This window comes from Urtica dioica, chromosome 7, assembly GCF_054948205.1.
Source record: "Urtica dioica subsp. dioica isolate 48M chromosome 7, U.dioica_male_clone48M_v1_H2, whole genome shotgun sequence".
NCBI lineage: Eukaryota > Viridiplantae > Streptophyta > Magnoliopsida > Rosales > Urticaceae > Urtica > Urtica dioica.
Genome location: NC_142762.1, coordinates 4593536 through 4665304, shown reverse-complemented (window position 1 = coordinate 4665304; position 71769 = coordinate 4593536). Strand labels below are relative to the sequence as shown.

Genomic DNA, 71769 nt, shown 5'->3' with positions numbered 1-71769 from the left:
GGTGAAATACTAAGTTGTGAGAATGTCATGAGTAACTTTGTGAAGTTCTCATAGATATGGGATTCATGTACAAGATTGCTGGAATGCAATGTATATCACCTCATGCTTTGTTCCTTGGAGTGTGAATAAATGAACTGGACAGTGTCCAAATTGAGTCTTGACTCTTTTGGATGAAACAATGTGACTTGTTAGCTCCTCGTCAATACATTGTTTCTAACTTATTCACTAGCGACAAAGGAGTTGAGGAAATAACAGCTAGAAGGGTAAACTGGTAATTTCGTAAATCCCGACTAGCTGATGATATTCATGAAGGGTAAACATAGATAATATTCAGTGGATCTGCTCATCATAATTTGGTTGAATTCTTGAGTAGAAAATAAATTCATTTGAACCGAGAGATTTTCAGTGTCAACTCTTTAGTGGAGCCAGTTTGACATTAAGCTAAACTTGGAAAAGGTTTGTGAACTTTTGAGTCCAAGTGTTTAGCTCAAGCTTTGTTCATTTGGATCCATGAGGTCACTATCACGAATCACATCAAGTAGGAATAGTTAAACTAGGATCTAAGTCAAAACAAGAATGAGACAGTTTTACGAAAATTGTCAAAAGGGTATTTTTGTCTTTTTGGACATAGGACGAAATGAATGTTAATAAAAATTTTTTTGACATTGTCATATGATGACAAATGAAATAAATATTACTCAGTCATATTAGTGTAATTGGGCCTTTAGGATTAATTTCATTTCATAGAATTTTACTTGAAAATTCTTAATGGGCTTTTCTTATGTTGTCATGAACAAATGAAGAAACATCTAGAAGGTCCTTCTAGAAGCCTTATTTTCGTCCAACCCAAGGAAAAGAGATGCTAAATTTCGTGCATGCCATGGTGTGAAAGAGAGATTATTTTGTGCATTAATGTATGAAGACACTTGCCAAAAGAAAATGAGGAAACAAATTTGCTTCTAGAAGCAAGTGTATTTTCGGCCAAGAGAGAGCAAATTAAATGAGGAAACAAATCCAAGGCCTTAATTGGCTCATGTTGGACGTCCACATAGGTGAGAAAAGAGAAAAGGAAACTACCTTTTGAAGGTAATCCCTCCCCTATAAATAGAGGCCGCATTCTCATTGTTTCATTCATCCCAAGTTCTAGAGATTTGAGAGCTTCTCTCTCTAGATTGGCCGATCCTTTCTCTCTCTCTCTCTATTCAATTTCGTTTTATTGTTTTGGAACCTAGGTCCTCATTTGACCTAGTGTTTAGCTCTTCGACTTCAAAAGTGCCCACACACTAATTCCTTTTTTATCTTGAGTGATTTAGTGATAGAAACTTTCGTGGTTACTCGAGTTAGCGAGGAAAGGAAGAGAGACGTGCAACGAGGGAGACGAACGTTTTCAACCTTCCGAAGGCTCATCAACGTTCAAGCTTCTAAAGAGGTTAGTAAATTTATTATGTGTTGTCGGTCGTTTTCGGAAAACCCGAGACGCCAAGAAGGCACGTCGCTCAAAGGGCCGATGGTCAGGCCGGAGGTCCTGAAGAGCGGCAAGTCTTCAAGCCCTCGCCCAAACTCTTGACTCCTCGAGTCGAGCTTCGCTCCTCGAGTCGAGCCTTGAGTCATTCTCCTCGAGTCGAGCTTCGCTCCTCGAGTCGAGCCTTGAGTCGATTCTCGAGTCGAGCCTCGAGTCGTTCTCGAGTCGCTCCTCGAGTCAAGCCACTAGTCACTCTCGTCGAGTCGAGCCTTGCTCCTCGAGTCGAGTCACTCTCGTCAAGTGGAAACCTTCATGTTTCACGTGGGAAGAATGGTATTCGAAGGCCCGCAAGAGCCCGGCAAGACGAGCCGTTCACCGCGCGCACAGCGCGCTGCGCCGGCCAGCCGTGCAGCAGGCAGCGCGCCGCGCCAGGCAGGCGCGCGCCGCGCCAGGACATGCTCGCGCCGCGCGCTCTACGCGCAGCGCCCGGTGACCTGCGCGCCGCGCGTCGCGCGCACCGTGCGCCTCCACTTGATGGTACGCGCGATCCTAGTCCCACATGGACGAAAAAGGGGCCTTCTAAGGCCCCCAAACACCTATATAAACCCCCTCCCATTGAGGGGAAAGCCATCCAACAATATCCCATTGAATCCTATTCAATTTGATAAATTATCTTCATCTCCTATCGACACGCTCGATTTCTTGCTCTTCTCTGCTTCTCTGGATGCCATATTTGGCCTGAAGCAGACTCTCTTCTCTATCCCCCGTTCTCAAAGGTTCCGAAGCAGTCACGGGGACTTCCCGGACGTCGCTCCCTTTGACCGAACGTTCTCCGGTGCTCAAGCACGCCCCTAGGGTTCTCGACTAAAGTTCCCCTCGCGCGTCTAACACGCTAGACGCGTACGCGATCTCCGAAGTTCTGAGACGCTGCCCCGTCTCCTTCGTCGAGTACTCCTCTCCACCAAGGCTCCGCGCCTCATACTGCGTCCTACACGCTTGAACTACGTTCTGACCTGATCCCACGCACGGGTACGTAGGCAGCCGACAGCCAAGGCACGGTCACTCCTCCTCCTCACCCCCTACCTCTCCCGAGAGGCGGGTTGATCGGAGAAAACCCTAGCTCGAGACTATCGAGTTCACACTCTTGGCCCGAGTGCGATCACTTAGTTCGGCCTTGGATCGAACCGCCCGAGGTTTTAAATAGTTGTTCATTTTCGTGCAACAACATTTTGGCGCTAGAAGGAGGGGACTTCCCGACCTATTCAGCCCGAAATCCCTTCTGTTCATCTTCTTCTTTTCTTCTGCGAACTCAACCTTCTCGAACTTGAGAAACGATGAGTAGCCAACCACCCGTGTGTTCTGAGGGCGTGAACAACCCCGAAAACGTCACCAGGATCAAGAAATACTTCTTGCGCTCCCGAGCGCATGGTGACGAAGAGTCGCTCCACGAAGAGAGCTCGACCCGCTCACCATCTCCATCTCCTGATAGCAGGGACAACCGCATCGTGGAATTAGAGGAGAGTATCCGCCGACTGAAGGCGAGGAACGCAAGGTACCACAGCCGACTAGCTGCGAAGCAACCTATGCTGGACACGACGATCTCCAACGGGGATCCTGAGAACCTCAACGAGGAAAGCCGCGACCCTGATTACGAGGGAACTGGTGATTCGGAGGATATCGAGACTTCTCTCACGAAGGACGGGGGACTCCCCGCCGTGTTTGAAGCCGGTCCGTCGAATCCCTTACCCCGAACAGGCGATGCGCCGGCAGCTTCTCAAGAGGGGAATTCCCGACGTTCAGCTCTCGACCGACTAGGTCCGAGGGAGAATGTTGCGGAAAGTCAGGGCGCGCGGAGAGCGCACCGCCGCACGCAAAGCCGGCGCCTCCGTACGGCCAGCCCTGACCTTAGGGACCACCTCACTTCTCAACGCATTGGGCGTGGCAATGATCTGAGAGAGCGACTAAGCTCTAGACCCAATATCCCGCTGGCAGCCATGTGCCAAGCTTTTAGTTTGACTCTCGCCGGACCCGGTTTTGAGTGGTTCAAAAACTTAAGGCCAGGAAGCATCCACTCATTCAAAGACCTGAAGGACATGTTCCTAGCACGGTTCGCTACATCTATGGTCCAGAAGAAGACCAAGATGTACCTGTGGTCAATCAGGCAAGAGAGTGGCGAGTCTCTTAGACGATACCTCGCCCGATTCACTGAAGAGTCAAACAAGGTCGACCGCTTTGACGATAGTGACGCAATTGCCGCTATCATAGAAGGCTTGCGCACAAGTGAATTCCTCAAGTCTGTCGTCGGCCGTGTCCCTTCTACCATGGCCGAGTTAATGACTCGAGCTAAGACCTTCATGGGAGTCGAAGATTACCTCGACGGCCGGAAGAGCACTAATCAAAGCTCTCGCCATCGAGAAGAACCTAGCCGCGAGCAGAACGAACCTCGTAAAAGGCGAAACAAGGGGAACCAGGTTCCTAGAAACCAACCCCATGTACCTCATAAACCGCGACTTGCGGAAAACTTCAAAGGGTACTCGTCATTCACGCCGCTGAACACAGCGCCGGAAAGGATCTTGGCTCTGGCACGTGACAATTTCACGCCCCCGGCTCCAATGAAGAAGGATCCCGCAACTCGCGATCGATCCAGGTATTGTGAGTTCCATCGGGAATACGGTCATTTGACCTCGGAATGCTACAACCTCAAAAGGAAAATCGAGGCTTTGATCCAACGGGGTGAGCTTAAAGAGTTTGTGTTACGCATGATTAGCGCTGCGGGCCCCACCACGAACAGACAGCAGTCTGGTCAGGGAGGAGGGACAGCCGCTTCTGCCGCTTCTGCCAATGCCAACCCACAACTCCATGTGGTAACCACCATATTGGGAGGTCCACAAGATGGAGATTTAGCCCGACAACGGAAGAAATTCCTTATGGGCGTGTCTCAGGAAGACGCTGCTATGCACGTCAACTTCACATATGAAGAACCTCCGTCCGTGCCTCACGAGACGATGTATTTCACCAATGAAGAGGCCAAGCGAGTTGTGCATCCGCACAATGACGCGATCGTGCTCAAAGCCCAAGTGGCCAATAACTTGGTGAAAAGGGTTCTCGTCGACAACGGCAGCGCTACCGACATAATTTTCAAGTCCACCCTAGAGCGCATGAAGCTCGGGGGGCTGTGCCCGACTCCGACCCAAACGCCATTGTTTGGGTTCACTGGGGAAAAGGTTATGACCGAGGGCATTATCGACCTGCCGGTCACCTTTGGGACCCCTGGAGGAATCGAGGCCGTTCACATTGTCCCATTCCTAGTGGTCGATCAGGAGTCGCCTTATAACTTAATCATCGGGCGACCCACGTTGAACCGGCTAAGGGCAATCACTTACACGTATCACCTACTGGTGAAGTTCCCCATCAAAGGGGGAATTGGCATTATGGCTGGAGACCAATCCCAAGCCAGAATATGCTACGTGCAAGGAGTTGATGGCAAATCCGCGGGAAAAGCGGTCAACACAATCTTCCAACTGGAAGACGATTACCCATGCAACCCAAGGGAGGCAAGGAAGTTCGGAGAACTTGACCCCCGTGATGAAATCGAAAGACTCAAGGTGGAAACTTCCGATGATCTTGTGCCAATCGTCCTGGACGAATCTAAGCCTGATCAAGTTGTAAAAATCGGCACCCGACTTCCACTCGCCATCAAAACTCAGCTTACTGCCTTCCTTAGGGAGTTCAAGGATGATTTTGCATGGACTCATGCGGACATGCCCGGAATCGATCCCGAGGTAATAGTGCACCGATTGAACGACGACCCAAAGGTTGCCGAAAAAGTGCAGGCTAGATGAATGTTCAACCCAGAACGATACCTGGCCATAAATGAAGAGGTCGAGAAACTCCTCACCGCAAACTTCATTCGGGAGGCTAAGTACCCCAAATGGGTCGCCAACGTGGTAATGGTAAAAAAGCCCAACGGGAAGTGGTGAATTTGTATAGACTACAAAGATCTTAACAAAGCCTGCCCTAAGGACTGCTTTCCACTCCCGCGCATCGAACAACTGGTGGACGCCACGGCCGGCCATGAACTTCTAAGCTTCATGGACGCCTATTCGGGCTACGACCAAATTCGAATGCACGAGCCCGATCAAATTAAGATGACCTTTGTCACCGATCGAGGTCTCTACTGTTACAAGGTCATGCCTTTCAGCCTTAAGAACGCGGGAGCAACGTACCAACGCTTGGTAAATCGGATCTTCGCCGATCAAATCGGCAAGACGATGGAAGTGTACGTGGACGACATGCTCGTTAAAAACCTACTGGTAACCAATCACGTGCACGACCTAAGGGAGATGTTAACAATCCTCCGCAGATATAAAATGAAGCTCAACCCCAACAAGTGCGTATTCGGGGTTGAATCCGGGAAGTTCCTCGGTTACATCGTCAGCCGACGAGGCATAGAGGCGAACCCGGAAAAAATCAAGGCACTCCTTGAAATGAAGTCGCCAAGGCGAGTCAAAGAGGTACAAAGCCTGACCGGTCGGATTGCCGCTCTAACACGCTTCGTGTCTAAAGCCACCGACAAGTGTCAACCGTTCTTCAAAGCTCTGAAGAAGACAGACGGCTTTGAGTGGACGGACGAATGCGAAAGTGCCTTCCAAGAAATGAAGGCTTACTTTGGGTCCCCACCATTCCTCTCTAAACCGAGAGAGGGCGAGACGCTATACGTATATCTCACCGTCTTTGAAAAAGTTGTAAGTGCCGTCCTTGTCCGCGAAGAAAATGTTGTCGCACGAAAATGAACAACTATTTAAAACCTCGGGCGGTTCGATCCAAGGCCGGACCAAGTGATCGCACCCGGGCCAAGAATGGGAACTCGATAGTCTCAAGCTAGGGTTTTCTCCGATCAACCCGGCTCTCGGGAGAGGTAGGGGGTGAGGAGGAAGAGTGACCGTACCTTGGTTGTCGGCTGCCTACGTACCCGTGCGTGGGATCAGGTCAGAACGTAGTTCATGCGTGTAGGACGCAGTATGAGGTGCGGGGCCTTAGTGGAGAGGTGTGCTCGACGAAGGAGACGGGGCGCGAGGAGTCCTCGGCAGCGTCTCAGAACTTCGGAGATCGCATACGCGTCTAGCGTGTTAGACGCGCGAGGGGAACTCTAGTCGAGAACCCTAGGGGCGTGCTTGAGCACCGGAGAACGTTTGGTTAAAGGGAGCGACGTCCGGGAACTCCCCGTGAGTGCTTTGGAACCTTTGAGAACGAGGGAGGGAGAAGAGAGTCTGCTTCAGGCCGAATATGGCATCCAGAGAAGCAGAGGCGAGTAAGAAATCGAGCGTGTCGATAGGAGATGAAGAGAATTTTTGTGTATTGAATAGGATTCAATGGGATGGCTTTCCCCTCAATGGGAGGGGGTTTATATAGGTGTTTGGGAGCCTTAGAAGGTCCCTTTTTCGTCCATGTGGGACTAGGAACGCGCATGCCATCAAGTGGAGGCGCACGGCGCGCGCGGCGCACAACGCGCGGCGCGCGGCGCGCGGGTCACCGGGCGCGGCGCAGGTCGCGCGGCGCGCCGTCTGCTGCACGGCCGGCCGGCGTAGCGTGTTGTGTGCGCGATGAACGGCTCCTCTTGCCGGGTTCTTGCGGGCCTTCGAATATCATTCTTTCCACGTGAAATATGAAGATTTTCACTTGATGAGAGTGACTCGGTTCGAGGAGCAAGGCTCAACTCGACGAGAGCGACTAGCGACTTGACTCGAGGAGTGACTCGAGAATGACTCGAGGCTCGACTCGAGGAGTGAAGCTCGACTCGAGGAGATTGACTCAAGGCTCGACTCGAGGAGCGAAGCTCGATTCGAGAAGTCAAGAGTTTGGGCGGGGGCTTGAAGATTTGCCGCTCCTCAGAACCTCTGGCCTGACCATCGGCCCTTTGAGCGACGTGCCTTCTTGGCGTCTCGGGTTTTCCGAAAAGGACCGACAACATTAGCCCCCCAAGTTCGTCGCTCGGGAGGCGTCCCAGCGATGAACTTTTTATTCTTCTAGTTGGGTGTTTGAGGAAAATATTTCCCGTGTCTTGTGACCCCGAGGAAAAGTCTTTTCCTCTTCTTTTTTCTTCTTTCTTTTTTTTTTTTTTGAGGGCCGCGCGGCGCGCGCCCTGGACGGCGCGGCACGCGGTCTGTGTTGCACGGCGCGCGGGCTTGGCGCGCGGCGCGCCCCGTGCGCGGGGCTGGTTCGTCTCGCGCGGGAGAACACCGACTTTTTGGAGTTTTTACTCCGATTTGGCTCCTTGTGGGAGTAGGATTTTGACTACTACCCCCTTAGAAGTCTATAAATAGACCTCCCCCCTTCCCTTTATTCCTCACTTTATTTTTTCTCTTTTCTCTACGCTTGTTTTCTTTTTTTACGCTTGCATTATGGGTGTCCCTCCCCTTTTCTCAGCTGAGAGTCCCGAGATTGATTTCTCTATCTTGTTTCAGGGTTCTGAACACGCAGGGGATGATCTCTACGCGGGATTAAGGGAAGTTCCTCTGCACGTGGAAGAAAATCCAAGCGGAGTAGAGCAGTGGCTGGAGGAAGGCGAGCTGGGTGCGACCGCGCCCGCTGCTCAGCCTCTTGAAGAGTGCACGCCAACTGGGCGCAATACACGTGGGGAGTTTGATCATCCCGCGTCCGGGGATCCTGCCCCTCGCCTCGTGATCAACTTAGTTGGCGAGGGGGTTCGCGACAAAGTCCGCCTCGACGTGCCGCAGTCCGACTTGGACTTTCAAGGCGTGCCGGGAGATGTTACGGACGCGGATGCGGTGACTCCGCTAGAGTCGGTTCTCGACGAGATAGACTGCATGGACGACTTTGGTCCCGAGTCTGAAGATCCCGGAGGTGAGTCAGAGACATGTCCGGAGGCCGAAGGCCTCGCATCGGAGCGTCCCGAGGTACCGTCGGCAGCTGCCGCGGTCGTGTCGGAGGGCAGGGACCCTTCCGTGGAGCCAGGGGGTTCTCAGCCCGAGACCCCTGACGCAGAGGCGTTAGTATCGGCGAGGTCGCTTGCTAGGACGGAGTGGTATCCCGAGGAGGGCCTCGCTGCTCCCGAGGACTTCGATTGTTCGAGGGTCGATGCTTTGAGCTCGCTCACCTACCGGACATTCGTTGGTCTCCGGGAGGCATTCGCCATTCCGTCGTCGTGGCGCTTCTCCGTCCTTTACAGGACGACCGTCCTTTCCGGCCTCGTCGTGGATTTGCCACAGTTTCGGTTGCAAGTCTCAACTGCGGGTTACGGCTGCCGTTTCAACCCATCGTTCAGCAGCTTCTCGCCCGTCTGGGGGTGCACGCATGTCAGATGAGCCCGGCATTCTACCGTATAGTGGCGATGTGCCACATGGAGTGGCATTGCCAGGCTGAGCGGGTAATGACCGTGAGTGATTTTCGCAACCTCATCGCGGTCTTCCCTGCGCCCGGGCAACCCAGTTTGTTTGTGGCCCACGATCGCCGGAATACTAAGCTGATCGTCGATTCAGAGAAGTATAATCGACGACCATGGGTGTGGGTCTCGGCGGAGGCTTTTGGCGACGCGCCACTCCGGTTCGGCCCCTTGGCCGAGTTTTCTGCTAACGTAGGGGCCGATGACCTCGACTTTGTGAAGGAGATCCGGGGAATGTCGGAGGCTCGGAAAGCCGTCGAACGATTTCGTTCCCCTGAGCTGATGGCCTCTACCGGGTGGTTCCCGCCATTTCCACCTAGCCAGCGGACCGAGAGTGCCCCCAGTGCCGCTTCATCTCTCTCGAGTGGCGATCCGCAAGGTATGTCGATGTTTCACACTTCTTGCTTCTTGTTTTTAGCTTAGGTTTTTGACTTTTGTTGCTTTTGTAGTCTCTTCGGCTAGGGCAAGGGCTCGAGCGCGCCTAGCGAAGGCTTCTCGGGACCCGAAGTCGTTGGCGGCGGTCCGTTGCCGGATTGCCGCTCGGAACGGTCGGGAGAAACCCGATACCGATCATCGGACGGGGAGTGGTCCTCGCGCTTCTTTGAAGCGACCCTCCTCCTCGGCTTTACCCGACACGTCTTCGGACTCCAAGCGCGTAAACTCGATGGTTGACGTGGAGGCTGCAGAGGTTAGGGGGGAATGTTCCCTGGGCCTCGCTCAATCTTCGATGAAGATGTGGAAGAGCGTCGTGGCCAGCAGCGACGTGGAGTTCTTTCGTCACGGCGTTTCCGATGCACAGAGAGTAAGTTTCGCTTGCCTCGTTTGTGATGAACCTTTCTTTTGCTAAATTATCTTTTTGCCTTCTCAAGTGCTCGCTCGAGCGACCCGGGGCGAGAAGATCCTTCACGATCTCATCAGGCGGATGAGCCGTATTGTCGCTGATTTTTGGACAACGATTTAGGAGCCCAGAGTGGTTAGACCCAAGGCCGGACCAAGTGGTCTCACTCCGGCTCGAGCGTGTCGGACTTGGTGTCCCAAGTCGTCCCTTAGCTGTGGGTGAAGCTCACCTTGTCTCGATACCTGAAAAGCAAGAAAGAGATTGTGAACTACAAAGGGGAAACAGGGGAGGTCCCCTGTTTACCTCTCTGACGCTCAACATTAGTGGGATTGAGGTGGAGTATAGAGGTTTTAGGGGTGTTTAGAGGCCGAGACTTGAGAGAACGAGCGAGGTACGAGTTCGACAGCGTTTCAGTACTCAAGAATGGATCCCTGGACCAAGGGGGGTGCCTTGGTATTTATAGGCAGCCAAGGGGTGGTTTGAAGACCCCTTGGCCGAGTGAACAAGTTTGGGTCGGCCAATGGCCGAGGGAATGCTCTAGAGCCGGCAATTGGCCGAGGCAAGACTCTAGAGCCGGCCATTGGCCGAGGCAAGACTCTAGAGCCAGCCAATGGCCGAGGCAAGACTCTAGAGCCGGCCAATGGCCGAGGCAAGACTCTAGAGCCGGCCAATGGCCGAGGCAAGGCTCTAGAGCCGGCCATTGGCCGAGGCAATGCTCTAGAGCCGGCCATTGGCCGAGGCAAGACTCTAGAGCCGGCCAATGGCCTAGGCAAGGCTCTAGAGCCGGCCATTGGCCGAGGCAAGACTCTAGAGCCGGCCATTGGCCGAGGCAATGCTCTAGAGCCGGCCATTGGCCGAGGCAAGACTCTAGAGCTGGCCAATGGCCGAGGGAAGGCTCTAGAGCCGGCCATTGGCCGAGGCAAGGCTCTAGAGCCGACCAATGGCCGAGGCAAGGCTCTAGAGCCAGCCGATGGCCGAGGCAAGGCTCTAGAGCCGGCCATTCGCCGAGGCAAGCCTTGGGCCGGCCAATGGCCGAGGCAAGCCTTGGGCCGGCCATTGGCCGAGGCAAGCCTTGGGCCGGCCAATGGCCGAGGCAAACCTTGGGCCGGCTGCATGGGCATTTGACTTGGCTCTTGGTTTGGGCCGGCCCCTGGTTGGGTCAGGGCCTCGCCGTTCAAGACCTCGTATCGGCCACGAGGGTCGAGGAAGTGCCTTTGTCCTTGTCCGCCCTGGACGGGCCGACAACATTAGCCCCCCGAGTTTCCGATCGAGCGTAGATCGAGTGGAAACTCAAAATCTATGCTTTTATACGGATGTGGGACGAACGCTCTCGGGTTTGCGTCATAAGGAATGGCCTTCGCGCGTCGCGAGGGACGGCCTATTGTTTCGGGTTGATTGTGGGCGGCTTATTTTCTCGATCTACTAGTGAGGGCGTGATCGATTAGCACGGCCTTATTGTGTTGTGCGCGTCTTGTTTTCTCGACTTGCCAATGAAGGCATAATCGATTTGCACGTCTTTTTTGTATTGTGCGCGTCTTATGTTCACGATTTGCCACCGAAGGCATAATCGATTGGCACGTCTTTGTTGTATGGACGCAGACGTTGAACCCATTTGTAACTCGTTGCCTATCGGCCCACGAGCTGGGCGGCGAGCGCGATGCCACATTTGTGTGGCGAGGTTCCCCGTGGACGCTGGCTGGACCAGATACGCCCTGCGGACGCAGACCTTGAACCCATTTGTAACTCGTTGCCTATCGGCCGACGAGTTGGGCGGCGAGCGCGATGCCACATTTGTGTGGCGAGGTTTCCCGTGGACGCTGGCTAGACCAGATACGCCCTGCGGACGCAGACCTTGAACCCATTTGTAACTCGTTGCCTATCGGCCGACGAGCTGGGCGGCGAGCGCGATGCCACATTTGTGTGGCGAGGTTTCCCGTTGACGCTGGCTAGACCAGATACGCCCTGCGGACGCAGACCTTGAACCCATTTGTAACTCATTGCCTATCGGCCGACGAGCTGGGCGGCGAGCGGGATGCCACTTTTGTGTGGCGAGGTTTCCCGTGGACGCTGGCTAGACCAGATACGCCCTGCGGACGCAGACCTTGAACCCATTTGTAACTCATTGCCTATCGGCCGACGAGCTGGGCGGCGAGCGCGATGCCACATTTGTGTGGCGAGGTTTCCCGTGGACGCTGGCTAGACCAGATACGCCCTGCGGACGCAGACCTTGAACCCATTTGTAACTCGTTGCCTATCGGCCGACGAGCTGGGCGGCGAGCGCGATGCCACATTTGTGTGGCAAGGTTTCCCGTGGACGCTGGCTAGACCAGATACGCCCTGCGGACGTAGACCTTGAACCCATTTGTAACTCGTTGCCTATCGGCCGACGAGCTAGGCGGCGGGCGCGATGCCACTTTTGTGTGGCGAGGTTTCCCGTGGACGCTGGCTAGACCAGATACGCCCTGCGGACGTAGACCGTGAACTCATTTGTAACTCGTTGCCTATCGGCCGACGAGCTGGGCGGCGATCGCGATGCCACATTTGTGTGGCGAGGTTTCCCGTGGACGCTGGCTAGACCAGATACGCCCTGCGGACGCAGACCTTGAACCCATTTGTAACATGTTGCCTATCGGCCGACGAGCTGGGCGGCGAGCGCGATGCCACTTTTGTGTGGCGAGGTTTCCCGTGGACGCTGGCTAGACCAGATACGCCCTGCGGACGCACACCTTGAACCCATTTGTAACTCGTTGCCTATCGGCCGACGAGCTGGGCGGCGAGCGCGATGCCACATTTGTGTGGCGAGGTTTCCCGTGGACGCTGGCTAGACCAGATACGCCCTGCGGACGCAGACCTTGAACCCATTTGTAACTCGTTGCCTTTCGGCCCATTAGCTGGGCGGCGAGCGCGATGCCACATTTGTGTGGCGAGGTTTCCCGTGGACGCTGGCTAGACCAGATACGCCCAGCGGACGCAAACCTTGAACCCCTTTGTAACTCGTTGCCTTTCGGCTCACGAGCTGGGCGGCGAGTGCGAACTCAAGACTCAACTCGAGGGCTCATGTAGAACCTGCACGAGGAATAGTTAGTTGACTTGTGGACTTGGGACTCAACTCGAGGACTCGTGTAAAGCCCAGAAGAGGAGTGGTTAGTTGGCTTGTGGACTCGAGACTCAACTCGAGGGCTCTCGTAGAGCCTGCACGAGGAGTGGTTAGCGAAGAGTCGTCGCGAGGAGTATCGGTCGACTCGCGGAGTCGGAGTTCGACTCGATGAATTAACTCATCTCGAGGAGACATCGTAGAGACTGCACGAGGAGTACCAATCGACTCGTGGACTCGAACTCGACTCGAGGACTCACGTAGAGCCTGCACGAGGAGTTTCGTGAAGAATTAGTACGAGGACTATCGGTCGACTCGTGGGTTCGAACTCGACTCGAGGAATGAACTCATCTCGAGGAGACATCGTAGAGGCTGCACGAGGAGTACCAATCGACTCGTGGACTCGAACTCGACTCGAGGACTCACGTAGAGCCTGCACGAGGAGTTTCGTGAAGAATTAGCACGAGGACTATCGGTCGACTCGTGGGTTCGATCTCGACTCGAGGAATGAACTCATCTCGAGGAGGCATGTGAGGAATGAACTCGACTCGAGGAGATAACTCATCTCGAGGAGACATCGTAGAGCCTGCACGAGGAGTATCAATCGACTCGTGGACTCGAACTCGACTCGAGGACTCACGTAGAGCCTGCACGAGGAGTTTCGTGAAGAGTCGTCGCGAGGAGTATCGATCGACTCGCGGACTCGAAGCTCGACTCGAGGAATGAACTCATCTCGAGGAGACATCGTAGAGCCTGCACGAGGAGTATCAATCGACTCGTGGACTAGAACTCGACTCGAGGACTCACGTGGAGCCTGCACGAGGAGTTTCGTGAAGAGTCGTCGCGAGGAGTATCGATCGACTCGCGGACTCGAAGCTCGACTCGAGGAATGACCTCATCTTGAGGAGACATCGTAGAGCCTGCACGAGGAGTATCAATCGACTCGTGGACTCGAACTCGACTCGAGGACTCACGTAGAGCCTGCACGAGGAGTTTCGTGAAGAGTCGTCGCGAGGAGTATCGATCGACTCGCGGACTCGAAGCTCGACTCGAGGAATGAACTCATCTCGAGGAGACATCGTAGAGCCTGCACGAGGAGTATCAATCGACTCGTGGACTCGAACTCGACTCGAGGACTCACGTAGAGCCTGCACGAGGAGTTTCGTGAAGAGTCGTCGCGAGGAGTATCGATCGACTCGCGGACTCAAAGCTCGACTCGAGGGATGAACTCATCTCGAGGAGCCATGTGAGAAGTCTTTCTTTGGGACCTCCGGCCTAAGCATCGGCCCCTTGAGACTTTATTATTATATATTTTTTGAGTTGTTGTTGAGTTGTTTTTTATTGAGCATTGATCCCTGTTAGCCCCCCGAGTTTCTTGCGTTTGTGAGACGAAGGCCAAGAAACTCTCGTATTAGAGGTATACAATAGTGTGCGTTACACTTTTTCATGTGTGAAATAACTCTTTATTGCAATAAGGGGGTCGTTACAGTTTGTCATGGCACTTGGCCTTTTTTGAAAACGGGAAATTACATTTTCGAAATAAAAGCGATCACGAAGCCGATTGGGTTCGGGCGTGAATTTAAAGGTCGAAGCTGCGACAATCATGGCTCGCTAGCAGATGCGACGAATTCCTTGAGATCCCCACCTCGAATTAGGGAATCAATTTGCTTCTTAAGCTGTTTGCATTCGATCGTCACGTGCCCCTGATCCTGGTGGTATTCGCAGAACCTACTTCGATCTCGCTTCGCGGGGTCCTTTGTGAGTGGAGCGGGGCTTCCCAGCTTATCGCGGCGTAAGCTTAGGATCCGGTCGGGCGTTGTGTTGAGCGGGACGAAGGATCGCTTCGGGGCTGGAGAAGGGTGGTCGTTAAGGACTTGACCCTTCCGGCGCCTTTTCCTTCGTGACTCGGGACCAACGGCCGACATCACAAGCGTGGCTGCGTGCTCTTGGTCGAGTGCTCGATCAATGTTGGGTGGTTGCTGCCCCAACATGATCGCGGTCTCGCATCGGGCGTTGAGCTTTTCTCTCAAGTCGAACTCGGGATCCTCTCTTTGAGAGTTGAGGCGGTCTCTTAAGTCTCCGGAGGCCGTCCCTATCACCCTTGTTAAGGGCGCATTATTCAGGCGACGCCTTTGGCTAGCTGTGGGTGAAGCTTATCTCGTCTTGATACCTGAAAAGCAAACAAGAGATTGTGAACTACAAAGGGGAAACAGGGGGGTGCCCCTGTTTACCTCTCCGACGCTCCACATTAGTGGGATTGAGGTGGAGTATAGAGGTTTTAGGGGTGTTTAGAGGCCGAGACTTGAGAGAAACGAGCGAGGTACGAGTTCGACAGCGTTTCAGTACTCAAGAATGGGTTACCTGGACCAAGGGGGGTGCCTTGGTATTTATAGGTAGCCAAGGGGTGGTTTGAAGACCCCTTGGCCGAGTGAAATAAGTTTGGGTCGGCCAATGGCCGAGGGAAGGCTCTAGAGCCGGCCATTGGCCGAGGGAAGACTCTAGAGCCGGCCAATGGCCGAGGGAAGGCTCTAGAGCCGGCCATTGGCCGAGGCAAGGCTCTAGAGCCGGCCAATGGCCGAGGCAAGGCTCTAGAACCGGCCAATGGCCGAGGCAAGGCTCTAGAGCCGGCCAATGGCCGAGGGAAGGCTCAAGAGCCGGCCATTGGCCGAGGTAAGGCTCTAGAGCCGGCCAATGGCCGAGGCAAGGCTCTAGAGCCGGCCAATGGCCGAGGCAAGGCTCTAGAGCCGGCCAATGGCCGAGGCAAGGCTCTAGAGCCGGCCATTGGCCGAGGCAATGCTCTAGAGCGGGCCAATGGCCGAGGTAAAGTTCTAGAGCCGGCCGATGGCCGAGGCAAGGCTCTAGAGCCGGCCATTGGCCGAGGCGATGCCCTAGAGCCGGCCATTGGCCGAGGCAATGCTCTAGAGCCGGCCATTGGCCGAGGCAAGGCTCTAGAGCCGGCCAATGGCCGAGGCAAGGCTCTAGAGCCGGCCAATGGCAGAGACAAGGCTCTAGAGCCGGCCATTGGCCGAGGCAATGCTCTAGAGCCGGCCATTGGCCGAGGCACTGCTCTAGAGCCGGCCATTGGCCGAGGCAAGCCTTGGGCCGGCCAATGGCCGAGGCAAGCCTTGGGCCGGCCAATGGCCGAGGAAAGCCTTAGGGCCGGCCAATGGCCGAGGCAAGCCTTGGGCCGGCCATTGGCCAAGGCAAGCCTTAGGGCCGGCCAACGGCTGAGGCAAGCCTTGAGTCGGCCAATGGCCGAGGCAAGCCTTGGGCCGGCCAATGGCCGAGGCAAACCTTGGGCCGGCCATTGGCCGAGGCAAACCTTGGGCCGACTGCATGGGCACTTGACTTGGCCCTTGGTTTGGGCCGGCCCCTGGCTGGGTCAGGGCCTCGCCGTTCAAGACCTCGTACCGGCCACGAGGGTCGAGGAAATACCTTTGTCCTCGTCGGCCCTAGACAGGCCGACAACAGTGAGATACTTAGTTATTTAAATATAGTAAATCCATAAAGTCCTGTGTATATATTGAATATGAACACGACAAACAAGGATGAACTATAAATAACCAAGTAATGGAAATAGGTCAATAAAGTTCTTATTTAAACACGTTCAATATATCACACTATAGTAAGTGGTGATGAGATCAAACCATGCAATGGTGCAACCTGTTTTGGCACCAAAGGGATGTACACCTTGATAGGGAGACTTGTTATCTTTAGATATAAAGTCTGGTGTATAATCTAAAGGTATGCGAAGTGTTAATTTGTTCTAAAGTAAATTTATTTACTGTGAACAAATTGACTTGACCTTAAATGGTAAGTCAAAGATCACTTGCAAAAATGCATGAACTAGAATAATATAAAAAGGGGACATATGTCAGATCGACATAAATGATAGAGTATAGATAAAAGTGGGAATCCATATGATGGGAATCTCAATCCTGGGTCAAAGTCTAAACCGTCTATAATGATGGCAAAGAATTAAATTGGCTGAAGGAAACTTATCTTCTCTGGTCAAAGTGGGAGATTGTTGGGAATATTGCCCACTTGAAGATAATGAATAAATGATTACTAAATTCGATAATAAGATTACTTTATTAGCATTATATGATTAGTGGGTTGAGTTCTAAACAATTAGAATCAATAACAACTATCTTCCATAGCCTCCGTATTAAACTGAGTCACGTGCTTGGCACCTGAGTTCGGGCAGTGAGCTAAAACGTGGTCGATGACTGATATACGCCTGGAAAGCTATATCTAAAGTCATATATGTGGAACACATAGGTGAAGGCTGATCACTATGTGGGAGCATTCTACACTTGTGGTAAGTGTACGACCTGGACAGGTCTTGGTGTAGATGTGTCGTTTAAGGACCGTTACGACACACTAACCGAGGTCACTATGATGGTCACAGTGAGACTTGATCTAAATCCTGAAGTGATCATGGACACTGGGTTATGTTACTGAGCTCTTTGACTCATTCGCTAAAAGGCTATTCATGCTAATCACAGCTTATGTCTTGGGAGTTTTCTCAGAGCATGATTCGAGTGGGAAGTGATTTACAGATACGGAATCCAGCCTTCCTGAAAGAAGGTTAATGTTCACTCACCTAAGGGTTGATTCCAGAACCGATAGATTGCTAGCACTTTCGAAGTAAGTAACGTTCGAAAGAATCTTTCGCTGGGGAAGCAACAATGCTTAGGGCTGATATGTATCAAGAAAAGTATAACGGAAAAATTGACTTCTCTTGACACGGGTTGAACCTGGAGGATCTTGATCACGAACTGACTATATCAGTGGACACTCGTCACGATGAGTAAATATAATTCTAGTATAAAGGAGAGTTCAGTCTTGGCTTACAAGGTGGAGTATTTGACCAAGATTAGACGAATCGATAGACAAAAGAGAAAGGACTATTTCGTCTTTTTCATCGGATTTGTTAAGCTCATATTACTAGGTCCATAGTCCCCGATTCGGCTCTGATAAAGGCGGATAAGAACTTTCGTATAATAATGTCTATCATTATTAATCTCACTTGCTGTAATTGTGATTGACAGCATTAATTCCGGAAAACGGGCATTCGCAGAATTAAATAAATATTTATGGTAGAATTGTTTATTTATTGTTTCATCAAGTAAATAAACAATTATTAATTATTTGTTTATTGTTGGACCAAGTAAATAAATAATTAATTGGGTTTTAAGCAATTGAGCCTTGCACACATGGAAAAATCGAATTGGGAATTTCGGCATAGGAATTTGCGCAAATCCCCTTGGCCGTGTGCCTCCAAAACCGATTTTTTCAATATTGGTATTTACCAATATTTTCTCTTTAGTTGTTTAAATAAAGGAGAGAGAAAAATAAAAGATATTGTCCTATATTTTCTCCTTATTTAAAGGAAAGTATTTAGGAGAATATTTAGGAGAATAATATATTCTCCTTTATTATCTCGCTAAATAAATTATTCTCTATTTAAATAAAAGAATAATATCCCATAGATATTGATCTGATGGATGAGAGAAAAAGTAGGATTCACTTGTTGAGATCCAAGGGCCTAGATTAAATCCTCTAGTGTAAACACAATAAAAGGATATAAAATATTCTGGAAGATTCCATGAATATCTCCTTTTTACTACTATAAATAGGGGTTCATGAGAAGGCAAAAATTAAGGATTTTGACCTAATAATTTCGTGCATTCTAGCCTCCTTGGCCGTGCGAAATTCTCTCTCTCTTCCCCTCGGAAATTCGTTTCCATTCTTAGTAAAATAAGAGCGAGATCTCGAAACACCTAGTTTCGTGATCTAGTGAGATAAAGACTGTGCCCACTCATCTTTCTTATTCGCCTCGGAGATTACGTTTCGGAAGACTAAGGTGTCATCCTCGAGTCCTTCATCAAGACGAAGACGGATTGTGAAAGCTTTCAGTTCGTGAGCCAAAAACTGTAAGTATTCGTTTTTCGCTCTATATCGGTTGCTTGACTTATATGCTCTCGTGAATTAAATTAATTAAACATAACTAGATCTTGTTAATTATAACCATAATTTAATTAGCTTATGATCAGCGTAATTAATTATTTTTCCGCATTTATATGGTTATATGGTGGAATCATCTCAAACGAGTCGCATCGGAGCGATCGTTCGTGTCCGATGCGCGCCCGATCCACCAACAGAGTCATGTGAAGATTCGACACGAGGACTATCAGTCGGCTCGCGGACTCGGAACTCAACTCGAGGAGTGAACTCAACTCGAGGAGTCATGTAGAGCCGACACGAGGAGTATCAGTCGAGTCATGGACTCGAACTCAACTCGAGGAATGAACTCAACTCGAGGAGAAATGTAGAGTCGGCACGAAGAGTAGCTTGTCGACTCGTGGACTCGGTACTCGACTCGAGGAGTGAACTCAACTCGAGGAGAAATGTAGAGTCGGCACGAGGAGTAGCTAGTCGACTCGTGGACTCGGTACTCAACTCGAGGAGTGAACTCAACTCGAGGAGAAATGTAGAGTCGGCACGAGGAGTAGCTAGTCGACTCGTGGACTCAGTATTCGACTTGAGGAGTGAACTCAACTCGAGGAGAAATGCAGTGTCGCCACGAGGTGTAGCTTGTCGAATCATGGATTCGGTACTCGACTCGAGGAGTGAACTAAACTCGAGGAGAAATGTAGAGTCGGCACGAGGAGTAGCTAGTCGACTCGTGGACTCGGTACTCGACTCGAGGAGTGAACTCAACTTCAGGAGTCATGTGAAGAGTCAGCACGAGGAGTATTAGTCGACTCGTGGACTCGAAACTCAACTCGAGGAATGAACTCATCTCGAGGAGTTGCGTGAAGAGTCGGCACGAGGAGTATCAGTCGACTCGTGGACTCGAACTCAACTCGAGGAATGAACTCAACTCGAGGAGAAATGTAGAGTCAGCACGAGGAGTAGCTTGTCGACTTGTGGACTCGGTACTCGACTCGAGGAGTGAACTCAACTCGAGGAGAAATGTAGAGTCGGCACGAGGAGTAGCTAGTCGACTCGTGGACTCGGTACTCGACTCGAGGAGTGAATTCAACTCGAGGAGAAATGTGTAAACCGTCTCTCTTTGGGACCTCCGGCCTAACCATCGGCCCCTTGAGACTTTGTTATACTTTTTTTTTTAGTTGTTTTGATCAATTATTGCTCCCTGTTAGCCCCCCGAGTTTCTTGCGTTTGTGAGACGAAGACCAAGAAACTCTCGTGTTGGAGTTGTACAATAGTGTGTGTTGTCATGTGTAGAATAAATTTTTATTGCAGTAAGGAGGTTGTTACAGGTTTCCATGGAACTTGACCTTCTTAGGAAAAAGAAAATTACATAATTGAAATGAAGCGATTACAAAGTCGAGTGAGTTCGGGCGTGAGTTTGAGGGCGGAAGCCGTGACAATCACGGCTTCTAGCAGACGCGACGAATTCCTTGAGGTCCCCACTTCGAATTAGGGAATCAATTTGCTTCCTAAGCTGGTAGCATTCTGTTGTCGCGTGCCCGTGGTCATGGTGATATTCTCACTGTTTGCTCTTGTCTCGCGTTGCGGGTCCTTCTTCATCGGGGCCGGGGATCCCAGCTTTAAGCTCAGGATCCTGTCGGGTGTCGCATTAAGAGGGACGAAGGATTGCTTCGGGGCTGGAGAAGGATGGTCATTAGGGACTTGACCATTTCTACGCCTCTTCCTTCGCGAGCCGAGACCGGTGGCTGGTGCCATGAGTGTGGCGGTGCACTTTTTGTTGGATGCGCGGTCAACAACGTTGGGCGATTGGTGTCCCAAGGCAGCCTCTCTCGCGGTCTTGCGTCGGGCGTTGAGTTTCTCTCTCAAGTCGCATCCATGGGATTCCCTTCGGGAATCGAGGTGGTCTCTCAAGTCTCCGTTGGCCGTCCCTATCACCCTTGGCAAGGATATGTCGTTCGAGCGACGTCCTCGACGGGCGCCACGACATTCGATGTCGTCGTCCATCCAGGGGCCTTGGACGCGAATGGTGAGCTCGGAGCATCCCTTTTGGGACCTTGAGATTGAGCGTCCTCGGGTATTGTGCGATCCTCGACGCCTCGACGTGGTCTCTCGGGGGTGTCCCCTCGAGGGCGCATGTGTGCGTTCAACCATTGATTGATGTTTTGGTGCGGTCGCTTGAGGGTGTCCCCTCGAAGACGTGCGTGCGCGTTCACTTTCGTGAACATCGTGGTCGAGGTTGGTCTCGTTGGTTCTCGACTTCGCCACGTAATCGGGGTCTTTCTCATCATGGTCGACGTTGTCGACGTTGTTGGAGTCGAGGAGCTCGACGATGAGCGCGCCGGTGACGCCGGGGCGGTCTAGGAGCTCGGCGAGCCTTCGAGCCGTGTCCTCTCGGACTGCGGCCTCGGGGTCCTTCACGGCTTCTCGGGGCTGGCTCTCGTAATCACGAGGTTGCCCTCCTAGACGATGCGCAGGGCTTCGGAGGCCGTACCTCGAGCTAGTCGCTCGGGCGCCCACGGAGGTGGCGGGGACATGACTCATCTCTCGAGAGTCGTAGAAGTAGCAAGAAAGAGGAATGGAAGGGAGAGGGTCGCCAAGGTCGGGAGGCCCCCTCCTTCTAGCGCCAAAATGTTGTCGCCGTTTTTCGGACAACGATTTAGGAGCCCCAAACGGTTCGACCCAAGGCCGGACCAAGTGGTCGCGTTCGGGCTCGAGCGTTTCGGACTCGGTATCCCGAGTCTTCCCCTAGCTATGGATGGTATTTGCCTCGTCCGTCGTTGGTCCTGCAAGAGAAGGAAACGATGAACTACAAAGGGGGAACAGAGGGGGTGCCTCTGTTTACCTCTCCGACGCTCAACATTAGTAGGATCGAGGTGGAGTATAGAGGTTTTAGAGTGTGAGAGGCCAAAGATGAGCGAAACGAGTGAAGTACGAGTTCGACAGTGTTTCGGGACTCAAAAATGGATTACCTGGACCAGGGGAGGGACCCCGGCATTTATAGGCGACCAAGGGCCGTTTTGGGCATCCCCTTGGCCGAGGGCCGGCTATGAGTCGACCATGGAGGCAAGGCCGGCCCTGGGTCGGCCATGGAGGCGAAGGCCAGCCCTTGGTCGGCCATCGAGGCGAAGGCCGGCCCTGGGTCGGCCATGGAGGCCAAGGCCGGCCCTGGGTCGTCCATGGAGGCGAAGGCCGGCCCTGGGTCGGCCATGGAGGCGAAGGCCGGCCCTGGGTCGGGCATGGAGGCGAAGGCCGGCCCTGGGTCGGCCACGGAGGCGAGGGCCGGCCCTGGGTCCGCCATGGAGGCGAAGGCCGGCCCTGGGTCCGCCATGGAGACGAAGGCCGGCCCTGGGTCCGCCATGGACGCGAAGGCCAGCCCTGGGTCGGCCATGGAGCCGAAGGCTGGCCCTGGGTCGGCCATGGAGGCAAAGGCCGGCCCTGGGTCGGCCATGGAGGCGAAGGCCGGCCCTGGGTCGGCCATGGAGGTGAAGGCCTGCTCTGGGCCGGCCATTGGCCGGGCGCCGGCTTTGGGCCGGCCACTGTCCGGGCGCCGGCTCTGGGCCGGCCACTAGGCGGGCTCCGGCCCTGTGTCGGCCACTGGCCGGGAGGCTGCCAGCCGGGAGTCGACCGGTCGGGCCTTGGCCGGCCGGGAGTTGCTGTGCGGCCGGGAGTCGACCGGTCGGGCCTTGGCTGGCCGGGAGTTGCTGTGCGGCCGGGAGTCGACCGGTCGGGCCTTGGCCGGCCGGGAGTTGCTGTGCGGTCCTTGGCCGGCCGGGAGAAGGTCTCTGGCTGGCCGGTCGGGAGTTGTTGCGACGGTTCCGCCTATCGTGGCGCGTTTTGACTCCTTTGCCCCTGTCGGTCGTTGACGGGCCGATAACAGACATCATATTGTTGACTTCAGAAGTCAACAATTTACGTCTATTGTTGACATCTGAAGTCAACAATAGACGTCAATTGTTGACTTCTATCGCAGCATAGATGTCAATAATAGACATATATTGTTGACATTTAACATTATTTGTTTTCATTATTCGTAACAATTTTTGAAATTTTGTTATGGGCACGGGTTGAGTCATGTGGACAAACATCCCATCCGTCGACAACAGCTCATTCAGGGCCGAGCCAAGATTATGTCAATTGAACACTGGCTCGGTTGTTATCTATTGTACTATTTGCTGATTTCCATCCAGTATGAATAACATTTCTAACATCTTTTTAACACAGGCTCGGTTGAAAAATGTGGAAGACACAGTCAACCACATGAAGGGTGAATAGAGCTTATTCCGGATGGAGATGAGACAAAGTTTCCATGAATTCACCAAGAGTGTGAAGGATCAATTGTTGGAGTTGTCCAACAAGAATTCTAAAGATAATCACCAGAGGACAACGACGAGGAAGAAGACCAAGAACAAGAAGAAGAAGAAGAAAAAGAAGGAGGAGGAAAAGAAGAAGAAGAAGGGCAAGAAGAAGAAGAAGAAGGTGAAAAAGAAGAAGAAGAAGAAGAAGAAGAAGAAGAAAAGGAAAAAGAAGAAGGAGAAGAAGAAAAAGAAAACGAGAAAGAAAAAGAAATAGATGGTACGTACATTATGTCAATAACTACAATTATTTACGAGAATGTGATGTAAAACTTGTTGACATCTAAAGTCAATAATTGACAGGAATTGTTGACATAGATGTCAACTGTTGACTATAATTGTTGACATTGTTGTTAACTGATATTTCTTGTTAATTCAGGACGGATCGAGATCGAAGACAGTCAGTTAGATTCATCCCAAAATCTAACTGAATCACAAGCCAGATCGCACCTTCTACGACTGGATTGCGAGCAGCTTGAGAGAGAGATGTACAACAACAGCCAATTGATTTATATTGGCTCAGTTCCTGAGGGCAAAACCTTTGGGGATATGGATGAGGAGATCAACGCTGCAATGGACAAAGATAATCGGGAATCATGGAAGATCGTTCCTATAAACATAAACGATTCAACGAGAAGACCAGTCCGAATCACGAGATCTCCGGAGAAATACACTTCAACTCCTATCCCAAGGCTATACTTGAAGTTCACAAAAAACATCGATCGCCCGATGAAGAACCCTCTCACTGCTCAGTTCGATTCAACGTCTCTTGTGGACGTACTCGTAATGGAGACTTGGCTTAAGATCGGCTTGACGAAGAAGAAGGACGAGGAAGGCTTATGGTATGTGAAAAGGGAAGATCATTTACCATGGAGATGGGATTTCACAGAGCTCGAAGTCAGGTCAAAGACTTTCTTTTACACCTTTTGGACCGAAGAAGAATGGTTTTGCGATCAGGTATGACTACTACTATCTATTTACTTTTCATGTAATAAGATTGATGTCTGTTGACAATAGATGTCAACAGTTGACAGCTATTGTTGACCTATGAAAAAAAACTAGCTCTCGGTTTTGCTGCATAGATGTCAACAATTGACATCTAGATGTCATCAATTGACATCTATTGTTGACATCTAGATGTCAGCAATTGACATCTATTGTTGACATTGATGTCAACTGTTGACATCTAGATGTCAACAATTGACATCTATTGTAGACATCTAGATGTCAACAATTGACATCTATTGTTGACATTGATGTCAACTGTTGACATCTATTGTTGACATCTAGATGTCAACAATTGACATCTATTGTAGACATCTAGATGTCAACAATTGACATCTATTGTTGACATTGATGTCAACTGTTGACATCTATTGTTGACATCTAGATGTCAACAATTGACATCTATTGTTGGCATCTAAATGTCAGCAATCGACATCTATTGTTGACATTGATGTCAACTGTTGACATCTATTGTAGACATCTAGATGTCAACAATTTACATCTGTTGTTGACATTGCTGTCAACTGTTGACATCTATTGTTGACATTGATGTCAATTGTTGACTTCTATTGTTGACTTCTAGATCTCAACAATTGAAATCTATTGGTGACATCTAGATGTCAATTGTTGACATTGATGACAACTGTTGACATCTAGATGTCAACAATTGATATCTATTATTGACATTGATGTCAACTGTTGACATCCCGAATTTTACTTTTAGCAACTCCTATGTTTGAAGCAAAATGTTGTCTAATTAAACCACGAATTACAAATGTCTGGAAAAGTTTTATTGCTATTTCGTGAGGCAATCCACATCGATGTAATGAAAGTGAAGGACCTACAACAAAAAAGACAGCAGCGATACTACTGGAAATGACGGTTTCAATATATGTCATACGTAATCCTTTCGTTGTGTCAACAATAGATGTCAATTGTTGACATCTAGATGTCAACAATAGATGTCTATTGCTGATTTCTATTGATGTATGTTCTTTTTACAATTGATTTTATATTATATTAATATCCATCACCTTTTCATTGTTTTTGCAGCATGTAGATGTTGTGTCGTACTACCTGAGGAAGAAGAGAATGACAGGTCAGTTGAAAGAATCGTTCACAATAATGAACAGTTTCTTTCATAGCTACTGCATCCAAGGGTACGAAGCATGGCTCAAGTGTGAAGATAAAGATAGGTTTGATTGGACAAACCAGTCCCGAATCCATGACTACATAACAGCCCCCAACAAGTCCTTGAAGCATTCTCGTCCCTGGGTGGACGTCGGGGTAGTTTACCTTCTTGTATGCTTCACAGATAGGTCACATTGGCTTCTTCTAACTGTGACGATTCGAGAACGTTCTATCATGATCTACGACTCGTTGTCCGGGAACAAGCATCACCGAAAAATGGTAACGGGCCACGTACAAAAAATTGCTGAATTCCTCCCATTAATTCTTTGTTTAATTGGTGCGTTTGATGGGCCGGGGATTGAAGACACAAGTTCGTCGAAGTTCAAAGTCGGAACTTACACGAACATGCCTCAACAGAATAATGGGTGCGTCTTGCTATTATAGAATAATATCATATTATTGAACATTCAAGATGTCTAATTTCAAATTTTTAAAAACAGTGGCGATTGTGGAATGTTTGTTATAAAGGCCATTGAGTTTTTGACTCACGGGTATGATCTATCGGAAATCCGACAAGACGACATGGCAATGTATCGACAAAAGATCACAATTGATCTATACAGACACATGACGGTTAAAATAGCAACAAAAGTGAGTTCAGACTTTGAAATGGATGATGATTAGGAAACTTTTTATTTTGGTTGGTTAAATTATGACATTCTCTTGATTTAAGTATTAGTTTGTTCATATCATAGAGTAAGCAATCTTTTGTAGTTCATGTACTAGATTATGTACTCTTATGTCAAACATCTGTTGTCAATAACTAGTTTGTCCATATATAAAACATAGTGTAAATAGACATATTAAGCAGTTTCAGGCATTCAAGTCATACAAAAATCCATACATAAATATTACGAAGTTTAGACCAATGATGTGGGGAATTCATCGTCAGTGTTATTTCTTGTTAATCCTCATCCTCCTATAGTAGAGGAGTTCCTCTATCTGGATTTTCAGCATAAACAGTCGTGTCCCCTTGGGCACGACTTCCATAAAATGTCCTTTTTTCTTCAACTGAGTCTCCCAGTCGTCTCCGAGGATTTCTTTCATAACCCTTTCGAGACACATGATCGGACCCGATTCAGTCTTACTACAAAAAGTATCCAAGTATCATATGTATTCAGCCTGACTCATATGAAACTCCGTGAGTTGTGCATCACCGAGTTCCGATCCGCTTGCCTTATTAACATCAATTGACTACAATTTTAGTAATTGTCTACAATTATAGGTATGAATGTCTGCAATCATAAAAAATAATAACCAAAAATCAGTTTTGCTTGGCATCAAAATGTACCTCATTTTTAGAACATTTTCTCTTTCGGGGCTCGAAGTCGTCATAGCTTGTCACCGGAGATTCAATGGAGTGTTTTTCTGACATTTCTGCATTTTTTTGACAATATTAGAGTCAACAACGTTCATTATTTGTTGATTTCAGATGTCAACAGTTGACGTCCATTGTTGACATCTACTGTCAACAACTAATGAGAGAAATTGACATCTAAACTCTACAGAGTTCATCAGTTGTTGACATTAGATGTCAACAATTGACGTCCATTGTTGACATCTAATGTCAACAACTGATGAACTGTGTAGAGTTTAGACGTCAATTTCTCACATCAGTTGTTGACATTAGATGTCGACAGTTGACGTCCATTGTTGACATCTAATGTCAACAACTAATGAGAGAAATTGACATCTAAACTCTACAGAGTTGTAATGACAAAATTTTGTAAACGCTCTACTTGTGAATTTGAATAAAATGGACGAGTTTTAATTCAAATTCTTGTTGCATATGAGACGTCCTTAAATTTTAAATATCTTGGAAAATGATAATATTTAAGGTTGATGAAATTTCGGAATGAGAATATTCGAGTAATCCAATATTATTATTCGAAACATACTCGGAGATTTAAAAATCTCAAGAGTAAAAATAAATTCCGGAATCCCTTAAATATATTCAAGATAACGAGAAATAATAATAATTTTCTCGGTTATTTTTCAAGATTATTTTTATTTAATTAAGGACATAATTATGAGGTTTTATTTTGAAAGGACTTATGTGCAATATTTTGAAGGACGAGATTGAAAGAAAAAGAGGAAAAGGGGGTCGTTTTAAGAGAATTGGGGAAATATTTGAGTGGGCCACCTGTGCACGCGTGGCGTAGCGTGAGAGTGCCACTTAGGCACTTATTCCACTCTCCTTCTCTCTTTCGCTGCCACCTCACCACCCCACTCTCTCATTTTTCTCATTCTCGATTTCTCTCTCTCTCCTCTATCTCTTCTTCTTCTTCTCCCTTGCGTCTCTCGGCCGAACGAAGCACACAAGAAAAAAAAAATTCTCAGCCCTGAGTCCCACGAGACCGAGCTCCATCTTCACCGTCACCAAGCCTCGTCATCACCGCCATCCTCTCTCACTCTTCTCCTTCCTTTCCTCTTCGCGCACCACCCAGCACCGAGCCACGTCGCCGCGCATCCACGCCGAGGAAGAACAACGTCGCCGAGGACCGCCGTGGCGCCGGAGCAAGGAAAAGACACCGGGAAGGACGCGAGAACCCTCCGAGAAAGCTAGAACCCGTGGGTTGAGGTGAGATTTCTTCTCCTTGGTTTGGATTCAAAGCTAGGGTTCTTAGATTCAAAAATTGGGGATTTTGAATCCGGAATGAATTCGGTGAAATTGTTTGATTTTAATCGATGTTTGAACTCGGTTGTTGATGTTTATGGCTCGAATTTAAGAATTGATTTCGTATTTCCTTGGTTTGGTATGAATTTGGCCGAAAATGTGATGAACTAGGGTTTGAGTTGGGGCTTTTGAATTCCTGCGTTTCAATTGATGTTTCTGAGACGTTTGTAAACCTGTTTGAAGCTTGGGTTTCGTTTGATAATGGCTGTTCGGTGATGATTTGAAGTTTGGACGTAATTTCAGTGATTTCACTTGTCTTGGCCGTGTGTGTTTTGTTAGGTTTCTGATGTTTGTGTTGATTTGTTTTAGCTGAGGCTGTGATGTTGAATCTGAGAACCTATATGTTGGTTTGAGTGGTTGTTTTGGCTGAGTATGTTGTTTGGCCGATTGTTTGGTTGGTATTAGTGTTGGCCATAAAGCTTATCTTGGCTAGGTTGGCCGTGTAACTTGGTTGAGCCATATGTTTGTTTGTGACCGTGGGCTTCGTTTTGGCTGGCTCGGTCTCACTGCTCGTGATTATTTTTCTGAGCCTCGATTTGAGTTTTGTGGTCGTTTGGTATTAGAACGTTTCCGGATAATTGGATTTCGGTTTAAGTGTACTTAAATTGGTGTTGGGTTCGGGATTTTTGGAATCGGGATTTGGATTATGAAACTGATAAGGGTTTGGAATTTAAGATATTAACTCGTCGTTGGATTCCAGGTTTGTATTACAGATCTTGACGGACGAACGGGAACCAGACGAGTCAAGAGCGACGAGATCAGTTTCTGAAGATATCAAGTGATAGAGTTATCGAAATAAAGCTCGATTAACTCGTGAGTTTTAAATCGCTTATAGCGTTTAAATACTCTTAGATATGTACTTTCAGAATTTAAATAAATAATTTATAAATTATTTATTTAACGATGCTTATGAATTTAATTTAATTATTCGTTTGGAATTCTCGGTTATTTTTAATTTCGGATTATTTGATTTATTTAAGACTCGTGATTATTCGTTGAACATTATCTCGTATCACTCTCGATAGGAGGATACGCGAGTCTTGAATAAACCTCCGAAAAACCGGGGAATAATAAATTAAATTCTCGAATTCCGAACCGACTCTAATCCCGACAATGAACCCTATTATCTTTAAGTAAACTCGAATCCATTAACTAACAGATGTTCAACTCCGGATGCTAGTTCTCTCGACGTTCGACAAGTGCCAAGTGTCTCGAAGAACGTGTGAAGCAAGACATCTTCGGGAATCGTCAAGCTTTCTGTCGAACAATTCCGGGTAAGTGTGGAGACATTAGTCAACTACTTACCAAGGGTATAACCCTGTTTGTTTGTGCATTTGCTTGCTAGTAAACAAGAGTAGGTAAAAGCCTAAAAATGAATAAACTCGAAAGTTAAGGCTTCGGCCACTCTTGCTTGAAAACTTAGCTCGGGTTCGCCCGTTAGGTTCAAACACTAACTTGAACCAGCCTTGTTTGCTTCGTGTGTGGTTAGACTTCTCTTCTAACTCTAGGAAGTAGGTTAGAATCGAGAGGACGGAAGAGCGATAGACTCTCAAATTCAATCGAGAGTAGAGAGTTCGAAAGTCACATTTCGAGCTTTCAACTTAAAACACTAAACGAGCTTCAAAGAGAAACAATAACTTCTTTCGGGGTTTATCCCGTCACGCTCTTCCGTATATAAGTTTAACGTGTACGCTGCTAGCTGCAGTGTACCCAAACTTTAAACTCGTGTCGGTGGTACTCACAAGTCCCTGACTTGTGCTTGGCGGGCCATGTCGGTCCGTGCGCCGAGTACTCAAAGCAATGGGTGAAGGTCGCGCATCGCGAGCTCATTGCTTGCTGGAAGACTCACCGGAAGCTGCCTTGAGCACACCGGGGCGTAGTGGGTGATGGTCGCGGTTCGCGAGCTCACTATGCCAGAGACCAGTGGCGCTGACGTCATGATGAAGGAAGTACCACTAGTGGATCCCAGACATGTGTTAAAACTTAGATCAGTTGACGACTGCTGCTCGAAGTTGAAAACTGGTCTCTAGTCGGACCGGAGGTTATAGCAGTGAGGAGTGTATAACCTTGCGGGACGGCTAGTATTCTAGGATGCGCGCTCATTAGTCACTTTTAGGTGATAGCTGCATCCTGCATTCTTGTTTGCTTGTTCGCACGTCACATGCTTTGCATTAGCTGCTTTTCTTTCATAGGCTCGACTCCCGCTTGCTGAGTCATTCGACTCATAGTTTTATGTCCCTTGGTAATGTAGATAAGGGCAAGGCGGCAATGTAGACGACCGAGAAGGAAACTGAGACGGAACGCGTATCTCTTGACCTACGGGCTATGGGTTCTGGCTCGGGAAGTAGACCTCTATATATATAATGTTTTGAATAATATCGACTCTTCCTTAAATAATATCCCGTGTATATATGTGAAGTCGGGAGCTTCTATGTACATATATGTATATATATGAGGGTCGATATACGACTTCTAGTTCTGAAAGAAAAAACGAAAAATTTCCCGAGAATTTCGATAACCACTTTTGTTGTAAACGTTCCCGCATTTTTAATAATATTGTATTTCGTATATTATATGTTTTGTAAATTATGTATTTACTTTAAATGTTTGTTTACATTATATTATTCATATATGATATGCTCCCGTTACGTGATGTTGGTTCCGTCGAGTCGCGGCTTGCGGGCGAGGTGACGACGCTCGCGGGTCGTGACAAGAGTTCATCAGTTGTTGACATTAGATGTCAACAATTGACGTCCATTGTTGACATCTAATGTCAACAACTGATGAACTGTGTAGAGTTTAGACGTCAATTTCTCACATCAGTTGTTGACATTAGATGTCGACAATTGACGTCCATTGTTGACATCTAATGTCAACAACTGATGAACTTTGTAGAGTTTAGAAGTCAATTTCTCTCATCAGTTGTTGACATTAGATGTCAACAGTTGACGTCCATTGTTGACATCTAATGTCAACAACTGATGAACTCTGAAGATTCTTAACATACCAAACAATATCCTAAAATTTTAACCACAAAATTTAGGGAAAAAGCGAAACGAACCTTGTGTGCGACCTGGTCTTGGACTAAATCTGGAGTTTTGAGTTTGGCGTTTGGATCTCGTCGGCATTTGTGTCTCGTGGGCGTTTGGGTCCTCGGGTTTTAGAGAGCTGGTGCGAGAAAGAGAGCTGGTCCTCGGGCTCCTGGGTTTCTTGGGTCTGGTGGCTTTGGGGTAAAGAAAGAGAAAGAGAAAGAGAGAGAGATCGGGAAAAAAACAGTCCGACGAGGGGACAGAGAGAACGAGAAGAGAGAAGAGAGAAGAGAGAGTGAGAGAAAGAGATAGATTGACGAGAAGAGAGAACGAGAAAGATGAGAGATAGAGAAACCAGACTGATGCGAAGAGAGAGAGAGAGAGAGAGAGAGAGAGAGAGAGAGAAAGAGAGAGAGAGAGAGAGAGAGAGCCAACCAATAAAGGGGAGTGTTGGTGAGATTGTAAGAATGTAAGAAGTGAAGGGTAAATAGGTAGTTTTGCATAGGTGTTAGTGGCATTGGTGTCCAAATTATGCATTTGATGGAAAATAGGAAAAAGTTATCATATAGGTAGTAGTTGTGACAATTTCTCTTAATAAAAACGCAAAATTAGAAGTAAATCAGTGCCATGTTAGATTTCTATTCGTTTAAATCCATGATGAATACCGGTGATACTCGAATCCAATATTAAGTATTTTTACCGTGAAAATAAAACATAAGGTATTTAAATGACACCCAACTCAAACATTGAGTATTTATGCAGCTATTAACTCTAAAAATTACTAAAATATCTAGCTAAATTTACCCGAAGTATTATACCATCAAATTATCCATTATTATGTCCAGTGCACGAACACTAACGTTGGGTATCTCTTCGCATCTTTCATTAGGTAACTGCCCTATAATATATATAGTTACTGTGTAAGCAAATGCTCACAATCTTTTCCCATTACTTCCAACTCAAAGTTGAGATTGAGAATGAAAAAGGTGAACTCCAACTGTAACTTCCAGTCTCAGTTTTTCACTTTGCCTCTTCCCTCTATACACAAGTTTAACAGCTATAAATAGCGGCAAAAACTCTTGGCAACGAAAGAGAAAAACTTCAGGTATAATTTAAATATTTATTTTGTTACCCCTATATCGTTATCCTTTACATAAATCACTGCACTATATAAATAGGAGTCCTATCAGATCCTCTCTTAGGATTTGGACACCATTTTTGAAGTTCCAAAGATAATTTGATTCCATACTTCACCATTTTAACTCCATTACTAATCAATCCCAAGATCAAATGACGGCATATCCGAACCCGGACTATGAGGATGCAAAAGAGCACTTATCTCTTGCTTCTTCTGTGGCGTCAAAGTGGCTGATTTCTGCTGGAGAAGCAAAATGGCTTCAGCCTCAACTGCGTCGAAGTCAATATCCTCAAATGACGGGATATCCAAATCCGGATTCTGAGGAAGCAAAGATAAAGTAGTCTCTTTCTTCTTCTGCACTGTCGAAGTCACTGATTTCTGTTGGAGAATCAAAGTGGCTTGAGCCTCAACTGCGTCGCAGTCAATATCCTCGAAGAACTCATCATCATCACACGGCATTAAACCATTCTCGTATTGAAGAAGCTGAAACTCTCGCTCTAAGTTCACTGCAGGAACAGAAATCGACGGACAGAAGCTAAGCTTTCTTTTGCGAGCATCGTTTATGGAAGAAGCCCCCGTCGTGCAAGGCACGGCTTCAGAGTCGCAGTTCATTTGGAAGCATTGCTTGGGGTCGGTCAGAGGGGAGCGGAAGGAGAAAGATTGCTTCCCATGCAAGCTTTCTGTTTCACTCATTCTAGGTGTGGCAACTGAAGAAGAATGAGAGCTAGGTGTGGTTGTGGAGGGACTTGGGTGTCTTGGCATTGGCGATTGGGTGAGCAACGAACGCCTATTATTCAGACATGGCATGTTTGGTAAATTCACTCGATATGAATATTGTTTAGAAGAACACTTAAAATAAATATTCAAACCCAATTCAAAACAGTGATTAAATAATTGGAATAATATGTGGAAGTGTTAAGGAAATGAGCTTCAAGCAATTTAAATAGAGTTCGGAACCATTTGCAATAATTTATATTTTCTAATTAAATCTAAATAAAAGATTTGGGAATATATATATATATATATATATATATATATATATATAGCCCTTAATTATTACACAACTGGGCATTTTGGTCTCTAAACTAATTTTCTGATCAGATTAGTCCTCGAACTATTTATTTTGTCGCGCTTTAATCTTTTTATCAAAAACATTACAATTTTCATGATATATATTACCTAAAAGAGGAAATGACGGCAAAAGTCCATTAAATTTTAGGAAACAACTAACATAATCTCTATTCTTTATTTTGAACGGTAAAAGTCCCTAATCTTGACAATTACACATCCCGTTGGTCCCTAATGCTATATGACGTTAAATTGTTAACAGAATGAACATTTAAACATTTTTTTTGTAAAATAAATCATTAAAACAATTCAAACAATAGAAGGGACGGAGAAAGAAAGAAAGATTTGAGCAGAGAGGTTATTTTTAACGTTATATAGTATTAGGGACCAACGGAATGTGTAATTGTCAATATTAGAGACTTTATCGTTCAAAATAAAGAATAAGGATTATATTAGATGTTTCTTAAAACTTAAGGGACTTTTACCATCATTTCCTCTACCTAAAAAACATATTTTCAAACAATTAATTTGTAAACTTTGTACGAGAAACTAATTATATTGTAGTTCATGGGCCATTTCACTCGTAAAACTAGTTAAAGAACCAAAAAGTATAATAATTCAGACTATTTCCGCTAAAAAAAAGGTATAATTAATATATATATATATATATATATATATTTGATATATATATATATATATATATATATTTGATATATATATATATATATATATATTTGATATATATCAAATATATATATATATATATATTAGAGAGAGACCTGTAAATGGCCATCATATCAGGTGCGGTCACTGATTGAGTAATTGGATTTGTGGAATACGTTCTGTCATCTATGAAACTACCATGTGAGTTGTTGTCTTGGTAATCTTCCTCATCTTCAGACGCATCTCCATTGCTAGATACCCTATGCAACAAACAGCCAACACACTGAAATCAGAAAGTAGCAAAAACAAATCAACAAAAGTTTGAAAAACAAAAGTGCTTAGCGTACTCGGCTTCTTCATCAATGAAGGCTCTTACGTCGTCATTAACAGGTTGCTTCTTACCTGTAAGTATCACCAAAGAACGAGGGCAACGCGAAAGATATATATATAAAAAAAAAACATAAATCCAATAGAATCTAACAACTGTACAACAAAACAACAAAGACAATTGCAACTGAGATTTATATAGATGTAACAGGTTTGATGTTCGACACATACCCCCCCGTCTTGAATGCTTTGCTCTCGAGACAAGAGAACTGCATCTCTCTCTCTGGAGATTCCCATTCTCTTCAAAATCCCCAATCTTACGCAATCTTTTGAACTTGCGAGTATTTTTTACACTTTCTGACTTCTCTCCAATGCTTAACTGCCAATTTTTACTGCTGCTATCGTTTGTGAAGTCTACCAATGGACTTTCAGATTTGTCTGCCACCGGGGAATTGGAAGCAAAACCTCTTATGCTGGCACTCCCATTGTTACAAAGAACGGGAGTTTGGGATGCTCTTTTTATAGCAGAATCGGCAAGATTCCCCTCACTGCCATTTGATAACCCTACAGAATTCAAATATAGAAGTATACTTGTTGAATTGATTACGAAACTCAAAACTGCTAGGATGAGAAGAAAAGAAAAGAAAAAAGCTATGGCTCAAAATGAATTACTGACCATTATCCACGATAGGAGATTCCGGAACAATGCCACTTTTGATCATATTGGTTAGCCGAGGACTAAGCTCGATATCTCCAAAATCGCGACCATCCTTGTCATGAAACAATGATGTATCAGCATCATCATCCGGTGTCTCACTAGCACTGTCTTCGTACTCCGAATTTTCTCTCCTAGTTGGTGTCAGAGGAACCCTCTCTGGGCCATTGATTGCTTTCACTGCATTTGAACTACATAAATACCTTGGACTTTCATACCTTTGGCATTTTCGGTGGGGAGTCTTTTGATCTTGGACCGCTCCTGATTGAGTAATCTGGCCAATAATATTTTCGACCCTTTCTAAATGCCAAGAAAATTGATCTACACAATTTAGCACCTTGTGTTCACTGGTATTCTTTGATAGCGATAATTCTTTCATAGAAAGTACAGGTATGGAGAGAACGATAACATTTCCAAAAGAATCGACAGAAACAAAATCCGATCCAAAGAGATATGAATGTGCTGCAGGACTTTGGACAGAGATATCAAACGCACTATCCTTCTCCTTTGTTTGTACTGTATGATCAGGTGATGATGCTTCATAGTCCAATAAATCTCCTTCCGAATCGAGCATTAATGAATCATTGGCATGTAAAAAATCTGCCGTAGAATTTTAGCGATTTAGACTAGTGCAGATAAATTCTTAAAGCATATGCAATGCCTCTTCCGTTTACAGTTCATAATGTTTTGAATGATCCTATATAAGTTAAATGCGAACTAACATGGACATGAAGTTAGAAATCCATGCTACTGGATCCATTATTAGCATCCTAGTGAGGTACAGGATTCATTGGACATGTTTGGAAAAGAGCAAACATGCATTTTTCCTTAGAAAAAAAAACACCCTGTACTATCCTAGCACAACCAATATCTAACTAATCTCAATCATATGGCTCTTAGAGTGTAACTGAATTTCTGCATAATTATTTTAAGCATAAATTAAATTATATACATCGTATTACCTTCACTGTTCACGTGATGTTCAACATTGTCAATGCACAAATCCTCACCATCCTAAATCCATTAGATTGATAACATGAGCAGAAGTTTCAACATGTTCTAGCTTAAAAGGATAGAGAGTACAATAATGAAAAAAAAAATCCAAGCATAATGATTGGAAATATAACCTCAATCAGGGAAGTTCTGCTATCGCCGGCAAATGATATTCCTTGCAACTGTTGCATTGCATCAATCAGCAAGCCAGTTTTATACGAGTGATTTACATTATAAACTCTTGACGAGAGCGCCTGGAAGTGCGGAAAGGCAATAAGAGACGGTTTCCATGTAATACCGCCTGGTGGGTTGAAATATTTTGAAATTAAATTGCTCTCTGAATCAGTTAGTTTCCCTTGAAACACAGGTGTCACCGGTGTGCCATCATTTTTTACTTTCTTTCCAGTGCGTACAAACTTTTCAATCGCAATCTCAACATACTCGACTTGGGGTTTGTAGATATGAGGAACCTGGAGTTACAAGTTAACGTCATTGTATGTGTTATAAGAGAATACGCCGTGTGCAAACGAAGATAAAACCTCTCCAATATCTCACCATTCGAGGACTAGGATGGAAGATGAAGCTATTTACACCCCCATTTCGCATGTGCTTTTCAATAGACTTACTACTTGCTAGCTTGCGCGTGTAACTTACCATCTCCATCCCTTGACATGCTAGAACTAGTGAACATTGCGTCAAGAAAAACAATTTTTATGAAACGAGAAAAAATCTAATGCAGTCGGGTTCATATCCTACTTAATGGAAGATTTGAAAACAACCACAAAGGATATCAACTCGACCATCGCTTTTTCGTCCTGTTCTCCCCATTCGCTGGATCATTCGCAGCGGTGAAACATTAGCATCAAAGCATATAACCAGATCAACTTCCATGATATCCAAACCTTCTTCCCCAATGGACGTGGCAACAATGACATTGAACTCACCAGCTCGAAATTTCTGTAACAGGGTAATTGAGTAAACAGCAAGGTGGTTGAAGAAACAGTCGGAGACTGAAAATACGTACCTCCAACACAGCCTGTTGGGCTTTTTGAGACTGGCCTTTCAATTTTTTTCCTGTAAGAAACTCGTCAGTATAGTCTTTTGCTACAATATAATCTATATTCAATTTTACTAGCGTGAATGATGCAGTAAATCAGTAACTCTAATATTAGCTACAAAAACTATTGCGTGAAAAAACTGCTCACATGTACCAATTCGTATGGACTATGGAGTGAGGCTATTTCTTGTGTATGGGATATATGGAATAACTGTGAATAGAGAGGACTATTCTTGTTCATTGCTTTCATCACAACCGTATAGCCATTTTCGATTATTAAGTCTTCGTGGATCTGTTCATGTGCTAGCATGTTGGGACACTCACAGATTGATAGATAGTATCAACCATTGTATTGCTTTAATGCTTTACTCCTCAGTTCAATTTGTATTATTTAGCGCATTTGTCTAGGCATTGATCATGCATGTTGTAATTTCTATTTAAGGGCGTTTTCTGGTCCCTTTGGTCGGATGAGGTTTCGGTTTTGATTTGTCTAGGGTGGCGTGTTCGTTAATTAGTGTGCACTCCGTCCCCTTTCGAACTCCTCACCAACTACCTTTGTATCTTTTCGGCTTCGCCGTTTGATTAATAAAAATGTCCCGTGTTTCTCTAAAAAAAAAAAAAAAAAAAAAAAATACATCCTTCAAAACAAGAGTTACAACACGCTGCAGAAATAAGTTGAGCCATTTTCTATCAGGCATTATCTAAGAAACCACTTTCTTGTTGACTTTCTAAAGGAAGATGATCATTACATTTGAAATCATATTGTCAGTAAAAACATATTTTTAAAAGAAAAGAAAATAAAGTTTATTCCTATTGAAGGTTTCCATACCTGAACTTTGACCAATAAATTCAGTGGCTCTAACATAACTCCCAAGCTTGACCAATGCACCCATTATGTCGCTGCCCATTGTTGTCATTTTACACGAGATTCAATCAGATTCAGGGAACTAGAGAAAAACAAGAACAAAATCACACGAATAGTTTTTCGGTGCATTGGTTCAGTATAAGGAAAAAAATCCGTGTGTCTGACTAAGCCAGGTGTCAAAGGTTCGAATCCTCAAAGTTAAACAAAGACCCTTGCTGTCAGCCAAATACTGTATACTAAAATAAACTTTCACAAACAATGTACTAAGATGGTTTCAATACCTGACGCTTTGCCTATAGTTGGAGAAAATAATAACCCTGGAATTCTCTGGATCCTTTGCTGCAGGCACGATATACATGTATGACATTAGAGAGAGAGAGAGAGAAGCAAATCATTTAGTATCTTATTTCCAAAAAAAAAAAAAAAAAAAAAAAAAAAAGAGCATTGCTTATCTCAAAAATCCTCAATACAGCATTAGTAGAAAACACAAGCGATGCTACTTCATCACTTGTATATATAGAATTTAGGATTCCATATTTTGTCGCAAGATTGACAATAATAATATTAATAGCAAAAAATTAGCCAAATAAGCCACCGAAAGTCTAAGAATAGCTAGATAGCCAATATTGTGTAATTTTTTTGTAAATAGCCATCTTAACTTATTTACGGCACTCAAAAAGATAAAAATACACGGAAACATTCCCGCCTATTTTGGGTTTTTTTTTGTCTTTCTGAGTGCCGTAAATAAGTTGAGGTGGCTCTTTACAAAAAGTTGACTATTATACAAAACGTTATAAGTCAAATGGCTATATAGCTAAAAGACCCTATTAATAATAATTATTATTATAAAGTGTTGACAAGACACATACTGAAATGATTCAGCAGCACTTCTAACATTTTGGATAATTTAGGACTAGGGGCACCATTGGACAAGTTTTGCTTCATCATGAGTTTCGCTTCAATAATATCTTCATTTCTGCTCATGTATCTCGCAAATGACCTGAAACAGTTAAAAAGAGTACTTAAAGCAATGTTGAAAACCCAAGAGTGCTAGTTTAAAAGATAACCCCTACAGAATCAAAGTATAGCCAACTTAAACATAGCTTAGCACGTAAAAGACATAATGCTAGACAGCAGAACTCTACAGAATTTAGTTTTACAATACGAAATTTCTATTTTAATCATTATTGTTGCAAAATAAGAGGCTCCATTTTAATGTCCGAGGGGAATTCAGTTGCCGCCTTTTAATATTTTAAAGTTCTGTTAATATAAAACTAAAGAAACAACACACCCTTGTTTCCATTTATCTTCAAGCATCTCATATGCTGGACTTATCCCATGGACTAAAAGCAGTCTGCGGATGTGTGTAAGGGTTATAAGTAGTCCAAAATATCCTTCTGCGTCATTCTTATCAAAATTGGAAAAGTTCCGACAAGCTTGGCGAAATTTATCCCTTGAAAAAAGTAATGCAGTAGGACTCAACTGTCAAACATAGAAAGCATGTCAGACAAGCATAATCAAATTTCAAGGTAAGACAAACTGATCAATCTGTGTCGTTCTGGATAGATTTATCAGATCAGCGAGTTTCAAAATGTATCCGGTCAGTAATATACATTGTATGCAAAAAAATGTTTATATATAGAGGTCCTACATTCCCTTTTGGAACGAAGACGGAGACCACAACTCGGGTTGATACAAAAAAAACTGGAACACACAATATCTCTTAACCAATTGGTGAAATCTTTCAAAAAAATGTATCGGGGTATTTGTCCAAGGAGCTGAGAGGGACTTCTAGCATCTGAATACTTCAAAAGTAAATGATAATTAATGGTGAACGTGTAAGAAAGTTACCAAGGACCTAGTAAGTAAAGTAATTTTTTTTAAAAGAAACAACGGTACTTTATTAACTCATCACGGCGAAGCCGGAGAAAAAGAACAAGTACAAAGAAGCCAAAAACAAAAACATGAACCCAGAAAGACGAAAATTACAGAGCGCTAGACCAGTCCCTAGCCAAAGGGCGATACAATGATTTAAACTATCGATCAACCTATTCATGTTCCACAGCTCATCCTTAAAAATAGACTTCTTCCGAATGTTCCAAATTCCCCACAAGCCAGCCAGAACCCCGGTCTTGGCGGCTGCGGCCCTTTTAGAACTGAACCCCCGGAAGATGTGTGTGTATTCAGCACCGCCTCGACGGAGGTTGGACTGGAGACGAGGTCCAACTTTGAAAAGAGCCACTGCCAGATTTCGGAAGCCACGCCACACCGGAGGAAAAGATGATCAGCGTCTTCACTCGCACTGTGGCACAAAGAACTAATGTTCGGCGACAGAGACAGATGAGGATTCAGTTTTTGAATTCGATCCGCGGTGTTCACTCTCTTGATAGCCACCTGCCAGGCGAAGAACTGAACCTTGTTCGGAGCTGAAGCTTTCCAAACTGCATCGAAGAAAGGAACGGGGGGCAGAGGGGCTGCGGGGGAAAGATCCTCGGCCATTGACTTAACCGAGAAAACATTTTCGTCACCCAACCACATGCGCCGATCTTCGAGACTTCCCAACAATTGAAGGCATCCAAGACCCCCATCAAACCAGTAGCTTCGCATGACTCTCTGTTCGTCAGATTCCTGGGAAAACCGAAATTCCAGTTCACTTGACCGGGAAAAACGGGAGAAGATGCGAATCTGTTGATAGGGCATTTTGAGAGGGGCATAGTCTAGCCAAACCTGGGAAACGGTCTTTCAAACACATATCTCCGCACCATAATTCCTCCCAAAAGCGCACAATAGACCCATCAAAGACCTTCGATGAACAGCGACTGAAAAACATCTCCCGGACAGTCGAAACGGAGAGCCAAGGACTACGAAACGTGCAATCCTTAATGTCCCCCCGGTTCCACCCATTGGAAAGAACACCATAGATAGCAGAGACAACATTATGCCACAATGTGTCTTCTTCAATCGGGAAGTGCCACAACCATTTCGCTAGGAGAGCGTTGTGCTTGTCCACAAGACTACCGAAGCCAATATTCCCCTTTGTTTTTCGGAAGACATGTATCCCACGCCACCGCTGTGCGAGATCGCCCTTCCTCAAACCCTTCCCACAAGAACGTTTCATAATCTTTTCAATATTGGCAGCGACCCCCACCGGCATTTTAAAAATTGACATAAAATAAGGGGAGCGCGGAGAGGACTGCGTTGATAAGCGTCATCTTCTCACCCTTAGAGAGGAAACCTGGCTTCCAGCCATCAAATCTCTTCACCACTTTAGCCAAAACCGGGTCCCAAAACGCTTTTCTTATGGGGCTGTCTCCCAGAGGCATTCTTACATAGCTAATTGGCCATTTAGCTTCTTTACACCCTAGAGACTCGGCAAGAGCAGGAATCTCAACCTCGGAGCATTTAATGCTTACTACATTGCTCTTCTCAATGTTGATCATGAGGCTGGAAGCTGCACAAAACTCCATGACAACACCAAGCAAGTTCTCCCAACTTGTCAAATCATCCTCGCCGAAAATCAGTGTATCATCGACAAATTGGAGGTGAGATATCGCGATACCAGGCGACCAGACAACGATTGGCTTAAAAAGACCTCTGCTCACTCAACAAGATATACGACGCGAGAGTGCGTCCGCAACGAGGATGAACAAGAAGGGGGATAAGGCGTCCCCTTGACGTATACCTCTCGACCCGCTGAACCTTTCTCAAGACTTGCCGTTGATCAAAACGGAAAAAGAGACGAACATGGAGCAGCCCCTGACCCACTTTCTCCAACGTGTGTCTAGACCCTTTTTTCTCTAAAACAAAGTCGAGGAAATCCCAATTCACTTTGTCGTAGGCCTTCTCAAAATCCAGCTTAAGAACCCCACCTTTCTTGCGCGCTCGGCTGAACTCTTCCACAGTTTCGTTAGCAATAAGAATCAGATCCGTTATTTGCCGCCCCTTTCACGAAAGCTCCTTGGCACTCACTGATCGTATCTTCCATGACCGTTTTCATTCTCTCTGTCAACACATTCGCAATGATCTTATAAAGACTCGTGACGAGGCTAGTGGGTCGAAAATCCCTCACTCTACTAGAGCTGAGCTTCTTCAAAATCAGACAAAGGTGAGTTTCATTGGTAATATTGTTGATTACCCCGCTGTTCAAAAACTCAGAGAAGACTCATAATATCGTCCTTGAGAATCTCCCAAAAATCCTGGTAGAAAGCTATGGAGAAACCGTCGGGTCCTGGCAATTTGTCCCTAGCACAACCGAAAACCCCTGCTTTAATTTCATCTTCCTCGAAAGGTCTAGACAGTTTTGAGGCATATTCAGTAGAAATAGCCTGCCAATTCACCCCCTCCCACACGGTCGTGCGGACAAAGCTGGCTGAAAATAAGTGAGAATAAAAGTCGTTGATCTCCTCGACAATAAAATTCTCCTCTACGATGAGAAGTCCTCCTTTTCAAGGCTCCGAATAGCGTTTTTGGCTTTTCTTGCCAACATAATGGAATGAAACCTCTTAGTATTGCCATCTCCGTCTTTGGCCCACGCGACTTTGCCTTAGAGTCTGATCGCTCTCTCTTCTTCCTCTAAGATCCCCGCTAGCTTAATTTTCAACTCTGCCCTTTTGTTACGTAAATCGAGTGGCCAGTTCGATTCTTCCTCTGCTTTGTCCAACTGCTGAATACCACGCTGAATGCGCACTTTTAACCCATTCCTTAATCTTTTTCATTAGCCCTTTTAAGTTTTCGCATGAAGCAGAAGCCCTCCCAACCTTGCTGCTCACCTTGGCCCCACCAGTCTTTCACTAAATTCCTAAAGTCCTTGTTGACCAGCCACGAATTGACGAGTCTGAAAGGGCTCTAGCCCCACTTAACAGGACACGTACTGATTGTGAACGGAAAGTGATTTGAGACCCGTCTAAACTGGATTTCTTGTGTACATAAAGGAAAGCACTCTTTCCATCCTTCGGTGAACATGAACCTGTCAAAAAGGGAGCAAATCGATACCCCTCGAAACGCTGACCACGTAAACCTTCCATTAGAAAGGGGCAGATCTGAGAGGCCGAAGTCCGAGATGAGTTCATTGAAAAGCCTCATTGATCTCCTGGCCCTGACCGAGGAAGTACGCTCATGAGTGAAGGACACGACATTGAAATCACCACCGACGCACCAAGCAGGACCACAAAGCTCGCCGAGACTACTAGCTCATCCCAAAAATCCCCACGATCACCCGAATGACAAGGACCGTAAATTCCCGAGAACCATCACGACGAGGCAACTTTAGCAATCTCAATAGAAATCGAGAATGACCCCACAAAATTATTCAAGACGCTAACTTTCCTCGAATCCCATACCAAAAGAACACCTCAAGAAAAACCGATAGCAAAGAGATAAATCCATTCTTTAAATCTAGAGCTCCACACACTACCCACGAACCTTCTATCCACATTAGACCTTCTCACCTCCTGAAACACTACAATATACGAGTTAACACTACAAACCAGAGCCTTAATACCTCTCCTCTTATCGGGGTCACCCGTCCCCTTAATGTTCCAAGAGAGAATCACTGATTCCTTGGTAAATTCCCAGACTCCTTCATTTTACCAAAGGACATCTCAAATTCTAGATTCCGGAACTCCCAGCGTTGACCCTTGACTCTAGTCGATTTTTCGGATCCCTCTACCACTTGATCAGTGAAAGGGCAAGGAGTCGCCGCGTCCAAAGTCGGGGGAAACGGACAGTGAGCGGCGACGAGGTCGAGTAAGGGGTCAGAGCATCTTTCAATCCACAAGGGAGCACTAATCGGTCGGCGGCGGAAACTCGGGTCCAAAGGTTAACGCCAAACCATTGAGGCACTCTTTGGGCCAATCTCACCATCTTCAAGCGAAGACGGAAAAAGATTCTTCAGATGAACCATCCTCCAGGTCCGAAACACCGTCATCTTCAGTCAAGCCGAGCTCTTCTTCCAACTAACTCAACTCCCCCTATGTCACTCACGATACCCGACTCTTGGCAGAAAGGAGACGAGGCCTCCTGATCCTCTCTCCGTCGTCTCGAAAAGAATTTTCCAAACTTCCGATCCCTCATCAGTTCCGAGTCACTGTCGTAGTCAGTAAAGAACTTCCGTGTTCGAGGGACAAAGCTCTTCTCGCCGATAAAGTCGTTCCATCTAGCTATAGTTGCAACACAAAAAATGTGTTTTTGTTTAGAGCACCACCGACTAGGCCCAGACTTAGCAAGAGGAGCGAAATTTTCTACCACATCAGACTTGGACGGCACTACCGAATTGAAGGCCCAAGATTCGTTTTTCTGAAAAGGCATATATCAGACAGTGGGGAGCACTATATTAACATGGACTGGAAGGCCCTCTTCCTAGATAGGGCCCACTTGAGAACAAGAAGCCTTTTCCAAAATCCCTTGGTCACATGTGCAGAGCCCTTCATTCTCTCCAACGATAGAATTAGAAGGAAAAGAAAAGCCGACCATAGGGACACGTGTCACCCTCCTCTTAAACGTCGTGCCTTCCAAAAAAGAACTCTTTTCAGTTGTGCTAGGGAAAAGCGCGCAGTCATTAGTAGGATTTAATCCTATTCCTTGGGCAATATCTCTGACTTTGTGCGAATTCAAAAGGGCTCCACTTCCAAAGGCGCAATGATTCGACTCTGCCTCGGCCTGAGAGTCGTCCTTGGAACCGGTTCTAAGAAAGTTCAACGGCGAGCCACAATCCGACGTCACGGCAGAAGAGCCACAGGTTGAACAAACGCAAACGAACGGAGTTACCAAGCATTAAATCCGATTCAACGAGCCTTGAACCAAACCCTTTGCATCTGATTTATGCATGTTGGAGGAAGGAGAGGTCAAGAGTCTCTTTAGCAATTTCGATCAAGCCGCCTAGCTTATCTCCGATTTCCTTCAAAGAATTGTGGTTCCAAAGGTCGAAAGGGAGACCCTCAATCCCTAACTAGCTATTCTGCAAGAAAACCTTCTGGCCTGCCCATAAATGTTCTTCCGACCAACAACTGATGAAAGCAACCTCTTCCTTCTTAAAAGCCACCACCGCCAAGCTCGTCAAAAGATCGTTCTCTTCATCATCACAGCACCAGACCACAGCTTTATTTCCAATGAAGGGTGACTAGGAAAAAGATTTCCCGGTCCATCTCTGGATCTCCTGAAAAATAGCTTTCCATTGTGTCACATCTTTAAGACGACACACTAATGCAGCAAAATCCCAATTTTGGACACAAAAGGGCACTTTCGGAATGTCTCTGTTGTTAGTGGTCATCTTAGAAAGAGATCTTTCGGTGCCGAGGACTTCTTTTTTTCAAGACGAGGGAGGCGCGGAACGTCCCTTGGGCTCCACCACTTCTTTGAAGCTGAAACAGTTCACTACCGACTGTACAAACGGCCTCGGCAATGCCTTTTTGACTTCAGGTGCATGAAAAACACGCTTCTCTTGGTTCCAATCCTTGAGAATATTGCACAGCGAGCGGGAGAAGAACAGCCAACCTTTCGAATTCCTTCCTTCCGGGACGAGGATGATTTTCCACTCTCCTCGAGCGACTTTTAGAATTTTGATACATCTTCCACGCTTGTTCTCCAAAACGTCTAAAATGAGAGACGAGAAATTATCCGAGAACCACCTTAAAAAGAAAACAAGCTGAAAAGCTTCAGATATCTCCACTGACATGTCACGAATCCAAGCAACAGCTTTTCTCTAGACGAAAATGCTAAACGCCTTTACTCCTCTGCAATTCTCACAACTCTTCCATCCTTCCTTATGGAGCATCTGAACTCCTTGTTTTCAAGTCTAAACTTGTCGACAAAAAACTGACGCTACCTCCGGCCATATTTTCGTTAAAGAGACGAGAAACCGATCAGAGAGCGGGAAAGGGAAAAGAAGAGAGAGGAGAGAGGAGAGACATTTTTCAGTAAGTAAAGTAATTTATATTCTATCTTTCAGACTGAAACAACCTCACTGCCTTGCTGGTTTTCACTGTCCCAAATGGCGGGTGCATTGTTTAATCCTATCATTGCCAATACCAACATATGTGCCTCTAAAAGAAAATTTGAACATTCTATCCAGCATATAATGGTTAGGCAAGTAAAGTGATACATAACATAAATACACATACTGATTTTTCATCTCTATTTGAGTGAATTCGCCAATCATTCAGCTTTTTCAAATACGGGCGTATCACAGCTGAAATTTTCTCACTTATCCCAAATGCATCTTGTCCCACAGCAACCTATTAAGGTTTCAACAATAGTGAAAATCCAGTATTTTGTTTTTCTTAGGCACATGAAACACAGATATGTACTGAATCCTTACTTGTATCAACTCTAACTTCCTATTATGAACGTATTTAATGACATCATGGTCACTTTCTTCGCGGAATTCAAGTGTTGATATGCGTAAATTGTCAATTACTTGCTGGATAGTCTGCTGCTTTGCTGAAAGATGCGTGAAAACTATTACTGAAAAATTAGGATGTGTTTGCATATTTTGTTTAAGCATGGTATATATCAGGAACTTACACCCTGGTGTAGCCGTCAGAGCTAATATTCTCAGACACACTGGAACACCCATTAACTGCAAATAAAAAATTATCCTTTTACCAAGCTTCATCCCATACATCGCTTTGAAGATATGTATGATAAAAAAAAATGAAATGGAATCGAAACCACGAAGATATATAAACGAAGTGTACCAGACCTCGCGAACAGCAACAGAAGAAGCGTAATTCCCCAAAGCTCGGTGAGCTTCGTCAATCACCAAGCAAACCAAGTGTTTGGCAAAACATATGCCTGCAAAAAATCAACATAGTGGATAAATAAGTAATGCTTCATGATATTGACAGTATGTAACACACTGAATGATCATACATCATTATAGCCAAAAAATGAAGAAAAAGCTAATTTAACCTAACAAAATGATGATGAACTTAGAAAAGGAAAATAAAACACATTTGTATTGATAAGTTTGTGGAATATTTTGTAACCCTTTAAATGAATTGATCTGGCAAAACCAGCTTGCAAGAAGACCCATGTGCCTATTATCATTTGATGAATTTATTAAATCTTTTTAGGAGGCCCCAATGACTATAGATAGAACCTATCCAATTTTTGCAGTGCGATGGTTAGCTGTTCATACCCACCGCTTCTTTTATAAGCCTTGTAAATTTCCAATGTGGGACTGCCAACACGTCAAAGCACTTCAACACGTCAATAAGCATGAGCTAATACAGACAGTCCCTACATATTTTTTTCTATAACCATCGTGTCCAGGTTAGACCCGACTGAAATCCACGATGCCCTAGCATTATCAATCGGGAGACTACCGTAGCGACCATGAATACTCTTGTTTCTAATGTCAACAATGTTTGCTTTCATATATCACCAGTAGGAACTAATCAGTGCAAGAAAAGGTTACTGCTATCTATTCCTCAGTTAGACTTAGAAAGTAGAGTCAAACATTGTTGACAATTGTGTCTTCTAGATTTTGAAATGGGGAAGCAAGGATTCGACATAAGAATTGAACTTAAGGGGTCTAATTTGTATGTCAAACTAGCATACCACGTTTTGAATGAAAAAAGAACAAGGGAGAAGAGAGCATTTCTCGCCTCAACTATAAACGCCGAAGTCCCTTGCACTTAAGTTTATATATGTGAAGAGGTATTTGGGCGAATCTTCTAATATTTTATTCACTAGATTAGCATGGTATTTATATACAAGATGAATGCTAATAATAGTAAGTATAAACCATAGTAATTAATACTGATTCTAGAACATTCTGTAACACTCCCCCTCAAGCTAGAGCATATATATTAATCATGTCCATCTTGTTACAAAGAAACTCAACCCGAACCCCATTAAGAGCCTTAGTGAAAATATCTCCTACTTGATCGTCTGTCTTTACATAGGATGTGGAAATCAAGCCTTGTTGGATCTTCTCACGAACGAAGTGACAATCAATCTCAATGTATTTTGTTCTCTCGTGGAAAACTGGATTGGATGCGATATGGATGGCAGCTTGATTGTCGCACCATAACTTCGCCGGAAAAGTGATGTCGAAACTCAACTCTGTCAATAGCTGATGTATCCACATTATCTCACACGTTGCTTGTGCCATAGCTCTGTACTCCAACTCAACATTGGATCTCGATACAACATGTTGCTGCTTGCTCTTCCATGAGACCACAAAGACGCAATATCCAGTCGTCGATCTCCTATCAATCTTGGATCCTGACCAATCTGCATCTGTAAAACATTCAATGTGAGTATGACCATGATTCGAGTATAAAATTCCACTTCTTGGTGCTCCTTTCAAATAGCACAAGATTTGCTCTAATGCTGCCCAATGGTCAACTGTCAGAGACGTCAAGAACTGGCTTACTATGCTAACAGAGTATGCAATGTCTGGGCGAGTTACAGTGAGGTAGTTTAGTTTGCCGACCAATCTTCTGTATCGTTCAGGATCCTCCATTGGTTTTCCTTCCTTCGTAAGATGCTTGGGAGCCGTTGGGGCACTACACGGCTTGACCCCTAATTTTCCTGTCTCGGAAATCAAATCAAATACATACTTCATTTGTGATAAGTATATACCTTTTCTGCTTCTCGCTACTTCGACGCCTAGGTATTTCAGCGTACCCAAGTCCTTCGTGTGGAACTGATTGTGGAGAAAGGTTTTGAGAGATGAAATGCCAGTAGTATCACTTCCTGTAATTACTATGTCGTCAACATAAACAACTAGGAGAATGACACCTTTCGATTTCCTGAAAAACACAGTGGTCAGATTTGCTCTTCAAAAGCCCAAACTGTTCAAGGGTCTGGCTAAACTTTCCGAACCAAGCACGAGGACTTTGTTTCAACCCATACAACGCTTTTCGAAGACGACACACTCTGCCATACTCTCCCTGAGCAACAAACCCGGTGGTTGCTCCATGTACACCTCTTCATGTAGGTCCCCATGTAGAAACGCATTCTTAATGTCGAGTTGGTGCAGGTGCCAATCATGAGTTGCCGCCAAGGAGATGAAAAGGCGAACAGATGTCAACTTAGCGACCGGAGAGAAGGTATCGGAATAGTCAACGCCATAGGTCTGGGCAAAGCTTTTGGCGACTAATCGGGCCTTCAATCAAGCAAGTGTTCCATCCGGATTCATTTTGACCGTTAAGACCCATTTACATCCAATTGTTCGTTTCCCTGAATGAAGAGTAACCAGCTCCCAAGTACCATTGTCGTCTAAGGTATTCATTTCCTCTGTCATTACTTCTTGCCAACTTGGATTGTCTAAGGCTTCACGTACAATTTTAGGAATTGTGATGGAGTCAAGGGATGAAACAAAGGCATATGAAGAGGATGACAAAAGATTATATGAGATAAAGGAAGAGATGGGATAGGTACACTGGCGCTTACCTTTGCGTAATGCAATGGGAAGATCTTCGATCTGAGGTGGATCTAACGACGAAGGACCCGGTGTAGGACATGTCGTTGGAGGATCGATGAGTGTGTGTGGTGTTGGGCGGATGCGTCGAGTGTAAACGATTGGTTGTCGAGGAAGAGGAGGTGGCGCAAGACTGGAAGCAGGTTCGGTGGTGTTTATGGAGTTAGACGCTAATGGAGGGATGACTTTTGAGTCTAAAGGTGGTGAAATGTCTGGTGAAGTGATTGAGTAGACTAAAAGGTCATCATTCTCAGGTGGAAACAAGGCTGGTCTCTCGGACGTGAAGTATGGTAAGTGTTCCTGAAAGGTGACATCAATGGAAACAAGATATTTTTGAAGACTTGGACAATAGCACCTATATCCCTTTTGAAGACGAGAATACCCCAAAACCACGCATTTTAAAGACTTTGGATTGAATTTTGTGAGACCTGAACGGACATCCCGAACAAATCATGTGCTACCGAAGACTTTTGGACTAACCGGGAAAAGGACTTTATTGGGAAATAAAATTTTGTATGGAATGGCACCTCGAAGGACGGCAGATGGCATGCGATTAATGAGAAAACATGCGGTAGAAATGGCATCAGCCCAAAAACATTTTGGAACATGTGTTTGAAATAGGAGGGCACGTGCTGTTTCGAAAAAATGTCTGTTTTTGCGTTCGGCCACTCCATTTTGTGATGGGGTATCGACACAAGAGGTTTCATGGAGAATACCATGTTGCGTCATGTAGTTTTGGAAGTTACCGGACGTGTATTCCTTGGCATTATCACTACGGAAAGTGCGAATAGAGACGTTAAATTGAGTTCGAATTTCCGCACAAAGAGTACAAAATATTGAAAATAATTCAGAACAGGATTTCATTAAAAACAACCAGGTTAGACGAGAAAAATCATCCACAAAAGTGACAAAATACCGAAACCCCGGTTTGGACGCAACTGGACAAGGACCCCAAACATCTGAATGGACTAATTCAAAAGGAACACTAGACTGTTTATTTATTCTAGGACTCGAACTAAGACGATGATGCTTAGCAAATTGACACGACTCACAGTCTAATGAAGACACCGAGCTAAATTGAGGACAAAGTTGCTTGAGGAGAGGAAGAGAAGGGTGGCCTAGGCGACAATGTTCGTCAAATGCATGTGACACTTGGACATGCAATATGTTTGGATGTGTCGAGAATGTAGAGGCCTCCAGATACATGTCCTTTACCAATAATCTATTTCGTCGTGAGATCCTGAAAAACACAGGAGTCGGGAAAAAATAAGATGGAGCAATTTAGTGTTTTTGTGAGATGGCTAACCATAAGGGGATTGAATGATAATTTGGGCAAATGTAAAACTGGAGATAAAGGTAAGGATGGAGTTGGAGTGATGGTGCCCAAGCCAATGACATTTGAAGAAGAGCCATCGACTAAGGAGACCATGGAAGCAGAAGCATGAGATGTAAAGGTAGAGAAGAGATTGGAGTTACCTGTCATATGATCTCTAGCACCAGAATCTATGATCCATTTGGAGGATGAGGACATGAGACACGCATTTGTTTTACCTGATTCAGCAATGGCAGCATCAGGGGAATCTGAAGACCTTAGTGATTCTTGGTACTGTGAGAACTTGGCAAACTCATCGGCAGGGACTTGAACAAAGTTGTCAGATGAGGATGCAATGTGAGCGGAACGGTTCTTCTGATTCTTGTCCTGGAGCTTTCGACACTCATCCTTGGTATGGCCCGGTTTCTTGCAGTAGTTACAATGAATTGTGCCTTGCTCCATGGGACGAGTGTCAGAGGCCCGTGAACCCCCTCCCGGTTTGTAGTAGGCCGAGCGCCCCGAACCATATGAGTTTCGAGATAACAGAGCGCCACTAACTTGAGTGGGCGGAGGTCCTTCGGTACGGAGAATATGACTAAACACCTCTTGGAAGGAAGGGATGTCTGATCCTGAGATGATTTGAGACCTTGCCGTCTCAAACGTTGAAGGTAGTCCCGCAAGAAAGCCCATAATAGCCATTTGCTCCTGTTGTTGTTGAATTTTCACATCGGGACTGAAGGGCAGCAACATGTTAAGCTCCTCGTAGGTCTTCTTGTACTCCATGAAGTAAGAGGTGAGTGATTGGTCTTGTTTCTCAGCCCTGTAGAAGACTTTGCACACATCAAATATGCGAGAAAGGTTTCCTTTTCCGGAGTAAAGGAATTCCAAGTGATCCATTAATTTTTTAACAAACTCACAATGGTTGACGAGACCAATTACCTCATTGTCAATGGAGTTCCTGATTTGTAGGAAAAGACGAGCATCATCGCGAAGCCCATGTTTTCCGCGATACGTCATTAGGAGCAGTGTCGGTCAAGTGGTTGTCTTGGTCGATGCTTCAGAGGAACAAACGAATGCTCTTGCTCCAATTGTTCGAACCATTTAACTTGAGGTCCGTAATCTTCGAGAGCATGGGCACCATCTCTGAAACACTGACAGTCTTTCGTTCAGTCATTCCGACTTCGAGAGTTGGGCAACGGGATTTGGGGGCAAGCAACGAGACTAAAGACGATGCGACGACGATGCGAAGACGGAGGCAGAGGCAACCGGTGTGAGAAACCACAAAATAAATTGGTCAAACGGGCCGAGGAGAAGTCGACGAGGCGGTGGGAAGCGGCGGAACTGAAAAACGGCGCCTGGAGGATGGCGGGTGGGCTTCACACGCTGCGCATGTGGGCGGCGAGTGGTGGCGCGTGGAGGAGCGTCGGCGGCGCGTGGGCGAGTTTTCGGGACGGCGACCGGCACAAACTTGGTCGAAACACGATGCTCGGACGTTCTAGCTGGGTGGTGAGATTAAAATATCAACGAAATAGGTGTATTTGAGTTGGGATTTCAAAACCCTAGAAAAATTGGGAATTTAGGGTTTGTTTGGGAATAAAGTTTCGGCGGAGGGAAGCAAAATTCGAACCCAGAACTTGGGAAGGCTTAATTTCGGATTTAGAGAGGCTGATTTCGGATTTTAGGCTCTGATACCATGTGAAGAGGTATTTGGACGAATTTTCTGATATTTTATTCACTAGATTAGCATGGTATTTATATACAAGATGAATGCTAATAATAGTAAGTATAAACCCTAGTAATTAATACTAATTCTAGAACATTCTGTAACAATATACTCAGAGCAGATACGTATTGCACTTTGACCATTTATTTTGGTAATCTAGTATTGTGTTCCAGTGCTATTTCCTCTATTAGTAAGGCAGATAGTAATACGTCTTTAAGTAAAGAGTTGTAGGAAAGGGAATTAATGATGCAAGTAGAAAAAGTTTATTCACCGGATTGTAAATCTTTCTCCAGCACTTGGGGAGTCACGAAGAATACTCTTTTCGACTTCCAAAGGTCTGCTCTTTTTGCAGGAATAGTCATGCCAGTCATATCAATTGTCATTTCCTGCATTTTATTGTGTCCATCCAAATCTTGTCAAAATGAGAAAATGGATCGTAAAAGAATATTCCAAAGAGAATAATTAAATTAATCATGCAGTGGATGAGAAAAACACGGTCTCACTTGTGGTATTCCTACAATATTATGGCAGGCTTCAATCTGTTGCACAACCAGCGGTCGAGAAGGTGCAGCAAATACAATTTTTCCTGTTATACAAAGACAATGTGTTGCTATTCTTGTAAGCTTATCCAATATGACCAAGATATTCAGGTCATCAAATTAACTAGGAATGAATTTAGCCAGGTCTAACCCGGACACCACAGTATTTTTCTTTAAAAAAAAAAAAAAAAAGTAAAGAATGAGGGATTAGGCAGGGCACGCAAGGATGTAGTCAGTAATTTGTACTCCACTGGAGAGCATTGGTCCTCTTGAAAGGCCAGGTTACCTAATGTATCCTACTTTATCAATACAAAAAGTCATTTTGCCATTCGTTCACTCATTGATACGTCTCTAGTAAGGACAAGGGTCTATCAGAATTCATCCATGAAGTGGAAATCAAAATGTGGGCTATGATGCATTTAACCAAAGAGAAAAATATCTATAAGACACAAGTTCTATGACAGCGGCAATAATTGTGGAGATTGAAGAGTAATAAGAATGTTACCATCTGGGAACCATCTAAAATAGTTATACATTACAACAGCGGCGATAAAAGTCTTTCCCAGTCCCGTCGGCAAAGCCACCAGCGTATTGGAGAATAGTGCAGTCTTCGTGATATGGAATTGATACTCACGCATAGAGACATTAACTACACTTAAAAATAAACATTAAAAATAAGAATATGAAAAGCTTGCATTTTGAGATAGGACGATAAACAGCATGATGTGATACAAATCGATGGGTAAAATAGATAAATTAAAGGGTAAATAAACTTTATTTGAACCTGGGTATATCCAAGTTTTGGCCGCATCGGGATCGATCTCGACGCAGGACGGTTTTTCTTCACTCTGTTCCCTGATTTGGGGAATCTCTGATGGAAGCCTCGGCGCGGATCTCACGACGAATTTGTCGAGCGTCGATTGCTTGGCGTTCTCGCGGCCTGGGAAAAATCTCTGAGGCTTCTCGGAAGGAATGGAAGAAGTGGAAGCGAAATTCCCTGAAGCTTCGCAGACTATGTCGATTTCTCTACAGGCTTCGCTCCAATCGATTCCCTGAAAGAGAAGAATTAGCGAAAAGAAAGAGAAACAGAAAGTGGAGACGAAAATGAAGTTACATCATCGTCGTCTTCTTCAAAGTCGCCGGGAAGATTGGAAGTGGGGCCCATTGAATTATGATACGAATCGAGTTTTCTGTTTCTTTGATTTTTTAAAGCGAGAGAATGTCGAACGCCGAAGCCAAACCCTCAGGCGGAGGAGCAAGAGAAGGGAATTGGCGGCAAAAATTGAAAAAGGGCTCAATTGGACTTTTATTAAGGATTCAGTGCTCAGTACGATAGGCCACGTTGGCAAACCAAATATAATTTTTATTTTGAATAAATTACTGGAATGCCCCTTGAACTATGACCCGAATCCACAATTGCCCCCTCATAAAAAAAAATGATCGTCTGTTTACTTTTAATTCTTATTTTGTGTCGAAAACAGTCATTCCGTCTAATTTTCTCTCATTCTGTTATGTTTTTGCTCGGTTTTTTTTACCACGTGAGCTTATTTCTTGGTGTAATGTCTAAAATATCCTTAATGAACTTCTCCCTAAATACGTTTTTTTCTATCTATATCTACATCTATATTATTATATATCTACATATTATATAAATATTAGGATACAACAAGTTATATTTAAATTATTAATATTTTTCTTTTATTCAATTGATAATTTTTATTTACAATTATTAATGTTTTTCTTTTATTCATAAAATTTGTTCAATTTCTTTTATTCATAGATCAGACCTCCCAGTTTCATTCTCTTCATCTGAACCGAGGCGAGCGAGGCGACCAGACAGAAGACGACGAAGATCGTCGTGGCCCGCCAGCTCCAGAACTCCGGTTTCGGCGCCGAAATCTCGTCCAGGTCTCATTCTCTCTCTCTCTCTCTCTCTCTCTCTCTCTCTCTCTCTCTCTCTCTCTCTCTCTCTCTCTCTCTCTTCCTGAGCGTTTCTTTTCTTGTCTCTTTTTCTTCGCCGCAATCCACAGTCCGACGCGCACCTCGCCAGGAACGCTCAAGAAGAAGAAGAAGAAGAGGGCTGAGCGAGAGAGAGAGAAAGGCCGAGAGAGAAAGAGAGCGAGCGGCTGAGAAATAGAGAGCGAGAGAGTGAGCGACTGAGGAAGAGGAAGCTCGGCTGACAGCAAGCCACCGAGACCGAGCACCACCCGTTTTACAGTTCCGCCGAGGAAAAGAGCCGCCACCGCGCGCCGCCGAGGACCCCGGACCGAGAGAGATCGCCGGGAAGAGAGGAAGAGAGTGCCGAGGAAGCTGTGTTCCGCAGAACAGAGGTGAGAAACCGATTTACCCTAAAATTGAAATTCGATTTCTAGGGTTTGATTTGGGGGTTTTCGATTTTGAGCGGATTTGTTGGTTTTGTTATGGGTTGGAGCGACTTTGGTGCGAGTTATGTTGAGAAATTGGTTCGATTTTGTATTTTGATGGATTTGTTTCTGAACTTGTATTCTGGCTGTGTGTTTTGATGGGTCTTTGTTAATTGACGCTTGGGTCTGATTGAGTGTGGATTGATGGATTTCTTGTTAAGTTTGGTTGACATTGTGTAATAAAATAAAATAAAATAAGATAAAGAAATGAAATCACTACATTTACTATATTACCCTCAAAACATAACAGAATGAGAGAAAATTAAACGGAAGGACTATTTTCGACACAAAATAAGAATTAAAAGTAAACAGACGATCACTTTTTTTTTATGAGGGGGCAATTGTGGACTAGGGTCATAGTTCAGGGGGCATTCCAGGAATTTATTCTTTTATTTTTTTTCCTTTGATATTTTGTGGATAAATTACATTTTTATTTTTAGAAAAATCTAAACCACTTGTTTGCGTTTGCTAAAACAGTTTTTAGAAATAAAAAAAAAACTTCAAAAGCGATTTTAAAAATTGTACATGAAACGAAAAAATTAGGAATCCTATCTTTTGGAAAAAAAAAACGTATATTTATCTTCATATACAATTATTTTGATATACTCATTTTCTTGTGAAATCTCGAAATTGGCCTCGTTTGGCATATTTTTTTTAAAAAAAAAGTGCTTTTAGATTCAGTTTTTGAAAAAAACTGTTTTTTTCAAAAACTGACAAGGTGTTTGGTAAACAATTTATAAAACAGTTATTGCTGATAACAAAAATTGATTTAGCGTTTGGTAAAATAAATATATTATAATAAAAAGACTAAAATAGACATGTTCTTAATAATTAAATAATAATTACTAATATGCTTATTTATGTACATATATATGAATAATATTTTGTATGAGGATATTACAGTAATTTATATACCAAACTTAAAAACACTTTTTCTAAAAGTTAAGAATCATCGTTTTTCCATCTTATGTACAAAATCTAAAATCGTTTTTGAAGTTTTTGTAAAAACAGTTTTGCCAAACACTATATAAGCAGTTTAGTTTTATCTAAAAACAAAAACATGGTTTTTTAATCTGAACCAAACGCGGCCATTATCTCCTAAAAAAAACTTTATCTAATTTATATTAAAAATAAAAAAAATTATCTAATTTATATTAAAAATAAAAAAATTATCTAATTTATATTAAAAAAAATTATTAAGAAAACTTTATTAAATTTTTTATTTTGTTAACAATTAAAAAAATTTATATTTAAAATAAAATAAATTTTTGTTGTCCATATATATCTAATTTATTATTATAACTCATATATATATATGCATATAAATCATCATATTAATAATTATTATTTAATTTTTAAAATATGTCTATTTTAGTCTTTTTACTATGATATATTTATTTTACCAGATGCAAAATTAGTTTTTGTTACCAGTAACAACTGTTTTATAAACACTTCACCAAACTGAATCTAAAAGCACTTTAAAAAAAAACAAAGTTATGCCAAACGGTGCCAATATCAAAATTAGACCTCATATTTCAAAAATGTCTAAAAATAGGCTTTTGTCCCTATTTCGGACACAAATGTCCTTCTAAACAAATAAGCTAATTTCGCTTTCACTCTCTATCTTCTCAATCTCTCACTCGGTCTCTCACGCTCGATTCCGACGAGATACAAGGGAATCCGATGAGCTATTATAATGTACGATAAAATTCATACAAATGAAAATATTATAATGTACGATAAAATTCATACAAATGAAAATATTATAATGTACGATGAAATTCATACTCTTTGGGCATTTTGAGTGGTGAAGGTCAAATTCACGTGAAACATCGTAGGTCGTTATAGCTCGTCGGATTCACTCGTATCTCGTTGAATTTAGTTGTATCTCGTCGGAATCGAGCGTGAGAGATTGAGTGAGAGATTGAGAAGATAGAGTGTGAAAGTGGAATGGGCTTATTTGTTTGGAAGGGCATTTGTGTCCGAAATAAGGACAAAAGTCTATTTTTAGATATTTTTGAAATATGAGGTACGTGGAACACACAACAGACCGATTCCGAGACCCTCAAGAGCTAAATGACCCCCTTCAAAAGCATCATGGCAAAAATTCCGAATATCGACAACGATTTGCCTTGACTACCTTGAAAAACGGTCTTTGGCATGACTCTCGTTTTCGTGAGAAAATGACGATTAACAGACCGTCTACCATCAAACATGCGATTCATTGCACATCTAATTTTGCAAGGGCTTAAGAGGAGAGGAGCATCTTGGCAAAGAAGCATAACATCAAGAAAGCCCCTCAAGGGAATTTCAACTCCGTAGGATCACAATCCCATGGAGGATGAGAGAACAAGAAAGGGAACGGAACCCCTAAAAGGTAGACGCTCCGCCTAATTTTGAAGACACTCTGATGAAACCTCAAACAAAACCAAAAATTGATTGCATCGTAGGAGGTTCAAAGTTTTGTAAAGAATTTATAAATTCCATCAACGCGCATCAGCGCAAGCTGAAAACCACTCCTCAAACGCTCAAATTGGAAGATCAAGAGGAAACCCTGATCTCCTTCAAGGACAGCGAAGCAAGGAAACTAGCCACCCCGCGTGATGACGCTCTAATAATTGAGCCAGACGTGTCTAATTGTATCGTAGCACGAATCCTAGTCGATGGAGGAAACTCAGTAGACGCTATCTTCAGAGACACTATGAGGAAGATGAATATCGACGAATCCAACATCGAATGGGAGTCCACCGAGCTGGCTGGCTTCAATGGAAAGGTCACTCCATTAGGACAGTTGGAATTAATAGGTTCGTCGAGTTCGTGGTTCTCGACTGCCCTTCCATGTTTAACATAATATTGGGACGACCATGGATTCACAGCATGAAAGTCGTACCGTCCACTTACCACCAATGTATTCGTTTCCCAACTCTAGAAGGATTCAAGGAAATCCACGGTAGTCAAGAAGCATCGAGAATATGCTACATGAGCAACCATAAGATAAAACGAAAAAACGATGACATTCAATAGAAATTAATGACCATCGTTAAAACCGTATCAACTCGAGACGATAGAAGAATGTTTGGAAGAACAAAATTCTCCCCTTCTTGAAATAACCACCAAGGTCCAGCTCGATGGCACCAATCCTGATCACTGCGTGCGAATCGAAGCCGAGATGAAAGGGAGCCTGAGAAGGGAGATCATAACCTTCTTGAAAAGAAATAAAAGCACGTTCACATGGATAATAGAGGACATGCCATGCATAAGCGTCGATGTTGCGTCTCACCAGCTCAACATCGACCCAAGCTTTAAGCCCGTTAAGCAAAAAATAATGAAACTTGGACCATACAGGGCTAAAGTTATCAACGGTGAGGTAGAATGATTGTTAAAGGCAAGATTGCTGCGAAATAATCCGCGCACACAAGCGTACGTGTTTCGCTCAAGTAAAATAGAATGTAAATTTGAGTATCATACCCAAAGAGACTAGAGAAACAACAATTTCCTAAAACTTAATGCTAATTAAATCCAAGTAAAATTGAGAAGATGTTTGTAACAAGAGTAAAGTAAACAAAACTAAAACAGCGAATTAAATACGAGTTATGCAAGGATGATAATGTAGGGGTCACGATTTCACCGGAGCTAACTAGGTCGGGGGGTTTTGGGTTCGAACAACATAGCTACTCCTATAAACACTAACCTCACTCTATCAAAATTATTCACTAGCCTCTCTCGAGTGTTCTAGCAAACCTATGCAATTGACGTATTATTATCCTCTCGGTTTCTAATCCTATTAAAACAATCACACGCAATAAAACAAGTTCAAACGATTACTAAATTGCCTAGATTTTCTAACCTAGGATCAACTATGAAACCATGAATAACAGCACGATTACCGATTCTCTCCCGAGTAATAAACAATCCTAGACAACAATTCTAATGGTGATCACTCACTAGAAAGCATTAAGCATTGTTATCGGTCCATTCCGGCCCGGTACGGCAACGACAACATATGGCGGCTTCCCCGAGTCTTTCCCGGCGCACGGCCACCTCAGAGCCGGCCATGGCCGAGTCAGAGCCGGCCATGGCCTCCATGGCCGAGTCAGAGCCATCCATGGCCGGGTCAGAGCCGGCCATGGCCGAGTCAGAGCCGGCCATGGCCTCCACGGCCGAGTCAGAGCCGGCCATGGCCGAGTCAGGGCCATCCATGGCTGAGTCAGAGCCGGCCATGGCCTCCACGGCCGAGTCAGAGCCGGCCATGGCCGAGTCAGGGCCATCCATGGCCGGGTCAGAGCCGGCCATGGCCCCCACGGCCGAGTCAGAGCCGGCCATGGCCGAGTCAGAGCCGGCCATGGCCTCCACGGCCGAGTCAGAGCCGGCCATGGCCTCCACGGCCGAGTCAGAGCCGGCCATGGCCGAGTCAGAGCCGTCCATGGCCGGGTCAGAGGCAGCCCTCGGCCAAGGGGTTGTTCATGACGCTCCTTGGTCGCCTATAAATATAGGGGTCTCTCCCCTAGTCCAGGTAATCCGAATTTGAGTACTGAAATGCTGTCGAACTCGTACCTCGCCCGTTTCTCTCAAGTCTCGACCCCTAAACACTAAACCCTCTATAAATCACCTCAATCCTACTAATGTTGAGCGTCGGAGAGGTAAACAGAGGCAACCCCTCTGTTTCCCCTTTGTAGTTCACACCTTTTCTGCTTGCTTTTCAGGTGCCTGGACGAGACAGATATCACAGACAGCTAAGGGACGACTTGGGATACCAAGTCCGACACGCTCGAGTCGAGACGAGACCACTTGGTCCGGCCTTGGGTCTGACCGTCTGCGACTCCTAAATCGTTGTCCGAAAAACTGCGACAACATTTTGGCGCTAGAAGGAGGGGACCTCTCGACCTTGACGACGCATTCCGTCTACCAGTTTTCTCCCTTTGTTCTCACGACTCTCAAGAGATGAGTCACATTCCCACCACCTCCGCGGGTACCCGAGCGACGAGCTCGAGGTACGGCCTTCGACGCCTCGCACATCGTCTTGAAGGGCAACCTCGCGATAGCGAGAGCCAGCCCCAAGACCCGATGAATGACCCCGAGGCCGAGCTCCGAGAGGACACGGCCCGGCGGCTCGCAGAGCTCCTTGACCGCCCCGGCGTCGATGGTACGCTCATAGCTAACCTCCTCGGCTATGACATTGAGGATAGGTCCGCCCAAGACGACTCCGATCCCGAATATGTGGGGGAGTCGAGGACCAATGAGGCAACGCCTAGCCTTGCCCCTTCACGGCTCGAGAGGTCTAACGATGCTTTGGCCGGGCCGTCGCACCTGGCGCGACAGCAGGCGCGGTCACATTCCTGGGGACTCGCCCCCTCGGTTTCAAGAGGCGGCCGAACACGGCCCCTCGCCGAGGAGAGAGCAACTCTGGTAGATGATGGGGCCGATAGCCGAAGCGCTCGCCGGACGGTTCGACCAAGGGCGACATCGCCTCGCCCCGCTCCAAGCGTGGACCTTAGAGAGCGCCTGACGGCGCAGAGAAACTCCCGAGGGGAGGATCTCCGCCAAAGGCTCAACTCTCGGAGGGACGCGCTCCCCGCCGCGACTCTCGGCCGGCCTCAGGCCAATATCGTGGACCAAGCGTCCAACGAGCGCCAACCGGTGACTCCCGTGGCCCCAACGGTCGGCCCTGCTAACGGGCTTGACATGGTCACGATGATTCAGAGCCTCCAAAATCAAATCATCGAGATGAGGGAGTCAGGGAGGCAAAGGCCATACGGAGGGATCGAGGAATCATACTATCCCTTCGCCGTGCAAGTTCTCGCGCAACCATGCGTGGGAAACTTCAAGTTACCGTCCATTCCCCCCTACGATGGACGTACGGACCCCCACTTCCACGTCCAACACTATGAGACGTGGATGACGATGCAAGGGCAAACAGACGCCACCCTCTGCCAAGCCTTCAGCCCGACCCTCACAGGGTCGGGGTTTGAGTGGTTCCGAAGTTTGAGGCCAGGGAGCATCTCGTTTTTCCGGGCCTTACGAGAGGCGTTCCTTGCCCGATTCGCCACCCTCGTGGCGCAAAAGAAACCAAAGACCCACCTCCTCTCTATCCGACAAGGAAGAGACGAGACGTTGAGACAATACCTCGCTCGCTTCACCGAGGAGTCTCACAAGGTCGAAGGGTTCGACGACAGAGACGCCATCACGGCGATCACTGAGGGAGTCCGCACGAGCGACTTCCTCAAGTCTATTGTTGGCCAGGTCCCGCGGGACATGGCGGAGCTAATGACAAGAGCCCGCACATACATCAGAATCGAGGACTATCTCGACGGCCGAGATGGCCGAAAGTTAGGAGGACAGGGGAGTCGCCGCCGCGACGATCAAGACGGAGATCGCCTCGACCCTCGAAAGAGGAGGAATAAGGGAAGCCAGGCCCCTAACGGCCGTTCCCTCCCTGGGCCGAGGCCGCCACATGTCGATAGCTTCCGAAAGTTCTCGACATTCACTCCTCTGAACACTTCGCCGAAGTGAATCCTGGCTCTGCACCGTGACAAGCTGGGGAATCCAACCCCTCTCACGAAGGATCCCGCCAAGAGGGATCAAAGTAAGTACTGTGACTACCATCAGGATCATGGGCATCTGACATCCGAATGCTATCAACTCAAGCGTCAGATTGAGGCCCTGATTCAAGATGGGAAACTGAAAGAATACGTCCTTAGAACTATCGGGACGGCCGCGGCACACGGGGGCCGCCCGCGGCAAGAAAAGAAAGGTCCGGCGACGGTGACCGTCACGGACCGCGCGACAAACGAAGAACCGGAGAGCTCGCAACTTCACGTCGTGGGCGCAATCTTGGGCGGCCCGGAGTTTGGAGACTCAGCCACGCAAAGGAAGAAGTACGTGCGTGAAGTTTCCCAAGGGAAAATAGCGCACTACATCAACCACACGTACGAGGCCCCTCCTCCGGCCCCGTTCGAATCCATGTTCTTCACCGGCCAAGAAGCGGCACGAGTGCTCCATCCACACAACGACGCGATAGTCGTCTCTGCCCCCGTCGCCAACAACCTCGTCCGGAGAATCCTAATCGAGAATGGGAGCTCCGCCGACATAATCTTCAAGTCGACGTTGGACAGGATGAAGCTATCCGGGATGAGACCGACCCCAATCTCGACCCCGCTCTTCGGCTTCTCCGGGGAGAGGGTCATGACGGAGGGAACTATCGACCTCCCGGTTACCTTCGGTACCCCGGGGGGGCTCGAGGTTACCCACATCGTGTCGTTCCTTGTCGTGGACCAGCCCTCGGCATACAATATCATCGTCGGCCGCCCGACTCTCAATCGGTTGAAGGCCATAACGTCCACGTACCATCTGATGATGAAATTCCCGACCGAGAAGGGGATCGCCGTAATGCTGCTAGACCAGTCAATGGCGATGATGTGCTACATCCAGGGCGTAGACGGAAAAGGTAAAGGAATGGTGGTAAGCACCGTCTTCCAGCTCGGGGACAAATTCCCCTGCAAGATAGAGGAGGGAGGCACCTTCGGAGAGCTAGACCAAAGGGACGATGTCGAGCGTCGAAAGGTGGAGACACCGGACGACCTCGTTCCCGTCGTGTTGGACGACGCCAAGCCTGACCAAGTAGTCAAGGTAAGCGCCCAACTCCCGTCTGAAGTCCGAACCGAGCTCGCCGCTTTCCTCCGAGAGCACAAGGATGTCTTTGCGTGGACACACGCCGACATGCCGGGAATTGATCCCAAAATAATGGTTCATCGTCTTAACGACGACAAGAGAGTAACTGAGCGCGTTCAACCGCGGCGGGCGTTCAGCGGTGAGAGGTACCAAGCCATTGGTGAAGAAGTTGACAAACTTCTCGCCGCCGACTTCATCAGGGAGGCGGAGCACCCCAAGTGGGTGTCCAATGTGGTGATGGTCAAGAAGCCAAACGGGAAGTGGCGGATCTGCATTGATTATAAAGATCTTAACAAAGCCTGCCCGAAAGACAGCTTCCCTCTCCCGAGGATCGAGCAGCTCGTGGACGCCACGGCGGGCCACGAGTTGCTAAGCTTCATGGACGCCTACTCAAGCTACAATCAGATCCGCATGCACGAACCGGATCAGATCAAGACCACCTTTGTTACGAACCGCGGACTTTATTGTTACAAGGTCATGCCCTTTGGCCTCAAAAACGCGGGGGCGACGTATCAAAGGTTGGTGAACCGCATGTTCGCCAATCAAATTGGCAAAACCATGGAGGTCTACGTGGACGACATGCTTGTCAAAAGCCTCAAAGCCCACGACCACGTTCGAGACCTTAGGGAGATGTTCACGATCCTGCGGCGCTACAAGATGAAGCTCAACCCCAACAAGTGCGCTTTCGGGGTCGAGTCTGGAAAGTTTCTAGGCTACATGGTGAGCCGCCGCGGGATCGAGGCCAATCCCGAGAAGATTAAGGCGATCTTAGAGATGAGGTCGCCACAAAAAGTCAAAGAAGTTCAAAGCTTGACAGGAAGGATCGTCGCCCTGACGCGATTCGTTTCCAAGGCCACTGATAGGTGCCAACCGTTCTTCAAGGCACTAAAGAAGACCGACGGGTTCGTATGGACGGAGGAGTGCGAGGAAGCATTCCGCGATATGAAAGCCTACTTCACCTCCCCCCCGTTCCTCGCGAAGCCGAAGAATGGCGAAACCTTGTACCTCTACCTCGCGGTTTCCGATAGGGCCGTGAGCGCGGTCCTCATACGCGAAGAAGACAAGGTACAATGGCCGGTCTACTACGTCAACAAGGCGCTCCTCGACGCCGAGACCCGATACCCGGAGATCGAGAGACTGTCCCTCGCCCTCGTCATGGGCGCGAGAAAGCTGCGGCCCTACTTCCAAGCGCACCCCATTGTGGTCCGCACGGGACATCCCATCGAGAAGGCCCTTCAAAAAGGGACCTCCTCTCGAATGGCGATATGGTCCCAAGAGCTGGGCAAGTACGGGGTCGAGTTCCAACCAAGGACCGCCATCAAGGGTCAAGCCGTCGCCGACTTCGTAGCCGAGTTCACAAGCACGCCCTCAACTGATGAGGGAGACAAAGGAGACAAGGAGGACGACCACATCGAGTCGTCGAAGAAGAGAACCAACGACCCGATAGGGCCGGTCTGGGACTTGCACGTCGATGGCGCGTCAAACGCCCGGGGGGCTGGCGCCGGCGTAGTGCTCACAAATCCCGATAGGGAAAAATTGAGATACGCCCTGCGGTTCGAGTTCAAGGCTTCCAACAACGAGGCAGAGTACGAGGCTCTGATCGTTGGCTTGGAACTAGCGAACAAGTTAGGCGCCCAAAACCTACGCATCCACTGCGACTCGCAGTTGATTGTGAACCAGGTTAAGGGCGACTACGCCGCAAAAGAGCCAAACATGGTCGCATACTTGTCCAAAGCCCAAAAGAATCTAGAGGCCCTGTCGTGGTTCGAGATCGTCCAAGTTCCTCGAGAGGCGAACATTGATGCTGACGCCTTGGCTCGCCTCGCGTCTAGGATAGACGAGGAGGGCGAAGGCAGCGTCCCGATCGAAGTATTGACCCGACCCTACGTCTCGAGAGGCGACATAGAGGTAGTTGACGAGACTCCGCCTCCCTCATGGATGACTCCGCTCGTGGAATTCCTTAAGCGAGGAGTCGTCCCCGAAGACAAAGAAGAGGCCAGAAAGCTGAGAAGCTTGGCGCCGAAGTACACAATGAGGGAGGACAACTTGTTCAAGAGAGGCTACTCTATGCCCCTTCTCCGCTGTCTGACCGAAGTCGAGGCAAGGAAGGCGCTCCACGAGGTGCACGAGGGGGTGTGCGGCAACCACGCTGCCGGACAATCTTTGGCATTAAAGCTGCTAAGACTCGGATATTTTTGGCCGACCTTGAAAAAGGACTCCCACGAGTGGGCCAAAAAATGTGATAAGTGCCAAAGGTTCGCCCACATCCCGCGTCAAGCACCGGCCCCGTTGTGTCCAATCATTGTGCCGCGACCTTTCGCGAAGTGGGGAATCAACCTCATCGGTGAGCTACCTACGGCCCCGAGGCAATACAAGCACGCGATCGTGGCCATCGATTACTTCACAAAGTGGGTAGAGGCTGAGCCGCTAGCGAAGATCACCGAGGCGAACACGACAAGCTTCATTTGGAAAAGCATCGTCTGCCGCTTCGGGATCCCCGCGTCAATTGTAACCGACAATGGGAAGCAATTCGACAATGCGCGCCTCCGAGAAATGTGCGAACAACTGCGCATTAGCAAGACTTTCTCCTCTCCCCGCCATCCTCAAGCCAATGGTCAAGTTGAGGCGGTTAACAAGACAATCAAAGAGAACTTGAAGAAGAAGCTGGAGGAAAGAAAGGGGGCTTGGGCCGACGAGCTCCCCATGGTCTTATGGGCGTACCGTACCACCGCCCGAAATGCGATCGACAAAACCCCTTTCGCTCTCGCGTTCGGTGTCGAGGCCGCGGTACCCGTCGAGACCAAGCTACCTACCCTGCGCATCGAGGAGTACGAAGAAGCCACCAACAACGACGCGATCAGGCTCGAGTTAGACCTCATAGACGAGAGGAGGGCGGACGCACTCACCCGGCTTGCTGCACAAAAGAGGAAGGTCGAGAAGTACTACAATTCCAAGGTCAAGCTGCGGAAGTTCGCCGATGGGAGCCTCGTTCTTCGAAGGGTGTTCCAAAACACCAAGGTGCAAGGTGCGGGAGTTCTAGGCCCCACCTGGGAAGGCCCATACCGCGTGCGCCGAGCCATCCACAACGGCACGTACGAGCTCGAGAACCTGGAGGGACTCGTGTTCACGCACCCGTGGAACGTGGAGCACCTTCGGCAATACTACCAATAGATGCCCTTTTGCTCTTCATCCCCCTCGGGGCCAGGAGCGCCAAACCTGCCAACGGCTTCCCCGTCAGGCTGGAGGGTCGTCGACTGTGCAGCCTCGGCGGGGATTTGTGGATGCAGGTCGTCCTCCGGCAGCTCATCATCATAAGGAGGGAACATGACGTTAAAGAAAGAAAACGTGGCCCCACGAGACGCGTTCTCCTTCGCGGTCGCATCTCGGACTCGCCTTGCCGCTTCGTAACGAGCCGCCTCCAACGCCAAGTCCCAGTCGTCCTCCAAGTCCGTCTTGGATCGCACGGCATCTTCCTTCTCCTCGACGAGGGTCTGCATCTCCGTCCGTAAGGTGTCCCTCTCCCTCTCGAGCTTGACCCGAGCGATCTCGCTCGCCGATAGCCGAGCATGGACGATGCTCAGCTCCGCATCCCGGCTCGAGAGTGCCGCCTGGAGTTTCTTCGTTTCCCCCAAAAAGGTGTCAGCCGCTTGCTCCGCCTTCTCACGAAGTGCTTTCTCGGCGGCCGACTCCCCGCGAGCTCGCTCCAGCTCCCTCTTGAGCGCCTCAAACTCTTGGGCGGTGCGAGCCCCCGCTAGGGCGGCAGCATGCGCGGCCGTCATACTCGTCTTCTCCTTCTCCATGATCTGCATTCGTCGTAGCATATCTCGGAGAATGCGATCGCTCCGCTCTTGGCGCGCAAGCATCTGTGGAAACAGATGAAACGCGGATAATCACGATGAGCACGATAATCATACATAACACAAGCAAACGAGTCATACCTTTCGGGCATCGCTGATCCCGTTCTGGAAATGCTCAAGATCGCTCGTCGTCAGCAGACCTTTGAAATCCCGCAAGGAGGTCTCAAGGATCCCCCGGGAGCACTGATCCCTCAGCTCTGCCGCCCCTGCTACGAGCATAGAGTCCAAGCTGTCTGACACCGTCGATGTATGAGCGCGTTTGTGGCCGGACGGTGACCCGAGGGAAGCCGACGACGATGGTCGCTTGTTGGAGGAGACCGCCTCATTCCTCGCCCGCGATGGCGACCCCCCGCGACGGGCCTCGGCTGAAGGACGAACCACGATCGTAGCATCGTCGATGGGCGTTACTCTCGGCATTTGTGTGCGCGGCCGATGATGTTGAGCCATGGTACCTGCAGAGAAGAAAGGAGCATCGGTCGGTTAAAACATAACGATAAGCATAAATAATGGAAAACAACGATAGCGCGATAACGCGAAAGTATATGCGCGGCCAGTACCCCCCGCGTCAGGGGAAGGAGCTGATGAACCCCCCGCCTCGGACTCGGGATCCTCCGTAGCCCCTGCGTCGAGGCCAGGGCACGAAGGAACATCGTCGCTAGGCACGAACCACCCGGTCCTCGCCATTAGGTCTGGGGACTCGAAGAGCGTTCCTTGCCGCCTCGATTCCGGGACCGCTCTAATCACCGCGTCGAGCTCGGAACCTTCGATGTCACCCACGGGTGGGAAGTCAGCCACAGGACCGAAGATGAGAGGCGCGACCCCGAAAGCCGATTCGGACACCCACACCCAAGGGTATCTGTGCTTCGAGTTCACCTTGGTAAGAATGGCGAGGCGCTTGCGATGCGACGCCAGGTAGAAGCCCGGCTTCCCGGGCACCCCTCGCACCATCATGAGGTCCTGAATATCGTCGGCAATGACGGCCTTTTTCTTCGCCCGATAAAACATCATGTGGCACGCCGCAACCACCCGATAGAAGGATGGGGACATCTGCGAGGCATGTACCCCTAATCGGACCAATAACTCTTGGATAACCGGCTGGAAAGGCAGTCTTAGTCCTCCACGGAGACTCGCCTCGTGGACCGCGGCGTACCCCTTTCGCGGGCGAGTTGGAAGATCGTCGGGTAGTGGTCTCAGGATCGACACGGACTCTGGGATGCTGTAACGCCTTCTCAGACTCATGAAGCTGATAATCGAGAGTGAACTCGGGACGTCGACGCCCGAGCAATCGAGCTCGCCTCGTATGGCCGACTCTCCAATCGGGATGGCCGAGGCCCGCGTTTCCTCCCGCACGGTTGAGGAAAGTGGCGCGGCAGGTACGTCGTGATGGTTGGGCGAATCGCTCGAACGGTCGGCGTCAGGAGCCACGCTTGGACAGGGCGGGGCCCCGTCATGGCCGCCCTCACAAGCTGGCTGGTTCCCCTCGGCCCCGGCGTGGTCACCCGAGAACGCGCCCGGTTGCCGTCCGGTCGGTCCGCCTCCGTCGGGCCGGCTCGGCTCCCGGCCGGCCGTGCTCCCTCTGGCGTGCGCGTGCAGCCCAAGGACCCAGCCCATCTCTTGGCTGGGCGACTCCTCCATGCGCGGGCCTGGCACGAGCGACCCGATGCTTCCAGCGCATGCATCTGGCCCGCCGGTCCGGTCCGGCTCCCGGCTAGCCAGACCTTCGGCCCGTGGGCTCTGCCCGGGCGCCCCAACGCTCGCCCCATGTGCGCACGGCCCGGCGGTCTGGCCCGACTCCCGGCTGGTTGGGCTTCCCTCGCGCGCGTGCGGCCCATTGGCCCAGTCCAGCCCCTGCCCGGCCGGGCCCTCTTCCCGCGCGCCTAATCCAACCCCCCGGCCCAATTCCCGGCCGGCTGGGTCCTCGCCACACAAGCCCGGCCCATTCGGGCCTAGGGTTTCCCCAGGGGCCAGGCAAGCCGCCACCTCCTGCCCGGCGCCGCCAGGCCGGGCCGCCCTCTGCCCGACGTCGGCTCCTCCATGGGTGACGTCCCCCGGCGCCGGCGGCGCTCGTCTTCACCGGCGCGGCTGGGCTCGAGGGGCGCTCCCCCTGGGCGCGGTCTCCAGGCCACCCGGTGACCTTCCCCGCATCGGGACCAACCCAGAAGACGTCGACACCGGCCGGCGCGCCCCCCCCCGGCGCTGGTTTTGCCGTGCGCGGCTTTCTCGGGGCCGATCGCTCCGCCCGGGCGACTTTCCCCGCCCGGCCGGGTGAGGGTTCCCTCAGGGTCGGGGTCGACCCAGGTCGCACCCCCCGAGGCCGAGGCGTCATCCCCGCGGCCGTCTCCGCTCTAGGCGCGACTGCCTCCGGCACGCGCGCGCCATCCAGGCCACCAGTGGGCGCCAGGGCGCTGTCCCTCGGCCTGGGTGGGTCTTCCTCGACATCTCCTGTGCCGCCTGTGCCACTGTGAGCCCAGCCACCTCCTCCGGCGCGCGCGCTGTCTCCGGCGTCCACCTGCCGGCGCTGGCCGTCTCCGGCACGAGCGCCCTCTCCATCACCGATCAACCACGCTTCAACCAAGGCAAGATCTTCCCCGGCCATCGTAACGACGCTGCTCGTGACCGATGAGTGAGGCACGTTAGTAACGCTTGGGAGAGATGAGAATTGAGTCCAAAAAGTTTCCAAGTCCACGTGTTGATCCCCAAGCAAGTGAAACCAATCGTCTTCAATGGTCCCACACCCCGATAGGCGGTCAATGGGGTCCATGAGCACGAATAACAAGACGAGGGTGACCGACAAAAAATAAAATAATAATATTAAAGGGCGTCGGAACATACCTCTTGGCGATGGGCTACTCCGGTGGGCCAATAACGGCAGAGGCTTCGAGTTTATCACACGAGTTACACTCGATAATAAACTCGGGGGGCTAATGTTACCGGTCCATTCCGGCCCGGTACGGCAACGACAACATATGGCGGCTTCCCCGAGTCTTTCCCGGCGCACGGCCACCTCAGACCCGGCCATGACCGAGTCAGAGCCGGCCATGGCCTCCATGGCCGAGTCAGAGCCGGCCATGGCCTCCACGGCCGAGTCAGAGCCGGCCATGGCCGAGTCAGGGCCATCCATGGCTGAGTCAGAGCCGGCCATGGCCTCCACGGCCGAGTCAGAGCCGGCCATGGCCGAGTCAGGGCCATCCATGGCCGGGTCAGAGCCGGCCATGGCCCCCACGGCCAAGTCAGAGCCGGCCATGGCCGAGTCAGAGCCGGCCATGGCCTCCACAGCCGAGTCAGAGCCGGCCATGGCCTCCACGGCCGAGTCAGAGCCGGCCATGGCCGAGTCAGAGCCGTCCATGGCCGGGTCAGAGGCAGCCCTCGGCCAAGGGGTTGTTCATGACGCTCCTTGGTCGCCTATAAATATAGGGGTCTCTCCCCTAGTCCAGGTAATCCGAATTTGAGTACTGAAACGCTGTCGAACTCGTACCTCGCTCGTTTCTCTCAAGTCTCGACCCCTAAACACTAAACCCTCTACAAATCACCTCAATCCTACTAATGTTGAGCGTCGGAGAGGTAAACAGAGGCAACCCCTCTGTTTCCCCTTTGTAGTTCACACCTTTTCTGCTTGCTTTTCAGGTGCCTGGACGAGACAGATACCACAGACAGCTAAGGGACGACTTGGGATACCAAGTCCGACATGCTCGAGTCGAGACGAGACCACTTGGTCCGGCCTTGGGTCTGACCGTCTGCGACTCCTAAATCGTTGTCCAAAAAACTACGACAACAAGCATGATTCATGATAAGCAATTTAATAGACGGAGCAAACATGCATAATCTAACCTAACAAAATCTCCATTTCCATTTTTCAACCCTAGCTACATCGTAACCCCATAAGAATCTAGCCGCCAATGGAAACCATAATAATCAAAACGCAAAGCAAAATAATTAAAAGCAAAAAGATGAGCATGGAAAGCAAAAACAAATTCATATTGAAATTAAAGCGATGTTCAAAAAGATTTAAGAGATAACAATAAAATAAAAGTAAAGGAAGAAGGAGAAATAATGGTTGTGAGTTCAAGTGATTCGCTGGAGTTGTCGATTCCAACGAAGAACGCTCTCTCTCTCTCTCTCTCTCTCTCTCTCTCTCTTAGCAAAGCTCACAAAAACAACCTAAAAGCAATAAGGAAATTGAAAATAAAAGAAAAACAATGTATTTCTAGGTTATAACAATCACCTGAAATGGAAAGTAGTTACGTCAAAATCGAAGGCACACGTGCTGCGCGGAATGGAGGTCGCGCCGCGAGGATATCTTCTGGAAGAGGTCGCGGCGCGAGGAAGTCTGCTGGAGAAGTTCCGCCAAAAGCGAAAGAAGGTCGCGGTGCGAGGAAGTCTTATCGCGGCGCGATGAGCTCCAGAATTTGTCTTCTAAGTCTTCGTTGCTTCATTTTGACTCGTTTTTCATCATAAAAGCTTCCGTTTGTCATCATATACTCCGCGGCTCTCAAATAACACAATTTTCCATAAATATGTTACAAAAAATTGTGATAACCGTAAAAAACACTTAAGGACTAGCTCGATTCAAGTCAAATGAGGGCGGATTCACACGTAAAATACACGCTCATCATTCTTTTCTTCCCCCCCCCCCCCCCCCCCACAAACTTGAACTTTGCTTGTCCTCTAGCAACACAAAACCTAACAATAAAAATAAACTCACCCAAAGAAGCTATACTAAAAACGACTAATGATCACAGTATTTAGCAAAAGTCTCGAGTGTATGTTATGTGCCTCAACCTATCAATAATTTCCGGAAACGAGTCAATTCATTAATGAAACAAAACAAAAATAGAGTGACTAGATGGTCCTCATGTGTGAAATTTTGTCCCGAAGAGATCGCAGTCAACTAAAAAAAGTTCGTTTATGCTCTCTTCTAATATCAGATGCTCAAGTAACGTCAGGCTAGGGTCAATAGTATGATAAAGAAAAGAAAATTGGCT

The 71769-nt window shown here is 47.1% G+C and overlaps 2 protein-coding genes and 1 long non-coding RNA gene across 3 annotated transcripts; 1 reads left to right on the top strand and 2 right to left on the bottom strand.

The window, feature by feature from the left end:
- The first annotated feature begins 28686 nt into the window (after positions 1-28686).
- On the top strand, positions 28687-30418 carry LOC149390152 (uncharacterized). Its single transcript, XR_016300353.1, has 3 exons — positions 28687-28795; positions 29163-29256; positions 30234-30418. It is a non-coding gene; the product is annotated as an uncharacterized LOC149390152 (long non-coding RNA).
- A 1592-nt stretch (positions 30419-32010) lies between these two features.
- On the bottom strand, positions 32011-54110 carry FANCM (DEAD/DEAH box RNA helicase family protein). Its single transcript, XM_089620759.1, has 23 exons — positions 53954-54110; positions 53624-53891; positions 53345-53488; positions 52804-52886; positions 52572-52686; positions 46536-46627; positions 46358-46412; positions 46152-46273; positions 45955-46068; positions 39129-39319; positions 38707-38837; positions 38119-38176; positions 37802-37872; positions 36940-36989; positions 36707-36872; positions 36471-36598; positions 36050-36385; positions 35885-35936; positions 34884-35522; positions 34439-34771; positions 34228-34282; positions 33997-34140; positions 32011-32936 (listed from the first exon to the last, which is right to left on the bottom strand). Exons 1-23 carry the CDS (start codon positions 54002-54004, stop codon positions 32282-32284), a joined length of 4053 nt encoding a protein of 1350 aa, XP_089476885.1. The 5' UTR covers positions 54005-54110; the 3' UTR covers positions 32011-32281.
- On the bottom strand, positions 50477-51474 carry LOC149390151 (uncharacterized). The gene is made up of 2 exons (XM_089621200.1): positions 50817-51474; positions 50477-50505 (listed from the first exon to the last, which is right to left on the bottom strand). Exons 1-2 carry the CDS (start codon positions 51472-51474, stop codon positions 50477-50479), a joined length of 687 nt encoding a protein of 228 aa, XP_089477326.1.
- Positions 54111-71769: the final 17659 nt, after the last annotated feature.

Bases quoted from the DNA above. Each gene is read 5' to 3' on its own strand.
- LOC149390151 (XM_089621200.1), bottom strand. From the start codon at position 51,474: ATGGATCACTTGGAATTCCTTTACTCCGGAAAAGGAAACCTTTCTCGC. The intron at 50,506-50,816 runs GTAAAACAAATG...TGTGTTTTTCAG, and splicing joins TGCTGCCATTGCTGAATCAG to GATCTCACGACGAAATAGAT.
- FANCM (XM_089620759.1), bottom strand. From the start codon at position 54,004: ATGGGCCCCACTTCCAATCTTCCCGGCGACTTTGAAGAAGACGACGAT. The intron at 38,838-39,128 runs GTGTGTTGTTTC...TAACTGTTTCAG, and splicing joins GAAGATAAATGGAAACAAGG to GTCATTTGCGAGATACATGA. The intron at 36,386-36,470 runs GTGAGATATTGG...TTGTAACTCCAG, and splicing joins TCCATCCTAGTCCTCGAATG to GTTCCTCATATCTACAAACC.